At 39.8% G+C, this 72,089-nt stretch overlaps 5 protein-coding genes across 13 annotated transcripts; 3 read left to right on the top strand and 2 right to left on the bottom strand.

Moving 5' to 3' along the window:
* The first annotated feature begins 452 nt into the window (after window positions 1–452).
* Window positions 453–7,493, top strand: LOC124254930 (TATA box-binding protein-like 1). Its single transcript, XM_046688773.1, has 5 exons — window positions 453–1,077; window positions 1,509–1,591; window positions 1,765–1,932; window positions 2,573–2,667; window positions 4,857–7,493. Exons 1-5 carry the CDS (start codon window positions 841–843, stop codon window positions 5,102–5,104), a joined length of 831 nt encoding a protein of 276 aa, XP_046544729.1. The 5' UTR covers window positions 453–840; the 3' UTR covers window positions 5,105–7,493.
* An 8,353-nt stretch (window positions 7,494–15,846) lies between these two features.
* LOC124254915 (regulator of chromosome condensation-like) lies at window positions 15,847–23,932 on the top strand. Of its 5 annotated transcripts, none has more exons than XM_046688753.1 (11): window positions 15,847–15,994; window positions 18,502–18,580; window positions 18,704–18,891; window positions 19,101–19,280; window positions 19,721–19,865; window positions 21,149–21,220; window positions 21,424–21,582; window positions 21,795–21,911; window positions 22,101–22,259; window positions 22,519–22,624; window positions 22,978–23,932. In XM_046688753.1, the coding sequence occupies exons 2-11, from the start codon at window positions 18,505–18,507 to the stop codon at window positions 23,180–23,182; spliced, it is 1,407 nt and encodes a 468-aa protein (XP_046544709.1). In that variant the 5' UTR covers window positions 15,847–15,994; window positions 18,502–18,504; the 3' UTR covers window positions 23,183–23,932. The 5 variants fall into 5 exon arrangements, with proteins under 5 accessions (XP_046544709.1, XP_046544711.1, XP_046544710.1 ...); XM_046688755.1 differs by having other exon boundaries at window positions 15,848–15,968; XM_046688754.1 differs by having other exon boundaries at window positions 15,852–15,990.
* Window positions 23,933–25,823: 1,891 nt separating this feature from the next.
* On the bottom strand, window positions 25,824–28,257 carry LOC124254917 (membrane progestin receptor alpha-like). 3 transcript variants are annotated; one of them, XM_046688760.1, is made up of 2 exons: window positions 27,955–28,257; window positions 25,824–26,940 (listed from the first exon to the last, which is right to left on the bottom strand). In XM_046688760.1, exon 2 carries the CDS (start codon window positions 26,938–26,940, stop codon window positions 25,888–25,890), a length of 1,053 nt encoding a protein of 350 aa, XP_046544716.1. In that variant the 5' UTR covers window positions 27,955–28,257; the 3' UTR covers window positions 25,824–25,887. The 3 variants fall into 3 exon arrangements, with proteins under 3 accessions (XP_046544716.1, XP_046544715.1, XP_046544717.1); XM_046688759.1 differs by having other exon boundaries at window positions 27,893–28,256; XM_046688761.1 differs by lacking the exon at window positions 27,955–28,257 and adding an exon at window positions 27,153–27,883.
* Window positions 28,258–29,799: 1,542 nt separating this feature from the next.
* On the bottom strand, window positions 29,800–38,382 carry LOC124254916 (membrane progestin receptor alpha-like). Its single transcript, XM_046688758.1, has 2 exons — window positions 38,228–38,382; window positions 29,800–32,497 (listed from the first exon to the last, which is right to left on the bottom strand). Exons 1-2 carry the CDS (start codon window positions 38,233–38,235, stop codon window positions 31,429–31,431), a joined length of 1,077 nt encoding a protein of 358 aa, XP_046544714.1. The 5' UTR covers window positions 38,236–38,382; the 3' UTR covers window positions 29,800–31,428.
* A 2,383-nt stretch (window positions 38,383–40,765) lies between these two features.
* Window positions 40,766–46,219, top strand: LOC124254929 (membrane progestin receptor beta-like). Of its 3 annotated transcripts, none has more exons than XM_046688772.1 (2): window positions 40,766–40,886; window positions 45,082–46,219. In XM_046688772.1, exon 2 carries the CDS (start codon window positions 45,090–45,092, stop codon window positions 46,128–46,130), a length of 1,041 nt encoding a protein of 346 aa, XP_046544728.1. In that variant the 5' UTR covers window positions 40,766–40,886; window positions 45,082–45,089; the 3' UTR covers window positions 46,131–46,219. The 3 variants fall into 3 exon arrangements, with proteins under 3 accessions (XP_046544728.1, XP_046544727.1, XP_046544726.1); XM_046688771.1 differs by having other exon boundaries at window positions 40,787–40,940; XM_046688770.1 differs by lacking the exon at window positions 40,766–40,886 and adding an exon at window positions 40,974–41,262.
* The last annotated feature ends 25,870 nt before the right edge of the window (window positions 46,220–72,089 follow it).

Below are 72,089 nucleotides of genomic sequence, written 5' to 3' on the forward strand. Positions count from 1 at the left end.
GAATTTGCAAGGTGAAAGGTTTTCGTAAGCATAATCCGATCAAATATGGGAATCCAGGGGTATTCATGTTTTCAATAAGGCTCACGCTTGTTGGTACAAAACCAAGTACATGTATGTTTGATGGCTGGCGCTAAATGGCATCCGGTGATTACGAGAGCTAATTAAAATGGCGCCGGTTGGACGACTAAAGTCGGAATTTTGTTTTTCTTTAAAAAGTGTCATTCAATTGCATATAATAATTAGCAAAGTCGGAATTAAATTATAGTTTAAGCTGTATACAGGTTATATGTTGACCGTGTCCTGTGTCTATTTGAAATCAAACCCAGCTTTTTGTCGGTGGTTGAAACTGTAGACATGTTGAGCAGATGCATACGTACACTCTACCGCTTTATCTAAAACACTTGGAGTGACAGAAGAGGTTACCCCTTGCAAAGCTCTTAGATGCGGGAGATAAGAGAAAAACCGGGCAAAGGAAGAAACTCCTTGCAGAAAATCCTCTGCTGTAAATGTTGACTTGTACATAGTTTGTAGATGTTAGGTTGTCTCCAGCCAGTGCGGTAGTTGCATTAGCTTCCATTCTTCCCATCAGTGTCCGTTTAACTATCTTCTTTTCCCGAGGAGACACCAATCAACCTTGCTGAAGCGAGGCGTGCAGAAAAATGCGTGCTCAGTTCTTTCACAACATTGATTTGTGATAGACGGTTACTGGATGTGTTCCAAGAATCGCTATCACATTCATTTGGTCTTTAACAAAAGAAGCTGCTTTTAAGAGAAAACTGTAGTTCGTTTGTTAATCGCATTTGGCCCTCGTAAACTGAGTGTTCCGAGAAGAAGCGTCTAATGAGCATGGCAACAGAAACACTTTACCCGCCCGGTGTGTTGGAACCCGGAGAGATACCCCCAGAACTACTTAATGGTTTGATGGGAAACGGCAATGGTACAGAACATGTGGATGAGGAACCAGTGGTTGATATCACAATTAATAATGTTGTGTGCAGCTTCAACACAAGATGCCACTTGAATCTGAAAAGAATAGCTTTAGAAGGGTGCCATGTTGAATACAAACAAGAACAAGGCGTAAGTTGTTTTGACGGGGGTTGATGGACATTTCAGGACATAAGGTTATTGAAAACAAAATGCTCTCAGGATATGTTGGTTTAAAACTGTTTTTAATGGGGAAGTTATTATTTTTCTTTCATGGTAAATCATGTAGAAAATAATATTCGTTATAACAGATAAAAAATGTGGCACATCAAAAGTAATTAAACTTTATGAGCATAATGAAAGTAATGAAGAATATTTATCATTTTAGTCACTAAAGATCTTCTCAATATGTTTCTGTGTTTTCATCTGTTCATCATTTACTTTAATATGTGTGGCCCAGTTGAGACATAAGTGAGTATAAATATGATATATCCATTTCTTGCTATGTTAGAATCATTTACAGTCATAACTCCCTCCCAACTGTACAGGACATGTTTGCTTATGGAAATGTACTGACATTTCAGATGCTGAACATGAAGTTGAGACGTCCATATACCACAGCCAGTATTTGGTCCTCAGGGAAGATCACTTGCACAGGGGCAACCAGGTGCAGTGTTTCTACAAACCTCTTGGGAATACTTTTCATGCATTTAACAAATGTTTTTGAGAAGGGTTAAGAATGGTTCACTTAACATGGTATTCTGATGTCTTGACCGAATGAAAAATATATTCAATGTTAGAATACAATTGTTATTTTCTGTTGCTGCTATTTGATTTCAGTGAAGATGACTCACATCGAGCAGGGAGAAGGATTGCTCGGCGTCTTCAGAGGCTTGGCTTTAACGTACGCTTCACCAACTTTAGAGTAGTCAATGTTCTAGGAACTTGCAGCCTACCATTTGGAATCAAAATAACCAACTTTTCTAAAGCTCACAGAGAAGAAGCAAGGTAAGTTTGAAGGAACTGATTCAGCCTTTGCTCTGCATTATGGCTCTTGACAACCTTGACATGCTTAGTAGTCATACACTTTGTGCATTTTGATCTCTTCTGAGAAATAGCTGTTATAAACATTATTGACACTTGATATGATCTTAGTGTTATAATTTAAGGGAGTCTATGATCTTAGTGTTATAATTTTAGGGAGTCTTGGGTCCTTTGAGTTAGTTTGAATGAGACTACAATCGTGAGAAACTTAAAAAAGTATTTTTCTTTTTAAGATTCATTTTGAAACCTGTATATACAGGCATGTGGGAACACGTAGACATGAAAATCTGGATATGAGAGTAATTTGCCAATTTGTATTTTCTTGGAAAGTAGGTTTGTAGTTTAATCAGTATTTGAGTGTAAATGGTGTGAAGTATAGTCATATACTGTTGAACTTTGATGGGTTGAACTTACTGTTGTGTTGAAATTAAAGTTTGGTCCCTGCATATGCCTTATTTACTCCATTTTGCGGTTGTGTCAAAATCTTTGATAACTTTTAAGTATTTTAGTAGGTCCATTGACACAAGGTGTCAATGACATTTTAGGAATGTGTTAAATAACTCAGTGTTTACAAATGTGAAGCTGTGTTTCATTGTATGTTTAGCTATGAGCCAGAGTTGCATCCAGGAGTGACCTACAGGATTAAGGATCCTAAGGCCACGCTCAAAATCTTCTCCACAGGCAGTATTACAGTAACAGGTGCGTATTTTGTAAAACCATAGTCATGCGTGACAAGTCATGGAAGCATCCTATTCTCACAAACACTGAACTAATGAAGCTGAAACTTCACATTATTTATTATACTAACATTTGTATAGCACCAGTATCCAGCTCAGCAAAGGCACTTTTGATTTTCCCACGATCATTGAATGTCAATCTCAAACGGCACATTGTATTATCAATCTCAACTCCCTGGGGATCATACAAATCTTGCAGCCAGTAGGCTCACCGAGTTAATGTGGCTTTCCCATCCTTGCGAGGTACCTATTCTGGGTGGACTGGGACACACATAGTCACAGCACTTTTTTTCAAGTTTTACTGCATGTTGCTGTACCTGCAACTAGGTGGTTGCGGGTATTCATATCGCCACCATCTGATCATTTACCAATGGATTTGTGGGTTCTTATAAGTTCACAGGGTTATGTACTGTACATAAGGGGTTGTGACAACACTGAAAGAGTCTGCACACAAAGTTGACTCAAAGATTTTTACATCCGGCCACAGGTGGGCTTGATCCCTCCACCTCCAAGCTCGAAGGATCACTAGCCTGGCATCTTAGACAGCTCGCCCACCATACCTGTTTCCACCAAAGATAATACTCCCAAATTCTTTCAAATCATATTTTCAGAATGGATGATACTGCAGTCAGCTGTGCTTGGTTGGATCCCAGATCATGGGATTTTAATTGACCACAATTATGATTTCTTTGAGAGGCATTTTAGAAGTGGTATAGATGAAGGATAACCAAGTTCTATGAATAGTCAACTTCTTTATTGCAATGAGTGCGATGTTTCGGTGTAGGTACTAACACTGTTATCAAGCAAGTGATACAAAAAGTTGTAACATGGAGAATATATACATAGCTGCATAGTGAGTATATACAATTGACATGTTTGATATACATTGGATACTAATTAGTGATTTGAGCAGAGTAGGTTGATGTACAGAGTGATAGTGATTAAAACAATATGCAGAATGAGTTTATACAGCAGATGAGTTAATGTACACTGAAATGGTAATCGTGAGTTGAAGAGAGTAGGTTGATGTACACATTGATTGGTTGTGAAACAACTTGTGATTATAAGACACAAAAGGGACGAGGTATGGGTGGATTACTGATCTTTAATTAGGTGGTGATAGGCTGAGGAGATAAAATTACCTTGATCCCGGTTCATGGTGGGGTTGAAGCGTTGGATTTTTATGGCTTCAAGAAGTTTCCTAATCTTGTAGTCTCATCGGTTGGTTTCCAGGATGTGGATGTTGTCCCAAAGGATGGCATGGTCAGGGTTGGCTTTGGTGTGGTCAGCTATGGTGGATTTGAAGTCTTTTATCTGGACTGAAGTTTTGTGTTCTTTAATTTGTAGTAGGAGAGGGCAGGACGTTTCACCTCTAGAAGACTAAGAGTTTCCACATTGGCATTTGATCTGGTAGACTACTCCTGTGGGGTCTCCTTTAGTTGTTGATGGGGGTTTGCCTGTGGCTTGGAGGAGGTTTTGGATGGACTTGCCTTTCTGGAACAGAACGTCTATGCCTGCTTGCTGCTGAAGTAGTCGTCTTATCTGGTGGATGACTGCTGGGACATACGGGAAACTTATTACAAAGGGTGCTGATTGCCGACAGGTTGATTTATCTCTTGGGTTGAGGGTGGATCTGATGACGTTAACTAACTTCTGGGGGTACTGGTTATAATGGATGAAGACATGGCGAGGTGGTTTAGTTTTGGATTCTGTGGCTTCTGTTGTCGAGCAGATGTTCTTAGCTCTTTGGGTAAGGGTGGAAATGATGCCTTTCCTAACTGCAGAGGGTGATTGGAGGTGAAGTGGAGATACTGGTCGGTATGAGTGGGTTTCCTGTAGACAGTGGTGGTTAACAAGGTCATCAGATCATCGCAGTCATCACAATTATGATGACTGGTTGGTCTTGAACCATACTTATGTTCATGGATCTCAAAAGTGTTGTAGTTATATTTGACCTGAGGCACTATGAGTTTGCATCAAAACTTAAAATGTCATGCGATGAAATAACACTAAACATGGAAGTATTGTTAAAATTGGAATGGAATGAATTCACTGTCAAAATGAATGTCACTGTAGTAATATCTCCTTACTGCTGTAGTCATTGTCAAAACAAATTTTCCTTTTGAGTGTTTCTTTTCATTTGTATTACAGCTCCATCAGTAGCAAACGTCCAATCGGCCATTGAGCACATCTACCCCCTAGTGGTCGAGCACAAGGCGGAGGAAACTGAGATTGACCGTGATACCCTGCTCCGTGAAAAGCGGTTCCTGGAAGGCAGCCATGCCATCGTGAGTACACGCAGCAAGGGTCAGAGGTGCTTCACGACAGTTGAGTCAGATGATGATGAAGCCCTCGACACCAGTGATGACAGTTTTGACAGTGAAGAGAGTCAGGATTAACCCATGCCTTGTTCCTGTATTCCATGCTGTGTTTTGGGAGTGAATGATTTACAGCTGCTTCACAGGAGCAAGGAACACTGCTGCAGTTGACTGATGTTGCGTACTGTGTGGGCAGCTGTTTAGAGTGGGTGCTATTGACACAGTATGCTAATCCCAAGCTCGTCACAAAGACAGACTGTTCCGTGTTATATCAGACAAGGAGGCAAATGATTGTGCAGGCAATGAACAATAACATGTGGATGTTACTTTAGACTTGTTACCACGGTTACTGTACAACGACATATCTTTACCATGTCTGAGCGGCGTATTAAGAACTCTAATTGTTGTCTAGTAAAGTGCTTGTGGTGGGATACTTTGTACTGATGTTTCATCGTGTTTCATACCTGTGGGTGATCTGGACTGACATGAAATCGGTCCAGGTTAACTCATACTATTTTCATCATTTGAACAAGTAATTACCGGTTGCTGATCTTATTTCAGTTGTACTGGATATTTCATTATGTGCACGTTTGTTGTTATAATCATGTGGTCATATTCATACCTACAGCAGATGGTTATGTGGGGTACATGTGTTGTGGCAGTTGGAATGTTTGTGGCGTGTTTCCATGACGACACGAAACAAGGATGTGAGTGTGTACACGGTGTAAGTTGTGTGTCAGGGTGTTGTCTTCACATTTCCGTGTCAGTGTGTAACTAGTGACTAACATTGGTGGGATTACAAGACTCAACTTACCTATAGTTTCCTCTCATTAGGGTTCAAATGTTCGTGCCCCATGGCGTTTGCTCAGTGATATAAGTATTTATGGCTGAACCTTGCTAGGGTGTCTTACATAATTAGATTTCTGGGGCCTGGGTTTGAAGACAGTTTCTGTTCTATTTTCTGGCTCCCAGAATATTTTTGTTTTGTAAATTCTGCAACCCAATTTTGGTAATTCTGTACACTTTTCTTCAAATGTTTAAGCTTAGTGTTTGAGAATTTTGTAGGTATGCACCATTTTGACTTGTTGCAAACATTTTTCAGATAACAGCAAGAATAGCTTATGGTCGTGAATCTGGCAATTACTAGAATGTAATGATTTTGGCAAGCAATAATATGAAAGTCAACTGAACTTTAAAATGAAATCAGTTCATTTAACCATTGATTAGAACATAAAAATGTTGAAATATCCTTTGTAAATTATATTTCCTTTTTGCAGTTAGCAAGTCTGCCTAAATCCTCAACCTTTTGACATAACACTACTTATTGTCAGTTTCTCACTAATTAACATTTCCAGATACTGGATAGTTGATAAATTCCTGGAGAATTATTGTTTGTAAAATATTGTAAGCTGGTGGCAGAGTTGAAGGATGGGCCTATGATGAGTAGAACAAGATGTGCCTCCATACCCAGGGCCTGTGTGAGCATCAGAATGGTGGTGGCATGTCTGTTGAGTCAGTACACAAGCACAGACAGGGGGGAAGCCTCATGTCCATGTATTTTCAGAGGTTTCCCAAACTTGATCCAGTGTATATGTTTGTGAGAAGTATCTGCTGTGTGGGTGTACCATAGTTTGCACGTGTTTGTACTGCTTGCACACACTAATTTGATGTATTCTTGAACATAATTTTCACTGTTTATCCTACCTTTGAAAATTGTTGCATTTATCATCTTTGATTAAAGTTCGTTTAAGTTTTGTATTTTGTAGTTGGTTAAAATTTTCTCATTAATATATGTATAAAAATAAATTGAAGCATGTCTCATGCATATTATGCATGTAATTATCAACATTTCAGGGTTGATGTAACCAGGTACTCACTCCATTGGTTCATGCTTGTGTCAATTTTTTGTTAAATGAATGGCACGGACGAAAGTGAATCTCATGTTTTGCATCCTGATGAGGCAATAATTCTTTCATTGTTACAACAGCATTTATTGAGTTTTTGTAGCAGTCCACTTGTAGATTTCACATCATAGCGCTCTGCTAGACGGTCATTGAAGAAAGGAGTGTGCTGTACCATCTAAATATTGTGTTAATCTTTCTGTTCATGTGTTTTTTGTTTCCGCATTTCAACATTGTTATGTGGTGGCCAGGGATACAGGACAATCATGATGATGAACTGCCAGGGCCCGTGGAGAACACTTGTACAGTGAGGGCACCGTGTTGATGCACCTTGCATCCGTGTTCAGGATGGTTGGGAGTCTGGCGTTTGTCACAAAGCAAGTCCTAAAGGGCACACCTCCCATAATGTAGGTTAAAATGGATTTGGAGGCTTTGTGTTGTGTACCACCATCATTGTACTACTACAGAACAAGTGCTATCTTGTACAGTTTGAATGTTATGAATACAATGCCACGGTTTTTCACAAATTTGTTATCAAAATATTGTGACAAATAAATTGTTTCAAAGGACATAATTGTTTTCACGTGTTTAAAGGCTCCTTGTGAGTTAGTGGTGCAGTGAAAGGACAAATAATGTGATTTATTCTGTTTAAGTATGCTCCAACACTCTCATTTTGTGTGAAACAAAAATTGGACAATCAATCCAGGGCCATCATTGTAATGGGCCAACACATGGGGCACGAACCAACACAACAGCATCACAGCAGCCAAAAACTGGTACTGCTTGGTGTGAGGCATTGAAGTGTTGAGAATTTCTGTGGCCTAAATTGAAGGTGAGGGAAATTTCATTACTCAATCTGCTGAACTAACATGATGTTTGTATGAGATTTTTCGTCTGAGTATATTCCCATGTTTTCAACTAGGAATAGTCAGACATGATTTGATTAAATTGATTGGCACAAACATTTGACAACACTAAGGATCAAAGATGAATTTCATTCTTTTTAGTGAATTTAGTCGCTAGATTGAAGCCTCAGTCTAGTAAAATTAAAATGTCCAGAGAGTTTAATAACACACAATATATTTTATGTGGTAGTGTATATTGTTTAGTATTTAGGGATTGTCGGTGACAGCAATTCATCAAAGAGCTTGAGTAAAGTCAGCTACTGTTCTTGCTCAGTAAGGATCTGTTGGGTAGCCCAGTGGTTAAAGCATTTACTTGTCACACTGAAGGCTGAAGTTTGATTCCCCACTTGGGTAAAATGTGTGAAGCCGATTTCTGGTGTTCCCCGTGGCGTAAAACACAACTCACTCACTCTTGCCCAGTTACAGCCAGAAAGTGTGATAAGACTTACCTTACTTGATTTCCATACATGGCAACTGTTTGGCAAGTTTCAGGATGGGACAGTTTCATGAGTAACAAGATGGTAATGTATACACCTGTATGACCAGACTTGTGTTTCTACTCGTCATATGTGTATTTATTTTGCCTATTTGGCATCACCAAATTTATGACAGCTTCCAACTCTGTTCCAAAAACATTAAACAGCAACAAAACAGGACATTTGGGAGTGCAGTGAAGAATATATGGGGCCTATTGCATACTCACACTTATTTGACCCAATTTTGTTTGTATAACTAAAACTGGGGGTTTCAATATCATTTGTTAACTTTTCATTCATCTCGCATGGTCATTTCCTGATGTCATTTTGGTTCTTTAGAAACTGATTTCTGGGTTAACCATTGCATTTCAGTTTGGAAACAACTGGCAGGTACTATTGAAGTACTGAAGGAGCTTCACTGGTTGCCCATCAAAGCCAGGATCGAGCATGAGATACTGTGTCTGACCTACAAAGCCAAGCATGGTCTTGCTCCCCAGTACTTGTCTAACATGTCATCATACTCCAGTTCACGCAATCTTCTTTCCAACAGCCAGGATCTGCTCACTGTGCCCAGCTTCAGACTGGAAACGTTTGGACAGCGTTCTTTCACCTGTGCAGCCCCTACTCTCTGGAACTCCCTTCCTTATGACCTCAAAACTATTGACAATTAAAACCTTCAGATAACTTAAAACCTACTTCTTCCAGCAGTATCTCCCTTAATGTGCTCTAGTATTACTTCTGTACATATGTACATACTTGACAGTAGTGCCTTGAGCATGTCTGTCGAGGTGGATTGGGTGCACATATAAATATGCATTATTATTATTATTATTATTATTGAAACAAGATGACATTTTGGGGCTAGTGTGGTTGTGAGCTCTAGTATTCAGCACAGACTCAAAGACTGGTTAGGTAAGAAAAGGAAGAGCTGATACGGAATATTTTGACTGCCTTAGCTTCAGATGTGTTTGGCAGTCATAGGTGTCAAAGACATCTAGGGCAACACAAATTTATTCCCTTGAGCTTGCCAGAAATATTGTGGGTTTGAACCCTGGTTCACCCATATTGTTTCTAGGTTCGTCAGCACCTGTTGGTTAACAAAACTGGTTAATGTGAGACATGCATCACCTTGAAGCTTAGTTCCACATAGTTGCAGGTTAAGGTTTTCAGTTAGTTTTGACCATGTGGGCATTGCTTCTGACTTGTACATGTTTGAGTGAAGATAAAGCTTCAGTGTATGCATGTGAAACATGTTTCTTATGTTCATGTAAATAGTTATTGCAAGGGTTCTGGTCAAACAGACATTTTCTACTTAATTTTTTAGACCTACAGAGGGAATCAGGGTAAGGTTGGGTTACAGTTGGTTGGGTACCCAGGTAGTACATATGACTCGTCCCACCTCTCTTTTCTTCTGCTTCTGGCAAAGTTTTTACTATAATCAAGAGTGTCTTACACAATGGTCACAGCAGTCCCTTCTTGGTCACGGGTCAGTGTAATGCTTCCTTTCTTCTTGCAGACTGAATATAGTCCACACAGTGCATAGACACGTTACAGACTCCTGGTCATCACAAACATCCACCAACACTGTCAAATAACATCTTAAATATAGACACACCAGTAGTGTGATAGGGATGAAGTGTCTGAATCTGTGAATCGAAAACAAAAATTCAGAACAAGAACGATTTTGAGATTTAATTCAGACTGTAAAATTTAGTACAAAGCTTTGATATTCCATATCAATACACATTCTGCAAAACAGGCAACATGTTGACAGAACATGTGTCTCATATTTCAGCATGGGTAAAACAGTCAGTACATTTGTTAAAAGGTTTTCCTCCCTCCTTTAAATGAGCAATGGTGATCTGCATGAGACTCAGTGTCCAAACTTGATGGGTACTTGATGAATCATATATGAAAAACATACTGTCCTAATCTTCTGCACGTTTAGCTGGTGGACCACATGGCTGTAACATACGCTCCATTATGTTGAAACGCACACGAGCTCGAGCTTCATTTTCAGCTAACGTAAAGTAATTAAGTGTGTCATGATGACCTAGATAGGAAGCGTAACTGTCTCGGTGCTGGTTGGTCATCCATTCCCACTTGTTGGTGTCGGCGTGCCCGGTTCCGATGTACTTGGACTGCAAGTGTTCCAGCTGGCTGTGGATGTTGTAGCGGTCACCCATGTCTCACAGCTGTAGACCCCTGTCAACACATGGTAGACAAGTTGCACTCTCTTCATTAAACACCACATAGCACACGCCACAGCTATCTGTATTGTAATTTTGTTTGTTGTTTAATGCTGCACTCAGCAATATTCCAGCTATATGGCAGTTGGCTCTAGATAATCGAGTCAGACTTCAACTAAATAAAAATATGAATTAAGTACACGATTTAACAAATGCAATATCACCAGTAGTAAGTTACATAGAATTGAAATACACAATGCCATTTTAAAAAGTGATGAAATGTAACATAAAGTGTAATCCCAAATATAACATATGTTACATTACATAGAATTGATTCACACTGTCACTGGATGTGGTGTGCGATGTTTCCAGATCATGTCAGTAAATGCATTTTCTCCTGGGTATTTGTAACTGGACAACTGATCCTGTTTTGTCTCCCGGTGGCAGGACAATAAACACCATGTTCATTGACATACCACAATGAGTACCTGCCCAACGAAATCAAATGTAAGAAGTGACCAATTTAAGCCAGTTCTCTGAAACAACATTTAGCAGACTTCATTCCATTGTTAAAATAACATCGTCACTGAGGAGCCTGTAACAACTATCAGCAGTGGGAGGAATTGCTTAGAAAACATCATTTTTTCACCTGTCAACTCAAAAATTACACCGAGGGTGTTTTATCCTATGGGTTGAAAATTGCAAGGGCTATTTGTCCTGGGGGCATTTAGCCTAGGGGTTATTTTATCCGAGGGCTTTTTATCCAAGTGGGCTTATTGTCTGTCTGCGCACCTTGTCTCCCAACCCCTCTAGAAACCTGTTAGAGTAGTCTTAGTAAGAGTATTTATCTGGTTCACATGAAACAAATATTAGTAAAATATTAAAAGATTCCCTTCATTTCTGAACTTGTGTATCTTCGTTGCAAGTAAGAAAAACAGGGTAAGACTTCCGCCCGTATCCCCAATTTTAACGACGAGGAACAATTTCTTTGAGTGGCATGGATATGTCTTTCAATATATTCAGATACAATTAAAGAAACATGTTAAAACTCATCCTTATCAGATGAGGGAATACATATTCAGGTGATATGATTTGACTAGAATGACATTTAAGGGGGGGGATACGGGCAATTGCCCACCTCACATTTGTTGTTGTTCACATGAACAGCTTACAAATTAAACGAAAACGTAAACTCATCGTCGTAGGTCATACCTTTGTCTTGATTAATAAGACACTTCAACCGTTCTCGTTCACACAACGGATATTTCTTTCTTGACCCGACACCTGCTGATCCAACAACTCGTTATAATAAACTTATATATGGGACGAGTTTAGCAAAATAAAACATGCACTGTCAGATGCTTCTCGCGACTGATTGTGCTTCCTGCCCTCAAACCGGCGTTTCAATATCCGGTTTACCCTGGTTCGTGATCAAACGATTGGTTGAGTGAAGCGCTAGCGCAGCATACCCCTAGAACCTGGCTGGTTAATAACTGATCTACAAGCTTCACGACAATGCGTGGTATTTTGGCTAACATGGAAGAGTACCTACGTATTGCTGTTGGGAGCTTAAACTGGTTAAACATATCGTTCACGCAGCAGATAGAGTGTTCAGTTCAGTAACAACATAGAGGGTGCTCAACCAAAGCAGTGCCACACTTGCGCGCATAGAGAAAACAGACATTATTCTAATAAGTGTGAAAGTTTATCCCGCATTAATGCCCACAGAACATATTAATTCAGTCGAATAATAAAGACCAACTGAATGCAACAGCTCAGTTGGCATCCACAACTTGATATTAAAACCGCAGACCATGCATTGAGTGATTCGAGTGATCTTTTACGCAACCTTTGACAATATTCCAGCAATATCACGTCGGGGGACACCAGAAATGAGCTTTACACATATTCCATGTGGGGAATCGAACCCGGGTCTTCAGCATGACGACCGAGCGCTTTACCCACAAAGCTACGCCCAACAGACCATATATGTAACTATACCGTACGATCCATAAAGATGAATAGTGGGAACAAATATGAACGAAACTAGAAATAAAACATTAGACTCCCATATCCCTTAACCGATGAACTAGATTGTGCTGCACGCTTGTTCGCAGATAATACATCAATGGGATTTTCATCTATCAATCACAGGCTTATGCAAGAGACACTAAATAAGAACCTACAATATTTATCGTGCTGGGCAAAACGCTGGCTTGTGATATACAATCCCAACAAAACAGAAGCTATACTTTCAGTCTTAAGAATAATAATACAATTCTAAATTTAGAATTTGAAACTCAGTGTGTACGTTTGGAAAAATCTCATAAACATCTTGGAGTAACATTTTCTTCTGATTGTAAATGGAACACACATATTGATAACATTGTAAAATCAACGTCCTTGATGGTTTCATCAATGATAAAATTAAAGTTTATGTTAAACAGAGACACTCTTAATAAGATTTATATTGTATTCATAAGACCACATCTTGAATATGCTTGTGAATTGTGGGGTTGTTCGGTAGATTTAACAGATAAAATTGAAAAAGTTCAGTTTGAGGCCGCCAGGATAGTTACTGGTTTACCAAAATATGCTACTAGAGATACTCTGATATATGAAACAGGTTGGCAAATGTTAAAAAGAAAGAAGAAGATGTCGTAAACTGTCTTTATTCTATAATATCTACAATAAAAATGCTCCATCCTACCTTTGTGATCTATTGCCTCAAACTGTTGAATCTAGGACAAATTATAATCTTAGAAACATTCGTGATCTATCCCTGTACTATTCCCTCACAAATCTCTACAGTCAATCATTTTTCCCATCATCTGCACAACTTTGGAATAATCTCCCTTTATATGTTAGAGAATCAGTTTCCCTTAAAGGTTTTAAATCGCATATAAGCTCGCGTACGTCAAAAGCACCAGGATATTTCTCATTTGATAATAGAAAACTCAATGTAATTCATACCAAGCTAAGATATTCAAATAGTAGATTAAATGGTGATCTATATAGGATCGGTCTCATGGAGAACCCCGAATGTAATTGTAAATTTACCTGTGAAAATTCTCAACATTATTTTATGGAATGTTCTTTGTATTCTGTTATCAGACAGGAAATGTTTCAAAATATTAGCAGAATTTGTAACATTAAAGCACCAACAAACCTAGACGTACTATTTAATGGCAGTGCAGATCTTCCGTATAGTGACAATATCCACATTTTTAAAGAAGTTCAAAAATATATATCAAATTGCAAAAGGTTCAGTGATTGGATATAATGTGTATGATATAAATAACTCATGTATTCATTGTATTGTATATATCATTTTGAATATATCTTTCTATCCCTGTACATATGGTTTGTTTCCCATTTATCATACTAAATTGGCACTAAGTTTGCATGAAAGCAATCCATTCTCTTTAGTATGTGTTCAAAGCTCAGCTAAACTGGCACAGAGTTTGTGAAAGCTTCAATTTTCCAAGTGTCTCCATTCCAGTTTGAGGGGGAAGAATGAATGTTAATTAGTACAGGGAGACTATAATGTTGTAGATTATCCCTGATCATTATAAGTAAGCACTCTGAAAGTGAGATTTGTATACTGTGTTGGTATAGCTTTACCTAACTAACAAATGAGAGGATCTGAAACCCATCCAGGTCATGTTACCACTTCAATAAATTCTGATAATCTCTCAGGATATAAAGAAACTGAACATCTCAAAAGGAAGTGTGTGTTTTTATAGCAATTTCCTTTGGCTTTGCATGGAGAATGTGAGCTTGAACTGTTATCCAATATATAGATGCACGTCGGATATGTGGGAACACCTTCAATATGAAAGGAGATCGTAAGAGGAGGAGTTCCCAGTTCAAGGCAGGCCACACTCCCTGGAACAAGGGCATCACTCTATTGGAGGACACGACAGGTGCCCCGACAAACGTTCAGAGTGTATCTGTAAGGACGAGACTCGGTATTGCGGAAGTTGAGGTAATTGTTGTTAGGGCTGCGCAATATAACCGGTTTACTGGTATTTACCGGCTCACACATGAAAACGATACGTATTGTGATACGCTGATCGAAAACCGGTATTTTTACTTGCATTCGGAAAATGTCGTAACACTTGGAATACTTTTGATATTTTGTTTCATTTGTGCCAAATATTATTTATATTTTTATTTTGTCATGATTAAAAGTTTTCATTAAAGCTTATTCAAGCATAGTGATTTTGTTCTGTTTTTGCTTTATAAATCAAGCATTAACTCGATTATAGTAGTTGTTTTTGTTAAGACTTTTTGCAATATACATGTAATGCAATACATATTGCAATATATGCTTTGGCATCGCAATATATCGCAATATGAAAATTCCCTGCAATACCCACCCCTAATTGTTGTCAGTGTCGACAATCAAGGCAAACAACTGTGTGTAAATATGTACATAATATGAAAATTAAAGAAGCAGAACGCAAACGTCAAATGGATGTAAACACTATTTTATTCAATAAATGAATGGATCGGTAAACAGGCATTGTGCCTATATGAATACCTCTCCGATACAACAGTATACAGTACATAATACAAAACTCAACACTGGAAAACACATTTTAAAGTTATAGTAATAAGTAACAGTGTAATAGTAAAGTTATAGTAATAAGTAACAGTATAATAGTAAATTAACAATACATGATATATAGAAGAAAAATAGCTAGAGAAACGTTTTGTCAGGGTAAAATAGCTGTGTACAGACTTGACAATATTTTGATTAATTTCACCAGAAAATTAATGATTTCAATATAAAACTGATTCTAGATCAAAACCATTTTGATAGAAGAAACACCTTGATCGAACTTCAGCAAAATTTAGACATATAACAAGGTAGTGAATGGCATCCTCATTGTGATAGCCACAATATTATGTGGAAATATTTTGAAGAAAACGGTCGAATTTAGGTCACTACAGCTCAGTCTTTATTGCGTCTTGTACCGGTGTTTTTAATAATATGATGGACATTGCAAGGTGAAGCTCGATCAAAATGTTTCTTAACCAAGGTAACAGAATCACTTTTTCTTAACCACTACGTTAGACATTAAATTATATCGTTTTGAAATGTTGTAAAGTTAACAGGAATTCGAAAATGAAAGAGCAATCAACTGGGCTAATGTCAACCAAAAGAAGCTGGCATTTAACTGGTTTCATATTGGGTTACGCGTCACAAGCTTAGAGACTTTCAAGATAGACAGGAGCCCAGTCACTGGAAATAGCGATCCGAATCCCTATGCTGGTTCCCGGCTACATTTGCGCGCGCCACCTTGCGACATGCGAGACGGGGCCCAGCTTACCCAAATCCCGTACAGCAAGGACTAGGGTAACAGGAAGTCGTAAGTGGCGCCATTCCTAAAAACGTGTCGGCTTATCAAGCGAGTACCGGCAGCTCTGTTTCCGAAAAGATTTGAAATCACTGAACCTTTTCAAAAGTAAATACTCTTGATTAACATTGTGAGTAAGTACTTCCAGGTGTTGACCAGTATCTCGATTATTCCGATCTGCGTGTCTATAGATAGATGTTGATACTCCACTGCCCGTCATAAAGTGAGTGATGACTTCTAAATATCTATCAGCCTAATTGGGTTGTAACTTTCAATGTCTCGATTTACGACAGCCGTGAACGTATTGCTTTTGCACTGATGTGAGAAACAAAAGTGGAGAATATGCCCCGTAGGTCGATTATTTCACACGTCCATTATCCACTTTCTATGAAAAGCAGATCAATACAGTTTTGTGAACTATCATTCCTTATTGATAGGTATCTATTTGTGACAAACATGTACAACAAGCATACATATATTTTTTAACTTCGCCGAACGTAAAATGAATTCCACCCTGCAACGTCTGTTTCACGCAGGCATCTCTAACACACGTCTTACTTTCTTTTTCTTTGTCATTATATATTATTTTAGTCTTAAAACATGTTTAGATCAGTTTTACTGTTCTTTGTTGCTGGAGCAGTAATTGATGTGAGCATTTTGTTTACCAATCCGGGTTTTCTTCAAAAGCAGTTTAATAGAGAAATAGTTATGTTGGCAAGAACTTGTTAAGCAAGGACTAGTTTTAGTCTGGCGATTAGGTGCCTGACTCTGATGGTGTGGGTTCGAGTCCCAGATGGGACTCAACCCCCAAGAAGTACTAGAATCTGTACTTTACTGAGCAAGTGTAATCCCAAATATAACATTAGTTGGTTTTAGTTTGTTAAAATTAGAAAATAATTTGCCAACATGAACAATGTTTTGCAGCAAGTGAGTGCATATGGTGTTGACCCAGGTTTTGAACTAAACGTGTCAGGTGCTATTTCAAATTTAGTACATTTGTACAAAATTAGTACAAGTTTCATTCGGAATAACAAGGATATAAAGCCTTATCTTTTATCTGTTTAGCTTGCTAGTTTCTTGAAATATTGACTAAACTTTGTTATTGTGGGCTAATCTGATAATATTCATTGTACATATGAATGGTTCACTCAAGATTGCGGTAGTATTAATGTTTTCATGAATTTGATTTCATAAAGATGTAGAGACATACAATTCCAAAATCGGCATTGTAAGATCTCAGGGTCATCATTTCTAAAACATTACAGTGATTTTAAATCTGTTCTGGATGTTGAAAAGTATATTCTTGACTTGTTTCCTGGAAAAAAAACTGTTGGGGGTATATTGTAAGTTTCGCTGTGCATCTCATAAATTGAAAGTTCAGTAAGATAGATTTAAATGTCATGATAACCCACATGCGTTACTATGTACTAAATGTCTCCTGGGCTGTATTGAAGACGAATTTCACTTTTTAATTATTTGCCCTTACAATAAGATAAGCAGACAACGGTTGTTACCTGAATATTATTATAAGAATCCGTCTGCTCCAAAAAATGTATCAGCTGCTAGCATCCCCTGACACAAAACTTATCAAATCTTTGTCGTTGTATTTGAAAAGAAACTTGCCAATTTGATATTGTTTGTGAATGAATGATATACCGGTATGTGCACTGTGTGCAGTTATTATGTATTAGTCATATGGGTCATGTGGCCCCAAATACTAATAAACTTGTCAGTTGTCTTGTCACTTGTAAATAATTAGGCTTTCCATTTAGAAATAACAAGAGATCTGCACATTTCCACCAACCAAGGAGTTATTTTAAGGCAGTTATGTGAAGGCAGCCTTTTATTTGTTTAAGAAACTTGATTAAACTTGGTAGCATGAGCATGTTGACATTAAAACCTTGTAGCATCAGGCTGCTGTTTGGTCCTATATAAACATATCAACTTGTCTAGTCTATTAATTGTCATGTTCAGCAGGATGTAATTGTCTTGTCATATCATTAACTGCCATAGCTGTAAAGCACTGCTCCAGCAAGGATAATTAACAAACAGTTTATGGTCAGTTGTACAAACACACCCTGGCAGGCCTGGTTCAGCTGGGAGGAAATGGTCCTGTCTAATTACCCAACTTAATAAGGTATTATCTCTAAGTTTTGACAATAAGATGTCGGAAATGACTCTGAAGTGTGAAGTGTCCAAGCTCGTTAATTGTCTGCTATCCTATATATAGTTGGTCAGATGGTGTGTTCCTTCATTGTATTTCTTGCTTTGTAAGGGAAAGAACCTGAGGAGAGCTACTTGAAGGAAAAGAGTCTTGGCATAGACAAGTATTTTGTCGATTTGGACAGTTGCACAGTGCATAGATATTCACAGGTTATATTTTTGCAAGAACTTATTCAATAATAGATATTAAACAAAGAGCAGATAAATAATTTGCTTGACAGGGATGTTTTTGTCTCAAATCAGTAGGAAATTTCAATTCACATTATTACACATTTCTGGAGTTGATATCATTGAAGTTGACTTGTAATGAGGAAAGTGTCGTTAATGCTTAGCTTTATTGCATTGAATGCTCTCTTGAATTAAATAATCATTGCACTTTTTGTATGCAGCTTCATAATATGTGAGTATTTTGCTGTAGATAATGGCTGGACGTGGCAAGAAAAGGAGTCGTGAGGATGGCAAGGTCGCAATGGACTCCAAACGTACAAAGACATCAGGTAATTAATCGGTCAATTTAATGTTTTAGCATTACAATTCCTTATGATAATCATTCATAACACAGCTTCCTTTGGAAGTCATCCTCTCATATACTTTAAGAAGATGTAACTCTTCCCTTACAGTATCCCACCCGAGTCACGGTGACACAGCAGGGCTTGTACTGACCCTGGGGGAGGGTGATGTGGGGCAGCTGGGCCTGGGGGAGGACATTCTGCAGAGGGTGCGACCAGCCCTTGTCAAGCTCCCTAACGCCATCCTGCAAGTGTGTGCTGGAGGAATGCACACGATATGTTTAACCGACAAAGGAGAAGTAAGTCTGTTACAAAAACTCTGACATGGTGACATGGTATGGGGATGCTTTCTTATCATGAAACAACAATGGGATATTGCTCATGCCCATATTAAATAATATTTCTGTTGTGAAATACTTGGGATTCAAATCATGCTTGTCATTTTAAAGATTTGTATTTTCAATATAGCCATATGGTTTCCAGTAAACATGGTGAATTTCTGTTTCAGCTTTATAGTTTTGGTTGCAATGATGAAGGTGCCCTCGGACGCAACACATCTGTTGAGGGGTCGGAGAACACCCCAGGCAAGGTGGACCTTGAGGCCAATATAGTTCAAGTCAGTGCCGGTGACAGCCACACGGCTGCACTGTCCAGTGATGGCATTGTGTACGCATGGGGGAACTTCAGGGTGAGTTTCTCTACATAAAACATTGTGAAGAAGTGGATGGGTAACAAATTGTATAAGGTGCTGTACACTGTTGAACAGCTGCAGTTACGATTATATTTTTTATTTAGCAACAGGTTTTGTTTTGACCTAGTAAAATCTCACCTGATCCCCCAAAATTTACCAACAACGGAAACCACTTGGTAATACCCATAGTGAAGGGTAATGCCAGTATTCTTAATATTATTTAACAGACTGAAACTTTACTTGGAAACTGATATTTGATAAACCTTCTTCAATTATATACATTCCACCCCATTTAGATATTATGGTCATCAATTGGTTAGCTTGGGAGATTTCTTCAAATAAAATATGGATTAGAGCTTGCCAACTGCATCAGTGACTGATCTGTGAATAGATCGGTTAGAAATCTAAATGTAACTCCTTCTGATCATGTGTTCTAGGATGCCAGTGGATCCATGGGGTTGTCTTCTGCTGGTATTTCCAAAGTTCCAATCATGGTGCTCCCAGATGAAACAGTTGTAAAGATATCTTCAGGCAGCGACCATCTGGTTTGCCTGACAACCCAAGGCGAAGTATACACACTAGGTAAGTATTGCTGTGATCACATTCTTAACCACTCTCCGGCAAATCAAATACGAATAACAGTCTTGAATTTTTATTCCCTGACTTGGGACATATTTTTCATTCTGTCATCAGGGTTCGATCTTTATGCTCGCCCGCAAGCTCTAGGCGAGTAGACGAATGGAAACAAATTTGCACTAGTCTGGCAGACTTTTAGTTTTCTTCAATGATCATTCATCAAACACTGCAATTGAGATCATCCATTTTTAACTCTCACCACCAGGCTAGTGAATCCAACATCTACATACATTGTGTCACTTTGTTCAAATCATGTTAGTGGTCCCTCGCTATACTGCTAGGTTGGAAAGAACATGCAAAACTGAACTTCACACTCAGACACTATGTTTAATGCTAAAATATAAGCATGAAGCATTTTTGTCACAGGTCATAACCCAGCATGATGCGTCCACTAAGTTCCATAATGTACCTTTAGGAGGCTTTTTTTTTGTGTAACATGTTCAGAATAACATGTTTAACCCAAAACTTTGGCCTAAATCTCAAAGTTTTTGTCATTAGAAACCAATCTTTTATCCATTTAAATGGGTTCTACTAGGAAACAACTAGGAAAATATTCTTGGGAAAAGTGCAGTTGTTGATATTGAGAGCTTTCAAATGATACCGACCATCAAACGAAACGCCTTGCATGTTATTCATTTGAAGCCTCGAAAACAGAGCTATTTGCTGCTGTTGCGTCAAGTTACTGAGCGGAAAGCCATTGATATCTGAAAAAAGACGACCATACATGTTAATTGAGAAATCCTTTTATAATAATGTTCTGATTACGTAAACATGAAAATATAAAAGAAAACATTTAGGGGACATATATGTCATGTTACAAATGGAAAAATATTGCTGCATGTGTTTCTTCCTTCGTGGTTTATCTGGTTGCATTTTCATTATAAATTAACTTTGAATAATATAAAAAATAACTTTCATGTTTAGATTAAATCTTTAAATGGTGTATGACATGTAGTAGCAATAATGTTTTACAAGCTGATATTTTCCTTGATAAACACAGGCTTCATCGATGACCCCAGAGTCTCTGAAAACTCACCGTAATGGCAGTTAACTGGTGTTGAAAGAGTTAAGAGTAAATTAAATCATTTGTTACATACAATAGTAAAGCAATGAAAGTTAATTTCATTATCAATGGACTGATTGCTTTGTTTGTGGGCTAGTTGAAGGTTACTAGCCTAGTGGCACCTGTAGGTTTAGTTCTAACCCTGTGTCATCCAACTGTGTTTCAGGCTGTGCTGAGCAGGGTCAGCTGGGTCGTATTGCTGGCTGCTTCACTACGAGAGGGGGACGGAAGGGTTTAGGTAAGCATGGAGCATCTTTGGCTTTTCTGATATTGAAGATTTTACTCACCACAATGTAACACATGAGTAGTGTAAAATATTTTGCAAAAAACCCAAACTCATTACAGGACACATCTGATAACACAGTAGACATTACAGGACACATCTGACTTCTCGGATACTTCCACCTTCCTTGTGTCCAGCATGTGATATTGTCATTGCAGACTTGATCCTCAACCCGGGACTTGTCCGATGCAAGAAGTACAGATCCAGGAAAATGGTGAAGTTCTCCGACATCTGGACTGGCCAGTACATGACCTACGCTCAGGAAAAGGACACAGAGGACATCTATGCCTGGGGGTTGAATAATTACTACCAGCTAGGTATGTCAGCATTTCATTGGTGTACTTGAGGTGATGCTGCAACATTACTATAAATAATCCTGAAAAATATGAGCATGACAGACCTGTGCTAGTGACTGATATCTAAACAACTTAAATTCCAAAACATCTTGAAAGGATCACTCACAGTAACAATGTAGTACTTACTGCATTCAGGGTGTTTAAATACAAGTTTCTGACTGCCACTGTTTCAGGTTTTGATGACATGGAGAATCGCTATTTGCCGGAGAGAGTGGCCTCCTTTAGTATGGGAGCTAGCTGGAAGAGCATCACTGCTGGGCAGCATCACACAGTGGCCCTGGACACAGAGGGTGAGTGGTCCCTGGTTCTCTCTTTGTCAAGTAAATGGGTGGTCATGATAGATGACTCAATCATAGATGAAACATGAATGGGGGCATCGAGGTGTTCACTTGTTTTTCTTCCTTTCAAGCTGAAATTTGTTGTATTGTTTTGATTTGTTTTACTGGAATTGGATATGGTTATTTCATGCATGTTTACAGGACGAGTGTTCACACTGGGTCGAGCAGACTATGGCAGACTGGGACATGGGAAAGAGGGGAAGGAACTGTCAGAGCCCACACTGGTGGCAGCATTACAGGAGAATAGGTGTACACACATTGGCGCAGGGGGATGCGTTTCTTTTGCTGTCACAGAGAAAGGTGAGATACTTACTATATCAAATACTCAAGATGTTACATTTTATAATGTATGCCGCCTCCTCATCTATGTGGAACATTTAATGACCAAATTTAATCAGCCAACCAACTGTATACAGGTGGACTGCAATATAGTCACACACAGAAATATTTTAGTTGCCTGATAGAAGTGGTAGCCCAAGTAGTTCCACTGGCCCTCTACAATGGACAAGCAGATTATGTTCATTTTGAATACTAAGCTCCATGGTGCCCAATGTTGCAGGTACTGTGTATGCATGGGGAATGGGAACCAGCCAGCAGCTGGGCCAGTCAGAGGATGAGGACATCTATGAACCAACTGAGATGGGGGGCAAACAACTTGAGCACAGGTAACTTGTCATCTCATTGCTATTCTTGATGTGTTTCTTGATGTCTTTTGGGTCATCTTCTCTGTTCATACCATGATATACCATGTTATGGGGATCAAGTATTACTTGACAGCTGTCATTGAATCCAATGGAATGAATATTTATGCCTTTAACATCAATGGAGAAAAGCAGTTCCTGTGATTTATGATATTGTCAAACAAAAGCTTACATTGGCAAAAGACATTCCATGTCGCTCCCTTTTACAGACTGAATGATGACCCCTTTCCTATTTAATCCGCCATGCAGCTACACCAAGTAGTTAGAATTGTACTTTTTCAGAAGAGGTTTCTGATGTGTTTTTATTATTGTTGCAGGAGAGTAATTTCAGTAGACGCCGGGGGCAACACACAGTTCTGCTTGCCAAGGACAAGAATGGAAACTGACACCTTGTGGCAGGGGTCTGATAAAACAAGCTGTGCTGTGCATGTCCCTATTGCATCCTACAGGATTTTTGAAGACGTTGTGTATGGAATATTTCCAAGGCAGCAGGGACAGAACATTTCAGTAAAGACTGAGTGACTTTTTTTTAGCAGGAATGGCTTGTTATACTTTTACTAAATGTATTTTAGTGAAGAAGGATTCTTAGTAAGGATGTGTGTTTTAGAACATTATCAAGGTCAAACAGTGGTGAGATTTCATTCTCATGTGGATGTGCTAGGACAATTTCTGGAGGATATTTCCTGAACCATGGAACCATGCTGAAAGAAAAGATGACAGTGTACTGTTTGTGCCCCCTGACACCACTGCTCAGAATGGACTCGTTGGAAGCTGTGTCTTGGTGACAACAGCATGGAGACAGTTTAAGTATTTATCTATGTTAACTGGAACAATGAGACAATTTTGTCTCAAAGTGATCTTTCTTTTGTGGTGTGTGATTGTGAGGGAAGACCGTTGTTTGTTGTGGACGAGGGAGAGAGAGAGCATGGTTTTAGTGTTCTGAGGCTACTGAGATATCTGCAGATTTTAGAACCAATATCACATGTATATTTCATGAATTTATACTGTTTTATATTTCATCATGACATGGCTATGTTTATATTGAAGTGCTCACAGGGCTATTCCAAAGCACTTCCAGGTAACAATAGAAATGTAACATTTAATGTATGTTTAATTGTTCCCAACTTTTATTGTGAAATGATGATGCTTGTGTGTGTGACATTTCATGTGTATTATGTAAACGTTCAATTGAATGAGTGCTTGTATTCGGAAATGTTGAACGGTGCTGAGAGATTTTGTAAAGCTGATTTTCAATAAAGAAGTCAAACCTGACCCTGTGTTACATATCTGGCTGTGACCTGAGATATGTGGATGATAAGCAGAGAATGTTTTTTGTCTCAACTTTACTTAGGGATAATGTGAAAAACTTCTATGATATAATTTTTGTGTAATATCCTTGTCACTTGACTTGTATATACAGAGGACACTCACTACACAATAACCTTTGTATTCAGCAGTGTCCGTCCGTCCCTCCCGATTCTCGTCAATGCGATATCTCATGAACTGTTGTACCCAATGTCTTCAAATTTGGTGACAGCCTACATTGGGGGATTTCACAGACACCAGACACCTTGACCTTATTTTCAAGGCCACCACGGCACTTTGAACACTTTTCAAACACTTCTTAACACAGCATCTCATGGACTGTTGTATCCAGTGTCTTCAAATTTGGTGACAGTTTACATTGTGGTACTACACAGACACCAGTTTATTTGGGTGACCTTGACCTTATCTTCAAGGTCACCACAATACTTTGACCGGTTTTTAAAGGCGATATCTCATAAAACATTGCACCCAATGTTTTCAAGTATGTTGACAGCCTACATTGGGTGATTATTCAGACACCAGTCATTTCAGGCTGACCGAAAAATAAAAAGTAAATATAGATATACATGTATTCTTTAGTGGGGGGGGCCATTGCCATATGAGTGGCAAACACTTGTTTTGGTTCATTTATTCAGGTGTTTTCTTTTGAAATATTTGGGGTTTGGATAAACCATAACAGTACAAACTGTATACTACCTAACTGTAGTATAATTGTATAAAACAGTAGTCTAGCTGACTTGGTCTATAGCTGTGATCAGGTCATCCCAAAGTCTCAACAGACTGGGGGCCATCATCATGTTGATTGTATTAAATTCATTCTGGTGCTGGGATGGGGGTAGTCAAGTGGCTAATGTGTTTGCTCATAACGCCAAAGACCAAGGTAGGATTCACCGCATGGCCTGTAATATTGCTAAGAGTGGCATAAAACTTAACTCACTGATTCTGGTCCTATGACAAGTTTTGGATATCAGGTTCCTGAGTAGCCCTGCACAGCAGTTAAGTTATTGATATATATTTTGGAACAATGTGTTTCCAGTACTTTGACTTTGGGTCAACTACTGTCACTTACTAGATGCTTTTGGTCAACAGGATGTAAAACGATTTTTTCCCATAGAACTTTGTAGTGACAGAAATACAACATCCTTTTTCCTTTGCTTGAAGTTTTAGAAATGATATTGTGTTAACAAATGCATTATATGTTGCAAGATGAAGTCAATGCCCTGACAATGTAAGATCTCGTCAGCTGTACTCCCTGTCTGAAAATTCTGGTTTGATTATTGAATCTGAGGAGCATTGTCCAAGAAGAAACACTCAAGGACTTATGCGTTCATGTCTCAAACTTGCCTGATTGTGAGAAATTTTCTTTTTGAAGTTGAATGAGAATGTTAAGCCAACTACCTAACCTTCACACATCTAAAAAAGAAACAAAGTAACAGATATTCACAGATTGAGGTAAATTTACCAATGTTCATAATGACTGTCATTACCCATAGTACTTACTGGGCTATCTAGTACGGTCTGTGCCAGCTGCTGTCTGCACAGATAGGCCGGTGACGGCTTGATGGACATAGGCTTGTTCACCACACCACACTTGTGTTCGCTTCCCGATATACAGTTCCTACATATCCTTTTACCGCCGAGGGAATAATTGTTCCATTGATTAGTCGTTCAAACAGGGCGGTGGGGTAGCCTGAGTTTCGATTCCCCACATGGGTACAATGTGTGAAGTCCATTTCTGGTGTCCTCCGCCATGATATTGCTGGAATATTGCTAAAAGCGGCGTAAAATCATACTCACTCACTCAATTGTTCAAACAAATATAACATACGTGTTTTTCTCATTTTGTCATGTAAATATTTATTATAAATAGAATAATATAAATAAAGGAGGAACAGTGTTTATTATCTGCATTTTGTTCGTGTTTTAAACCAGTGTAGGGTTTCTGTCTTAGCCTTGGCGGCTATATCCCCCCTGAGACTGACAAGGGTGAGGACCTCGGCGGACATGAGGACGGCGTACGCAGTGAGGATGTTCCCTAGGCTGGGGTTGGTGTGAGCTGCAGCCCCTGCCTTGATGTCGACGCGGACTCCTTCCATCTGCATACTGACGGTCACCAGACACAGCAGGTGGAACAAGGAGTGTCCGTGACCGACAAGGTCAAACCGTCCTGGCGACAGACGCTCTGGGGTGTGGCAGGAAAACAGAATGGCACAAATCGCCAGCAGGAGAAAACACGTGGTCAGGTGGTTGAGGGATGCGAGCGAACAACCTGGCGTCGTCATGCATTCCGAGTAACGTGCAAATATCGGTATTGAAATTACCAGAGCGTAGACCAGCAGAGCGGCGAGCATGAAGACATACCGGGTGCCGTTATTTGTGGATGCGCACTTGAGCTTGGCAATGCAACAGACGTAGAATGTAAACCAGCTGAAGAAAACGTTGAGAGGTAGGAAAACCGGTTCCATGATGGTGTACATGTATCTCTGAGAACAGATGTACATGCACCCTATTCCAGTCCCGAAGGTGTAAAGCGTGACGCCACCATAGTCAATCATGAAGAGAACATAATGCCACCAGACAGATTTTGAATGGAACTGGTGGGCGATGGCACTAAATAATGTCCCAAAGAAACATCCCAAACTAAACCCGACCAATGACCAGCCATATTTATCCTCGATTAAGTCAAAAGTTTGTGAGAAAGACCAGACGTGTTTGAGTATGAGTAGGGTGGCTAGCAGGTGAGACCAGACGTTGAGGCTCTCGTTGTGGACGTGGAACAGTGTCTTCCAGTAGTAGCTCCAGGGCTGGTTCGGTCGACGATATCCGGTGAGGATGAAGGGCTCTCTGAAGGCAGGTGGGACGTGTCGGGCTTCAACTGTACTGCGATGGGGCTGTATTATCGACAGGATTCGAGAGGGCAGCTCCCCGAGTTTGACGCTACTAATGAACATCATCTAATAAACAAAAATGATGAAACTTAATATAAGCATGTCAAAGGTTGATGGTTGAGGTTAACGCTGCTTCTGTCAGTATTTCAGTTAAACACAACATTTCAGCCTAACTAATACGGTACGTTAAGATAAGACACTACTGTATATTTCTCTTGCATATTCCTCATGTTCTCCGTTTATATCGATGTATATATATCGTTACTGTGATCACATACATCAATACATATACCATGTCCAACACGACCTATCGATCACAGTTCATCCCTTGTTTGGCAATGACCTCTTCTGAAAACTGAAGCCTAAATATTGTGCTGTTTCCATGATGACAAACGGTCTTAATAGTCCTCATGAGAAAGCACATTGTGCTACTTGTAATTGGCCTAGCCAATCGATCGATACGGTCGATACTCTCGAGTTTCAGGATATGTCAACTACAGCAAGTGTAGCACACTATTTGCTGGTAACACGAAAAGGTCATGATGACATAAGGACAGCAGGTCACAAATTACGACGTCATGATCCACATTTTAGTGAACTGTTCTGACAACCGTGGGCACGGCATGATCCGCTACCTACACATGATAGGGCATGGCGACAAGTGCTGCACAGACCTGGCAGATGTATGATTGTGTAATCAAAGCAGGCGATTAAAATAAATCCGTCGCGGTGATACTCTGTGCTGTCCATCTACATACACACATACATTATACCCATCAACACACACTGAAGTCACTATAGTATGGAGTTGGAATGACACAGTATTCACACTACCGACTTCCCGTTTGCACACCAACAACCCATACCAGGAAATAGGGAGGGGTGTCGTCTAAACTTCGTAATGTTATCGCGTGTTTGACGCGGAACTAATTTAATTGTAGTTGATGCAAGCAAGGTCACCTCACAATACAAAGCCCCAGTACGTCCATATACCGGGTAAATAAGTGATTTGACTTACCTGATATGACGCTTTCCCAAGTGCAGTGATAACTTTAAAGTATGTAGATGTTAGAAGCTTACATGAGGTTAAGTTACGGCTGTATCCTGAGAACAGCCCCACTCATAACTACTGTCGAGCAAGCGTCCCGGCTCAATACAGACAGCAGTAACTACAACCTTCTTATGGCCCAGAATTATTCATCATTCACAGTATATCACGCTTTGACCTCTGGCGATGAAAACAACCCTGTCCAATTCTAAAGCCCAACAGTGACGCAGCAAAACGCGGAGCAAGTGAAGCGTGACCTGGTCCGGTTGAACAGCGAGATCATGTATCCCAAGGCGTGCTTCTCTTCAGATGTGCATGTGTCATTACGGTCGCTGTCGTCTATATGGATAATAATTCATGTTATAACCAGTCGTTTTCTCAACCAAGGGACGATGGTGTAGCTTAGTTTGTGCATCGTCCGCATGTACTGTTAATTACAGGATTTTATTACCTACGAGGGCGAACATATCGGGGTTCATATTTTTCATATGATGCCCCAGGGCAAAATATCACTTTGTTATGGTGACGTGACGTCATGAACAAGGCTATGACGTCACGTTTCTTCTGTGACGTTGCGTTCTACATGCGGCGACGGCGGGTAGCCACCCTGTGTCTGAAAGTAGATTTGGGTTTATCTACCTCAATTTGACGACTTCGGTAATTAACAGAATATTATATTCGTGCCCATATCATACTATGTTTACGACACTCGCGCCTAAATATCGGTATATCCCTCGCTCTCGCTCGGGAAATACCAACATTTTGGCACTCGTGTCGTAAACATAGTATGACATGGGCACTCATGCAATATCCTCTATGAATCTCCCACCTGAGTATGTCTAGGTACGGTGTCTTGTACCTTTTATGTTTTTATGTAAGTGGTTTCATAATGCCAAGGGACCGTTCTTAATTTACGGCTAGGGTATAGGTTGGGGGTCACCCAATTTTGTACACATCCGGGATAGAATGAACCTTCAATAATCCATTCTTGTCGTAAGTGGCGACTAACGGGATCGGGTGGTCAGGCTCGCTGGCCTGGTTGACACATGTCATCGGTTCCCAATTGCTCAGATCGATGCTCATGCTGTTGATCACTGGATTGTCTGGTCCAGATTCGATTATTTACAGACCGTCGCCATATAGCTGGAATATTGCTGAGTGCGGCGTAAAAGTAAACTCACTCAATCTCTGTGTGTGTGTGTGTGTGTGTGAGAGATTGAGGGAGAGAGAGATTGATTTTAAACATGACATGCAGGTTGTGGGTGTGTGTGTGCGTTCACTTACAAATCTTTACTTTGTACATAAACACTAGGGGCATTTACATTGTACAAGTACATGCTTCTCCATAGATATCATCATCATCATCATCACTCTAGCCATTAATTATAAACGGTCCCTAAACGACCTAATCACCACTTCTACCGGACTTGTTTCAATATACTGCGTGTAGGGGTGAACCAATTCTTAATCGCACTCTGCATCAGTGTAAAATCCAACACAATTTCATCAACGCTACTCCGTGCTCACCGTATGCTACCTTAACGTTTACTTTTATGTCTATATACAAGTCAGTAAGTTACTTGTATATGCTGAACATCCATGATATATTATCATTATATAACAAATATGATAAACTGAATATCTCCCCATGAGAATGTAATCCAAGAGTCCTTGTCTTAGGAAGGCATACAACACGCTGTTGGCGTACATACTTTATAGCCGTACGTGTGAGCAGACACATGAGATACCGTCTGTACCCACACAAAAGGAAATAAGAGAGCAAAATAAGTAATACGGGAATATACTAGGGCTATTACAGTAAACAAGAGATAGATGGAAAGACAGATCATTTGTCATAAAGATGACACGACACGTGCTTAAAGAAATATAATATATATTTATTTTTTCACAAAATGTACAATTGAAAAGTCAGACAGAGGCACGGGTTGAGTGATATGTTTATCAGATACAAAATCACTTCGGAAGCACATTGGACATGGCGGAATGACATAAATACGTGAGAGAAAATTCTCAGAATAACGATAAGGTCCCTTTTCTGTACAAGACCACATTTCAAAGTACTAATACACTATAACATATTGTCACGCCTTCACTAATATTACTAATAACTAACAAACTGCGAATAGATGAATAAAGCAAATTTCGTGTGGGGAGATCAAACAACCTCGATAGTTTGTGAAAAGGCAATGTAAGGTAAATGTCTTGTGAACACCAAAACTGTTGAAATGGAAATATCTAGTCGGAAAGTGGCTTTCGTGATACATCCTCTACAAAATCGGAAGCTCCATGTTTATCTGAAACATCAGGTACAGAAACGACTGCTTCCTGATATCATGCCCATAAACGCTTGTTGTTTATAAGTCTCGAGAATATTGCTAAAAGCGGCGTAAAACTAAACTCAGTCAGTCAGTATAAGTCTCGACCGACCCAAAACAAGTCACCGAGGATTGCGACGACCAGCCTCTACAATCCAGTGTATTATGTCTCTGTTGCCATTTCACCCATCTCTAACTTAACGTGAGCATATTTTATTTGCATGGTTAAGGAAGCAACTGCAGCAAATGAGTCCAGGCTTTGAATCATTGCAAAATGGAGACTGCTCATCCTTTATTATCCTTTGGGCGCACTATCACGGCGGACGAAAAACGTGAATGCATCTTTGTTCAACGGTTTAGTACGTATACCAAATGTCGTGCAAGCAAAATATATGGGGTTAGGTCGGTTACATATACAAGACGGGGTAGACAACATTGGTTATATTATTCGGATGCGTGGTTTATTTAAATACAATTTAGGAATCACTGGTCTTTGTTTAGGGATGATTGTCCGTGTTTATCCCTGCATGGCTAACAACGTGACGTCTTGCTCACTATGGTTTGAATTCTGATTTTTAAAAGAAATATGGCTACCGGTCCATTGAGAAGTGAACCCGCCAGGAGATTCACCGAAGTGCCCATTTATCTTACATATTATACAAATATTTATGTTCAGCAGACAAGCATGACTTATATTTCACAAGGCTGGCGTTGAGTTGGCAGTGATGTCTCAAAGAATACTTCAGGTCAGGGAATTTACAACCAACATTATAATATATAGCAGGGTATTATATCTGTTAATGTTTAAGACAATTACTAATAATGGCCCAATCTGACCCATCACAATTGATGTAATCATGAGTTCCCATTCGTCTCCAGCAAAGTCAGTTTAAAACGACGCACTCATTGGGGAGAAACATCTCATAACATGAAACTATAACATGAATAGATAAGACACAACTGTTAACAGACACATGGAAAAACAAACACCCGTCCATTAATACTATTGCTACCTCCCAGGCTTTGCATCAGCAGGCTACTATCGGGAAACGTGAGATATGATTATCACTTTCATACCACTTTCAATGCAATACTTATTACACTTGTACACATTATTACTTCTGGCATATGTGTACTTTAAATACATTATGCAAAATTGATGGTTCCAATTCAATCAGATTTTGAGGCACTTAGAACTTCTTTCACCTTTGTGTTAATGAGCCCTCTCATACTCACTAACGTTAACAATTCAACGACTATCAAAACTACAAATGCCGTCAGGAATGAGGTTAGATCTGGACGCGTATGCGCAGTAGCGCCAGAGAGAATATCCGTTTTGATGGCTTCCATTTCAACTATCATGGTGATCAACGTACTGATGTGGAATATTTGGTGTCCGTGGCCGAAAATATCGAAATGCCCTGGTTTGAGCGCTTCTGGGAAGTGAGTGGTGAAGGTTAGAGCATCGCATATCAGGAAAATGAAGACGAAGTGGAGATGTGTGAGGGAAGAGAGGCTGCATTCGTCGTCCAGGATACAGGGAACGTACCTGGCAAGGACTGGGATACCCAAGAGGAACGCTTGGGAACCTAATGCAAATACCATCAACATCTTTCTTCCTTTGCTGTAAGGGTCCTTGAAACAGAGTTTGGCAATACAACATGAACAGAACCCCATCCAACTCATTAATACATTAAACGGCAAGAATACATTTTCGACTAGCCCATAAATATACTTATGTGAGCAAACGTAGAAGCAGGCTAGTCCTGTCCCAAAACTACAGAAGGTCACTCCTGCATAGTCCAACAGAAACCAGATGTAGTGCCACCAAGGGGACTTGGTGTGCAGGAGATGACAGGCGGAGCTCAGAAAGGCTTGGATAAGGGCGCCAATGCTGAAGCCGATAATGGTGGCCGCGTCCTTGTTGGTTTCAAAGTCAATGGATACGCTCAGTCGATAAATCTGAGTGAGGACCAACACAAAGGCAAGACTGTGCGTCCACACATTGACTGACTCGTTATGAAGCTGGAAGAAACTGAGTATATAGTAGGTCCACGGTTTGTTAGTTGGTCGGTAACCGCTGAGGATGTATGGTTCCTTGAACATGTGCGCAACTTTCGTCACCGGAAGAGTTGACTGGTGCAGTGGCAGCCGGAGGAGTATCTTCATGTAGTCCAAAACACTGGTCATGGTCGAAGAATCCTTACCTCGGTGCTGACAGATAGCCGGTTCCTTTTTTCTGAAACAGACATATAATTTCGTATCCAGTCATTGACGTCAAGACATCGTGATTCCTGATGAATTGGCACCTGTGAGACAGGCATACATAAAGTTGGATAAACTGCAATCGACTAACATGAAAATAACAAATATTAAAATTTTAGTATTGTAGGCTTTCTTTTCAAACACATGATGCAGTATCAACGCCATGTACACACGACCACACCACTGTATTTGAAGAACACCTGACTGTTATACCACACGCAGCATACGTTGTAATTGGCATTAACCCTTCCCAATCAAGTACAGATTCTAGTACTTTTGTTACGTTGAGTCACACCCAGAATTCGAACCCACACTCTCCTAGCGAGACACCCAATCGCCAGCACACAAAGTCAGCCATCTAACACACTCAGCCGCTTCCACAGTGGCATTCTCGTCGTTACACCACAGCCGATACTCACAAACAATTTCGATCCTTCAGTGTCGACGAAATATGTTTCTAAGAAGTCCTGTCATAGCAAAGCTGCAATGGATCTGCTAGTCGGCCTGTCAGTGCGGTGCATCAGTGTGTCGTGCAATTTCGACCCTAATCCCGATTCCAGATCTTTCCCTTGTAGATTTGTATATGCGTGGCATAATGTGACAGGTGCGTTTAAATTTACAGTGCAATCTGATATCAGCAGACGATATATCCATGTTCACATTATATGAATGTAGAAATATTTGGTCAATACCCATCATCATACTGCACATTCCGTAGCAACAACAAAGGGATAGCGTACCATAAGGTAGGGCAATAAAACGAAATGGTCAGGCGATACAGCAATATCATAGCAAAGCCGTTTTCCCATTTATTACGAAATTACTGATATCTTGAATTGTTTCAAAGATATCTTGTCTTATATTAGAGAGTATTAAAGATATCTCTTATACAGATATATTGCAATACATTATATCACGAAATGAATTTGATGAAGCATAGTAATGACATATTGAAAAGAACTGCTCATATCTTACATTGGACGTAACAGGAAATGTTTCTATATGATATAAATAACTCATTTCATTAACTGTTATCTTGAATTATTTTACTTATGGTTTTGTTCAAATACTTCTGCCTGTAAAGTACCTCGGTTATGTTCCTAATCATTGCGGGCGTTGCTAATTTCCATCAGGATCTTGATTGTATTCGGTCAACACTGGATGACACGCAGCTTTTGTTGACATAATCCTGCTCAAATGTTATCGGCATGTGTGAAACCGGAAAAACATACCAAAATGTAAGAGATGTAAGTCAAACAGACAGGATCATTCCTTCTGTGTGTGTGTGTGTGTGTTGCAGATTCGATTTCGCCTATCGTGTTTTATCGTGTCAGTGTAACGCTATTTAACTTTATTATTTAGTGACTACATATCCAAAGGATTAAAAGCTGTAAAGTTGCTATGGTGAGTTCACTTGCTCTTTAACCTTAAACTTCATATGGTTGTTTAGGTTGTTCTGTTAAACGGACCCTGTTTGGTTCATTTATCTAGCTGCATTTCACTGATGGGAGAACCAAGATGTACCGACGCGTGGACTTTAATAAAGTCGCCCGAGGCAGTGTAATGATATGGGCAATAGATACCAGGAAGTACTTGGGGCTAATGGTAGGGACATGAGCCACTCAGTTCTCATTGCCTTGCCATGTGTGACGTCTTCATATCGAAAAAACCCAAAAAAAAACAAAAAAAAAATAAAAACAAACTGCTGTGCAGTTGGTAATGTTTCATCACTCATCAAGCGTTTAGATGTGGAATAAATATGCGTTAATTCACACAGAAACAACTTTTTTATATATATATTTCGAACATATTGCATAATATTACTCATTATATATTTTCCCTTTTGACCATATATTCGGTCACGCATAAGCGATGAATATACTTGTATCGACATTACGATCAATGCCACCTCTGGATCGAGAGAATATCCTTTTTCGCCAAATCATCAGCAACGCAATGGGCGTAATCAAAATCATGGTTGTCGTATCAGCAGAGCTGTTGGTGTTACCCGCATTCATAGAGATTTTATGTGCGGCTCATTTAATTGACTCACTTGATAGCGCATAACACCCCATACTTTTAAAAGTATCAGTGTGTTATAATTAACCATAGCTAAGGAATTTATCCAAACCTCAAATTAACTTGCTATCTGGATAAATTGTCCCTCGAGGAATAATTGAACGGCAAATCTAAACGTAAACAGAACGAAAAGCTCTAGTTCATGCAGAGAAGCAGAAGCTGGCTCTGTCGTGCTGGTAACTAATGGTCGTATGGCGTTAACAAGGGCTGCTATTTTCAAGATTCTGGCATACAATCCTCAACACATTACATAAACATCAATGTCAATATCTGGTGCACCCTCCTCCAAATGCAATAACATCACTGAACCTTCTCCTCATTGACTATATCAGATGTTGAATTTGACTTTGAGGTTTTGCGTTCCATTCTTGTTTCAATCCATCTAGATTGGATCTCTATGGCGTATTCTGCGACACATAATGTCCCAAACATGATCTAAGACACTGCTATCTGGACGTTAAGGTAGCGTTATTATCGCCCCTTGAAATCACCAACGGCACGATGCACGATGTAGCACAGCATTGTCGTCCATGAAGACCAGCCCTGCGTTCAGAGGATGGTCATGGAAATGTGGTATAACATCAGTAACTGTAAGTCATGTAAAGAAGAGACAAACCACAAGGTGGTGGCATTATTTAGCCCGGTACTAAATGTTTGTAGACCAAAATAGGAGTGTGTTTGGCAACTCCACTTGTCTGCGTGTGCTTTCAGTATCTGGTTTGCCTGGTACTGACTCCACCATAGAGAAACTGCCCTGGAACAACTCGTGTCAAATGAAATACCTCGTGGCTATCGTTCAATATCAAATGAATAAACCCAAATCCTGCATGAATACAAGTTACAGTATGCACACTACTACTACGTTTATGTTATAATCGATATTAAACATAGATTGCATTCACCCACGTACGCTTCCAGCAACACATGTATATATACGTCTATGTATTCATACGGTGGACGCTAAACTATAACTACGGTAAACCGCCACGCCAGCTGCCACTGCAAACACAGCACACTGTAACTAAGTGTATGTGAATCAGACATGAGCAAGCACGTCATAGTCTCGCTTCGTGGAGCGGTTACTCCTGGCTGGACAAGGCTTTGTCACGTGTGACTGCGAAATCTTAATGCATGCTGTATTATTAAGTGAAAGTGATTCTCGGCAAAACTGAAGTACAGCTACCCCTGTCACTCTAGTTTACATTTCCACAACAAATAATTAGTCTCGTGAGTGACATCAGTGACACGGCTGTGTCCAGCTGTAAGATATACGTGTATTCATTAGGACTGATGTTACACGAAGAAACCACTATAAACCTAATTAAGTGTCGTTACACTTATCTCTCGTGCCTCCTCAATTCTTTGGGTAAATTGTACTACGGTCAGGGTAGGTTATCCCCAATCCTTTTCCCTTGGCTCCTTGGATAATTACTTTCGCCGAGGGTATTTATAGTGGCTCTGAAACACTTTCTTTTTACAAAAGTTGTCATTTTCACAGTGGTGTTATTTGTTCTCTACAAGCTTGTTCACCAAGGGATACAACTCTGGTGATACTTTACAAATATGGCACTCGGAGTTGTCTCCATTGAAACAAATTCGGAAAATGTTATACATACACCTTTGATAGGGTAAATATTGAAGACCAATATGGTTTGAAAAATCTCAATACTGTCTGGACAAACAACTATAATAGATGCTCATCCTTCCTGCCCGAAGATTCTACGATACTGAGGCATCAGGTGATATACATAAAGAAGATCGGGAACGGTTACATTCCATGTACGAGGGCCAGACCCTTGTTCTAAGCCATCCTAATTCTCATTCTGACAGAAAGAAAGAAAGAAACGCATCATGCCATACATGTGGCGCTGAATTGAAGTTGCTTTGTGGAACACCTGACAGTCAGATATGGCAGGGTCAACTTCAGTGTTGATAGAGTATAATTATTTAAGTTTTACACCTCAGATTGTTTATGTTTTTAACAAACCAATTTATCTATACAGACTGCTTTTCTGAACAGTTTGAAAATCAATATAATTTGATTGCGACTTACGTAAGGAGGTCGAAACTGTCAAAAGATCTTAGTGTTAAGATTTTTAGAAGTTGGTGTATACTAGTCAAGGAGAGATATTTGGTGAAAGACAACCTTTGTATTCTGTTATGATGCGACCTGTTGGTATTATCCTTATGCCGCTGTCAAACAAGAGTGACACTGACTATTGGGGGTGACTATTGAGGGGGAAACTATTGGGATAGCGATAGTCTATTGCAACATACTATTGCAGTAGCGATAGTCTTTTGCGACCAACTGTTGCAATACTATTGCAATAGTTTTATCCTTCCTTGAATTGTCTCATCTGGAGTCATTTCCCAAATGAATGTATAGTTAATATAAAATTTGAAACTTGAAATCCAGATCAAATATACAGTTAAAACATAAATTCAATGAAGCTGCAAGTCTGCACCTAAACAATAAAAATACAAAAACACCATAAATATTTAATAAACATTTTGTGCCGCGCATTTATCAAAGAAAGTCAGTTACTAAACTATCGATAATCAAACATACTATCGATGCATCGATAGTTTTTCGTTTCTACCATCGATTAATTGCTATCGGAGACTCAACAATCGCAATCCATCGATAGGTCGATGCATCGTTACAGCCCTACTGACTATGTTTATAACTTGCGACATATATTTGTATGCTTTATGCATTTTGAAGAATATGGGGAAGAATTTTCTATTGAAAATGTTAAGCATTGCCAGAACTAAATGTGTATGGTCATGCTGTTGGATTTCATTCGCGCTTAGTGCCTTTAAAAAATATATGCTAGATCTATAAAGTCAAGCTGCTGCGGTGGAGGTACAATCATCCAATTCAGTGTTCATTCAGTTGCTCGCAGGTGTGAAGTCACTGTATGGATGAAGACACACTGGGATTATTGATCTAAAAAGATGGTCGTGGCTGAATACGTTGGAAATAAACAGATATGCTTATTATTTTATGGAAGCAAAGCGCATGAAGGTTTATAGATCCATTAGCATTTTCACAGTACTGTTGAGTAGACGTGCTATTTATCAAACCCTTAAACATCAGTGTCACCAAACCTGCTCTTATCACTACATATTCACTTGAAAGGAACATTACTGTGTACGCGCCTACCTTTCTATATATAGATCTAAAGTACTTGTGCAATAAAGTGTGTACAACACGACCCGTGGGTTATTTGAACACATTACAATGGGGCAAAGTGTATTATATACAAAATACAAATCCTGGTTCCCTGCTGGAATAATGAAAACAGTGTTTACAAATCCAGACTGTAACACATACAGTAGGGGCCTACCATTGTTACCATAACTCCAGACATGCATGGAGTTTATATCCTCAAATTCATTTTGATATTCTAGTTTCGGAACGATGACTGTGACAGCATATATAATATAACGTATCTTTTAGAATATATACGATGGTATGTGAATCACTCAACCTTACAGCGTGGTGTATATTAAGGTGTGCCGTCTTATCACGTAAACATGGACACTGTTTCGTTCCGCTTGAGGAAGCACAGTTGGCCTAAATACTTACGAGATATAAGTCTATGTGTTACAAAATGCTTACCTCTGCATGTGTATGGATACAGTGTTGTCCACGGGTTATCTGTATGTCGGGTGACTCATTATTTTCATTCTACCGACAAACGTATCAATGTTTTGAAGTTGTCAAGAAACATCGTCGTCTGCTATGTATGGATCGCAATGACCCACTGCGCAGTGAATCCGTCGAAGCCTTTGATTGGTTAAAATGTATTGTAAAAGCGGCTACATATTTCAACGCTTATGAAATAGTTCTACCAGTCAAACTGCATGGAGTTCGCTGCTGTGTTATATCTTATATATAATTGCCGTAATACTGTCTCTTGTGACGAGGTGAGATTTTAAAAAAAGTATCTAGCTGGCTGAAAGTGCGTGTGTACAACATTTAATTCAAATCAATCAGATTACTTCAAATCGCTATGCGCGATGGCGATCACAAACATCTATCGCAAATTTGTCAGTTGTCAAGGAAACGAATTATCGATAAATGATATATTATTAAAATAAAATATAGTCAAGGAAAAGAATAAGGGAACACACCAGGGACGGATACAGCTTTTTGAGAAGGGGGTGGGGTGGGGAGGGGTGATGTGGGGTGGTGCACACTATTGAGAAGGGTGTGGGTGTGGGTGTGCGTGTGGGGGTGCACACTTAACTTTCACGAGAGTTTCAATGGTCATTTAATATAGCCTACTTTCAGGACAAAAGGGGGATGCGCACCCCCTGTATACCCCACACCCCCCTCCCCGGATCCGCCTATGCACGTGAAAGTACAAGTGTTCCTTTATTTATTTCCAGAATTTCACACGCAGTGCAATACATACCTTGCAGGGGCATAGCTACCATTATGAAATAAAGCCCGGGCTTACACAAGATTCTTGCTAAAAAGGTTGGGCAAGCCCTCAATACTATCTAATTTAAAGCTTTGCAACCTATCGGGCGTACACGAAACTACTGTACTATCATGTGTTCCCTTATTCGTTTCCAAGAGTATATTAAAACGTGAATGTTCACCACAAACACCCTACCAACACTATTGCCGGATCTGTCACAACTTCAGCAATACAGCAATTAATTTACCCCTTCCGGGTTCCTTTAATCCAGTAAATATATTGCCAATAACAGTCCAGTAAAACCAGCCGTTCAACAGCTGCTGCTCTCATACGCATTCTGGTTATGATCCGTCATCCCACTGTATGTAGACAGGTTGACCCCGGCATCAATCCACTATACACTATAATGTACTGAATATGTTTTAACACAAGCAGGGGGCGGTGGGGTAGCCTAATGGTTAAAGCGTTGGCTCGTCACACCGAAGACCCAGGTTCGAATCTCCACATGGGTACAATGTGTGAAGCCCATTTCTGGTGTCCCCCGCCGTGATGTTGCTGGAATATTGCTAAAGCGGCAAACTCAGTCAGGCAGTAAGTCTAACACAAGCACGTGCATGCACGACGGTTGCCATCACGGTGACGTGTGCGTATGAATCCAAACGCCCATGCAAGGGACCAAACACTAACGTCAGTAACCCGCATTACAAACACAACATACTTTTAATGTTTCTGTTGATGGGACATTTACTCTTCTTTTTTGTTGTTGACATTTACAGCTGATACGATCAATCCCCTCAGGTGAATAACGTTTTCAATGTAATAGTATTAATACAAAGACATACGTATATATCATTTTCTTGAATACATGTATACTATTATTTTTGCAATATATATATTTACAAACACATACATATACAAAGTTAATAACATGAGGGGGAATATATTGCGCATCGACCTATTTAGTACGTGAATATATCGCATACATACATACCAAGTTCCCCCTCTCCGACCCCACTTAACATAAAGTGGATATAAACACGATACATACCTGCGTTGCTCAGTTGGCAGAAGTTAAGAGAGTTGTCGCCATGGCATATAGGAAGATCAGAACTCACGAGAACACGCACTAGTCGTTTTTCAGCTTAACAGTCAAGTCGCCCATGAACATGGCCATATCATATACAGTAATCAAGGCCAATTACTGAAATCGTCATTAGGCAAAGATGCATTGCGGCGTCTCGGTTGATATCATTACCAGGTAGTCAGGTGACATTAAGGTAATTACTGCGTTACCTATCTATACCACAACCAGACCAAACCCCAAGGGCTACTTAGCACGGTGTTGAAGCCGGAAGATAATTAATTAAACCCGGTTTGGGAGTGAGTGAGTGATACAGGGCTAAATTCGTCACACATATTTGTATGGACAGATATATCAGAGACGGGTACGTATGTACTTGCTTCTTTACCGGGTATGACACGTTATTAGATTTATGAAATAGGGGTTTTGATATGATCTCATAATAAGCCTTGCTTTAAATGTGTACAGCCGTACCCTACCTATTTGTATTGCGAATAGGGAAACATGTTTCAGTATATAAGGGAAGCGTTTTCTTGTTTGGCGATATTGTGACCTATGTTTAAGCCATTGTTATTTATTGGAAGAACGAAACATATGTTGATACGACGCTATGTGAGTATAACGGGACACATGCTTACCACATTGTTGGAGTATAACGGAACATACAAACAATGTGGAAAGCTATTCAAGGTTAATACGATAGCAAAGTAATTAACTGCGGCCAGTTGGCATGCCCCAGTGCTAGGAATACCTTGATCGCAGGCCTCCAGGTAAAACTTGTATTTACACAGAAAAGGTGTGTTTCCATGGTAACCATGAAACAGGTAGGTGCCTGCCAGGAACTTGTGGCTTGCGAACTGTGAGAGCGTGGAGGTCGACCGAGAGAGAGAGAGAGCGTGCGGGCGGGCGAGAGGCGGTGTGGCAGGAAAAGAAGCCATGAGTGGCTATGGAGTTCGTTTGTATAACACCGTCTCCCGATCCAGTGTTAATGAATTGTTGGGGTGCTTGGATATGTTTTGGTGACGAGGGCAGAGGTCTATGAGCAGTTTTCATGGAGCGTCGGAGGTGGCGGGATGCTGAAAGGAAAATATGTCGCCCTAACCTCTTCCAAAGTCAAACTTACTCTTTTGGCGGAGCGTTGAATATGTAAGTTTATAATAACCAGATGCGTTATGAATAACCTTGTAAAGTTTGACTGTACAAACATATATGAACAATTTACATGTACTTAGCGAGTGAACAGCCGTGCCTTAATTCACAATACAAATGTCATTGTGTTAATCATCTCCAAATCGGCTCTACAGGAGTCCTGCGTTTCAGCGAAGTTTTAAGGTATCGTTTTTGCCTTGAGCCTGTTATCAGTGGCGATGTGGCCAGTGATCTTAAACACGCTTATACCTACCACGTGTATTATAGTGCTAAATCCGTTAATGCAACAGGCGGTTAGAGCTTGTGCTTATCAGTGTTGCAACACACCTGTCGGCAAAATGCCCGTATGTACAGGTGATTTGTAATGCATTAAGTGTGAACATTGTTGAAACTGGCATATAGCTGTCCAGAAAACACTTCTACATTTAAGGTCACAACACACGTACATAACCGTTTTAATTGATACCAACTGGGTGTTTCACTACGTGTGAAGTGAGTTTTCTGTGAACTCCAAATGACAGAACAGGGAAATAGGGATGGTGATTTATCATTTGGTTGGGGAGGCGTGGGATATCCTCAGTATGTCTTCCAGTAAAGTGACACCGCAGACACAGAGGTATCAACACCTGCGCGTGCAATTCCTCGTGACACAAATACAAACAGACATCCAGACAGACATCCAGACAGGCTGTCACATGATAATCAAGAACTGGTAAACGCGGATAATCATTAGGATAATAAGAGTGAGTGAGTTGAGGTTTACGTCGCACTCAGCAATATTCCAGCTATATGGCGGCGGTCTGTAAATAATCGAGTCTGGACCAGACAATCCAGTAATCAACAGCATGAGCATCGATCTGCGCAATTGGGAACCGATGACACGTGTCAGCCAAGTCAGCGAGCCTGACCACCCGATCCCGTTAGTCGCCTCTTACGACATGCAGAGTCGCCGTTTGTGGCAAGCATGGGTTGCTGAAGACCTATTCTACCCCGGATCTTCCTGGGTCATGATAATAAGAGTATGCGTGGCATCATGCAAAGCCTGGATAAGGACACACAATGTAGCATATGCACTGCAAATTGTCTAAAAAGAATTAAAATCAAATAAATTCCATTCATTACATATGACACAGGGATAAAATCGGCATCTACGTACGAATGAAGACCATTCAATAAAGTTTCTGGCGTCTGTAAAATACCGGTATATATTCTACTACATCAGCCAATCAAAGTCACGCCAGGCGATGTGTTGGGCCATTGCATATTGTATGTGAATAACCCTTCCATAACACGTCATTTATATCACACAAGACGATGTATTGGGCCATTGCATATTGTATGTGAATAATCCTAGTAGAACTCGTCATTTATATCCCACAAGACGATGTGTTGGGCCATTGCATATTGTATGTGAATAACCCTAGTAGAACACGTCATTTATATCCCACAAGACGATGTGTTGGGCCATTGCATATTGTATGTGAATAGCTCTACTATAACACGTCATTTATATCCCACAAGACGATGTGTTGGGCCATTGTATATTGTATGTGAATAGCTCTACTATAACACGTCATTTATATCTCACAAGACGATGTGTTGGGCCATTGCATATTGTATGTGAATAGCTCTACTATAACACGTCATTTATATCTCACAAGACGATGTGTTGTGCCATAGCATGTTGTATGTGAATAACCCTAGTATAACACGTCATTTATATCACACAAGACGATGTGTTGGGCCATTGCATATTGTATGTGAATAGCTCTACTATAACACGTCATTTATATCGCACAAGACGATGTGTTGGGCCATTGCATATCGTATGTGAATAGCTCTACTATAACACGTCATTTATATCACACAAGACGATGCGTTGGGCCATTGCATATTGTATGTGAATAACCCTAGTAGAACTCGTCATTTATATCCCACAAGACGATGTGTTGGGTCATTGCATATTGTATGTGAATAACCCTAGTATAACACGTCATTTATATCACACAAGACGATGTGTTGGGTCATTGCACATTGTATGTGAATAGCTCTACTATAACACGTCATTTATATCCCACAAGACGATGTGTTGGGCCATTGCATATTGTATGTGAATAGCTCTACTATAACACGTCATTTATATCTCACAAGACGATGTGTCGGGCCATTGCATATTGTATGTGAATTACCCTAGTATAACACGTCATCTATATCACACAAGACGATTTGTTGGGCAATTGCATATTGTATGTGAATAACCCTTCCATAACACGTCATTTATATCACACAAGACGATGTGTTGGGCCATTGCATACCGTTTGTGAATAGCTCTACTACAACACGTCATTTATATCACACAAGACGATGTGTTTGGCCATTACATATTGTATGTGAATAGCTCTACTAAAACACGTCATTTATATCCCACAAGACGATGTGTTGGGCCATTGCATATTGTATGTGAATAACCCTAGTAGAAAACGCAATTTATATCTCACAAGACGATGTGTTGGGCCATTGCATATTGTATGTGAATTACCCTAGTATAACACGTCATGTATATCACACAAGACGATGTGTTGGGCAATTGCATATTGTATGTGAATAACCCTTCCATAACACTTCATTTATATCACACAAGACGATGTGTTGGGCCATTGCATATTGTATATGAATAGCTCTACTATAACACGTCATTTATATCACACAAAACGATGTGTTGGGCCATTGCATATTGTATGTGAATAACCCTAGTATAACACGTCATTTATATCACACAAGGCGATGCGTTGGGCCATTGCATACCCTACTTCAACACGCCATCAAAGTCGATGAGACGATGAGATGAATTTAGCTACGGGCACGCGAACACTATCATTTGGGACAATAGGTTGGACCATCGCCCATGACTGTGTCCTAAGTGTCATATCATATGTGAAGTGAGTTTGGCTGCAGTGTTATGTACTTATACGACCAAATTATTTGTGGATTTAGATCACCCTTTTCTGTAAGATTTTGAAACTTATTGACAAATGAAAACCACACGGACCCACAACATTGCAATGGTGTGTGACTTGGGCAGTTGTGTGTATTATATGATGATAATGCGATGGTGTGTGACTTGGGCAGTTGTGTGTATTATATGATGATAATGCGATGGTGTGTGACTTGGGCAGTTGTGTGTATTATATGATGATAATGCGATGGTGTGTGACTTGGGCAGTTGTGTGTATTATATGATGATAGGCAGTCACATATCCTCAAAATGTCAATGAATCGGACAGAAACGATGACAAAATTACATCAATATCCACATTATTGTTACAAGGGAAATGTAACAGTTAGCATGTATTGGTATTGTCGTCATGCTTCTATGGACTTTAAAAGGCTGATAATTCAATTACAGACACGATTCAATATGAGCTGCTCAGTAGAGACTGGTCTATGTGTGACAAGAGACCCGCCTGCACTTACTAAACAACTCATTTATAGTCTTCATTATTCTCAGCGTGTAACTGATATGATATCTAATTTGAGCAATACTGTTAGTAATCAATTACAGCCAAAATGAAGCTCCCGTGAAAGCAGAACTACCAGAATATATGAATATGGGAATACAATTCCAATATACTATATGCATTTTATGGACAGCTGCTTCATATACGATCCGCTGTTACATAAACCGTCTTGGGTATATAAGCGATGCTCGTTAGACTCAGGATTACTGTTTGCATCAACCGATAAGCGAATGCAGTTTCCTTTTCCAGTCCACATTTGCTTTTCTAACTGTGCAATAACTTTTCATTAATTTTACAGACGTGTTGATGATGCTGAGGTCGGAGCTGACGTCGCTGATGATTCGGGCTCATCATCTTCTCCGGAAACAGCCGACATTCAAGGCGGAGGAGGTACCGTTGTTGTATCGCGAACCAGGGGTGCTAACCGGATATCGTCTGCCCGGAATGAAACTGGTATCCTACGTCATCAGCGTCCTACAGTTGAACAACGAGGTCGTCAATATATGGACACATCTCATCGGCTTCGTGGTCGTTGTCTTCAAGATCCACTTTCTGCTGGAGGAATTTGGAGCAAACGATTCTAGGATTTTCCCGGTCATCGGTTTCGGAGTCTGTTGTCTTCTTTATACATTTTTCAGCGTGATCGCTCATACTGTTCACTCTATTTCACCACTGGTCCATTACACGTCCTTCCAAGTTGATTATGCTGGGATAGCACTTTATGCCTTCGGGGGATCACTCTCCGTGTTTTATACGAGTACAGACAGTGACACGAAGACCCAGTTGCAGTCGTGGTTTCTTCCAGTAAACTTCACCCTCTCTTGGTTTTGCTTTTTGTGTTGCTGTATTGCGAAGCTGAAATATCGCAGACCATATCCTATCAGTAGAAAGTTATGGCAGGTTATCCCTTATGGCGTCCACTCGCTCCTCACAATGGGCCTCGTCTTCCGCAGAGCTGTCAACTGTTTCTCGGACAACTGTAACGATCCGGGGTTGAGTATGCATAGAACTGCCGTCATTCTCGCCATTATTGCAGCCTTGACCTTTTCAAGCCATCTTCCGGAGAAAGTGTGGCCAGGTCTGTTTGATTTAATTGGTCAAGGACATCAGGTGTTCCACGTTGTCAGCATCTTGCTAACTCTCAAACAGTTTGATGCCGCTCGCTGGGACATTTTGCATTCCAATATTGACTTTTCTAATGACGTCCGACCTAAGTTATCCACAGTACTGGGCGTGATAGCTGGTTTGTGTGCGTGCTGTGTCTTCACCATTCTTGCCCTGAGGCCGTATGTCAGGAAGGTTGTTCAAGGTGGTGACATTTTAGAAGAAACGAAACGAGTCAATTAGTTTGTATAAACTATTTTGTATGTTTTACAGATTGATATCAATATATTTTGTCATACGTGGTTGGCATAAACGATTTTTGTATCAGCAAAGGTTTGTTAATATTTTCTCAGCACACTAGGTACTGCAAAACACTTGCGGTGCAAGGGTTGGAAGTTTAGTGGAGGCAACTGGGAGCATGAACGATGAACTTGAGAAGGTGAAGCAACATCTTACTAGTTCGTGGTTTTACGCCGCGTTGAAAGATATTTCAGTAGTACTACGCGAGGAACCCGCGTATAGCTTACGATGCATCATGTTGGTCCGTCCCGTAGACAATATTGACCACGTAAAATACATCACTACCTTTGTCTTCTAGCTTTGATAAGCCTTGGCATATCAAGATGTAAGTTGTACCAACACATGTCTGGATATCTTTCAGCAATGATTTAGGGATGCCTTCAAGAATTGTCTCATTGGATTCTAGCGATGATGAAAATAATACAAAATACTATTTTAGAGGTAGAACGAAATCTTGTTTGATATCAACTAACTAGAACTTCTGTGAATTGGAAACTGTTGCCAGTGACTGATTTAATATATAAACAATATATATAGGACACATTTTGTTCCCACAATACATATTGTTGACGAACACATACATTCCAGTAAATATCTTCTGAAAAATACCTTAGTAGATCTGTTGTCAAGACTCTCTGTAAGTATGTTCCACGATGTGAATTTCTAATCTAAGACCTAAGGGATTTCCTGCAATAAACACAACTAAATACTGAAGGTGTGCAGAGGAAATTGCTGTTCATTGGCAAAATCGCATCTGTATTGAAACATCATGTCACAAGCGAATATGGAGATATTCCACCATCTCTATCCTTAAGATCCTTCACACTATGTTACAGATGCAATACTTTCCAAAGCAAACCCAAACTGATTCACGGACACACTTCATACAAGAGAACACGGGCCTTTACCAGTCAGAAGAAGGTGGTGTTCTTTGCTTTGGAAGCTCGCGGCTGTTTCATAATCTCCTATTTGTATTCGTGTCTAAATGCGATCTCGTCTCTTGTTAGAAAATATACGGAGATTATCGTATTTCCTATGTTGAGAGTCTGTGTTTATTAATCTTTTCCCCCGCTATATCTGAATATAAAACAAAGTCAAGTGAATGTTTGTTGAAGAATAAACTCGCGCGTTCACAATGAAGGCCTCCAATAATCGAATATTGAACAGAAACCAACAGTTTCAAACTGAGGTTCACCCTCCAGTGGTTTGATTGTTCTGCAGCAGATGGTCATGTTTGTCATAATCGATTAGGCTCGTATGCAGCCGAACGCAGAAAAGCATATTTCCCGAGACGAGGAACTATGTTGTACACATTCTATTGGAGGATGTTATTTTGAATGCACGTGATCGCAAAGAAACCAACCCTCGTGACTCTTGAGAAAATGAAAAATAAAACCCTCCAGTGTACTAGCAAATTGGGTTGACATGTTTCATATATTCCACATGCAATAATATTTACAAAACAATCTCATACCCTCTCATAATGGAGGGTGGAGCCACGTTCCTCAACACGATCTCGGCACCAAGACGGTCGTTTCTTCCATATTTCAACAACATAACCTTCCCATAGTCTCTTCTTCCATAGTTCAACAACATAACCTTCCCATAGTCTCTTCTTCCATATTTCAACAACATAACCTTCCCATAGTCTCTTCTTCCATATTTCAACAACATAACCTTCCCATAGTCTCTTCTTCCATATTTCAACAACATAACCTTCCCATAGTCTCTTCTTCTATATTTCAACAACATAACCTTCCCATAGTCTCTTCTTCCATATTTCAACAACACAACCTTCCCATAGTCTCTTCTTCCATAGTTCAACAACATAACCTTCCCATAGTCTCTTCTTCCATATTTCAACAACATATCCTTCCGACCCGTGAAGATCCGGGGTAGAATAGGTCTTCAGCAACCCATGTGCTTGCCATAAAAAGGCGACTATCTTGTCGTAAGAGGCGACTAACGGGATCGGGTGGTCAGTTTCGCTGACTTGGTTGACACATGTCATCGGTTCCCAATTGCAGAGATCGATGCTCATGCTGTTGATCACTGGATTGTCTGGTCCAGACTTGATTATTTACAGACCGCCGCCATATAGCTGGAATATTGCTGAGTGCGGCGTAAAACTAAACTCACTCACTCACATAACCTTCCCATAGTCTCTTCTTCCATAGTTCAACAACATAACCTTCCCATAGTCGCTTCTTCCATATTTCAACAACATAACCTTCCCATAGTCTCTTCTTCCATAGTTCAACAACATAACCTTCCCATAGTCTCTTCTTCCATAGTTCAACAACATAACCTTCCCATAGTCGCTTCTTCCATATTTCAACAACATAACCTTCCCATAGTCTCTTCTTCCATATTTCAACAACATAACCTTCTCATAGTCTCTTCTTTCATATTTCAACAACATAACCTTCCCATAGTCTCTTCTTCTATATTTCAACAACATAACCTTCCCATAGTCTCTTCTTCTATATTTCAACAACACAACCTTCCCATAGTCTCTTCTTCTATATTTCAACAACATAACCTTCCCATAGTCTCTTCTTCCATATTTCAACAACATAACCTTCCCATAGTCTCTTCTTCCATATTTCAACAACATAACCTTCCCATAGTCTCTTCTTCCATATTTCAACAACATATCCTTCCCATAGTCTCTTCTTCCATATTTCAACAACATAACCTTCCCATAGTCTCTTCTTCCATATTTCAACAACATAAGCCTTCCCATAGTCTCTTCTTCCATATTTCAACAACATAACCTTCCCATAGATCTCTTCTTCCATATTTCAACAACATAACCTTCCCATAGTCTCTTCTTCCATATTTCAACAACATAACCTTCCATAGTCTCTTCTTCCTATATTATTTCAACAACATAACCTTCCCATAGTCTCTTCTTCCATATTTCAACAACATAACCTTCCCATAGTCTCTTCTTCCATATTTCAACAACATAACCTTCCATAGTCTCTTCTTCCATATTTCAACAACATAAAGCCTTCCATGGTCTCTTCTTCCATATTTCAACAACATATCCTTCACATAGTCTCTTCTTCCATATTTCAACAACATAACCTTCCATAGTCTCTTCTTCCATATTTCAACAACATAACCTTCCCATGGTCTCTTCTTCCATATTTCAACAACATAACCTTCCCATAGTCTCTTCTTCCATATTTCAACAACATAACCTTCCCATAGTCTCTTCTTCCATATTTCAACAAACATAACCTTCCATAGTCTCTTCTTCCATATTTCAACAACATAACCTTCCCCATAGTCTCTTCTTCCATATTTCACCAACATAACCTTCCCATAGTCTCTTCTTCCATATTTTCAACAACATAACCTTCCCATAGTCTCTTCTTCCATATTTCAACAACATAACCTTCCCATAGTCTCTTCTTCTTCCATATTTCACCAACATAACCTTCCCATAGTCTCTTCTTCCATATTTCAACAACATAACCTTCCCATAGTCTCTTCTTTCCATATTTCCAACAACATATCCTTCCCATAGTCTCTTCTTCCATATTTCAACAACATAACCTTCCCATAGTCTATTCTTCCATATTTCAACAACATAACCTTCCCATAGTCTCTTCTTCCATATTTCAACAACATAACCTTCCCATAGTCTCTTCTTCCATATTTCACCAACATAACCTTCCCATAGAATCTCTTCTTCCATATTTCAACAACATAACCTTCCCATAGTCTCTTCTTCCATATTTCAACAACATATCCTTCCCATAGTCTCTTCTTCCCATATTTCAACAACATAACCTTCCCATAGTCTCTTCTTCCATATTTCAACAACATAACCTTCCCATAGTCTCTTCTTCCATATTTCAACAACATAACCTTCCCATAGTCTCTTCTTCCATATTTCACCAACATAACCTTCCCATAGTCTCTTCTTCCATATTTCAACAACATAACCTTCCCATAGTCTCTTCTTCCATATTTCAACAACATATCCTTCCCATAGTCTCTTCTTCCATATTTCAACAACATAACCTTCCCATAGTCTCTTCTTCCATATTTCAACAACATAACCTTCCCATAGTCTCTTCTTCCATATTTCAACAACATAACCTTCCCATAGTCTCTTCTTCCATATTTCACCAACATAACCTTCCCATAGTCTCTTCTTCCATATTTCAACAACATAACCTTCCCATAGTCTCTTCTTCCATATTTCAACAACATATCCTTCCCATAGTCTCTTCTTCCATATTTCAACAACATAACCTTCCCATAGTCTCTTCTTCCATATTTCAACAACATAACCTTCCCATAGTCGCAGTGCTAAGACTGCATTGTGGAATTTGCAAAAGAAAATACTAAAAGATTTTGGCACCTTCTACTGTGTTATAGTGCAAATATTTCACTAATATTTCACACACCAAAATATAATAATGATATTTGAAACTTATATGAATTCACAAAGGTACCTATAATGTAATTCTCCTTACGCAAATGAGAGTATAACAACTGTTAGTTATCAACACTAAAACAAAAACACTTATCAAAAACAAACTTTCATTTTTCAGCGTTACAAAAAGAGTAAACAGATACTATTTCTTGGCTCACCCATCGACTATGTCAATCATCATACATATCTTGGAATTCATTTTACAAACAATAGTTCCTTCCAAACCTCTATAAAAGTCCTTTGTGAATCTGCCACTTAGGCAATGCATTTGATACTGCGTAAACGTCGTATCTTGAGAATATCAATGAAATGCCAACTATACCTCTTCCATGCTGTGGCTAAGCCAATTCTATTACATGTATATCCCTGAAAAATGTGGTGTTTACAAAAATGTAAAGTAAAGGAATCTGTTCATGTTTGCAAATTACACGTTAAGAGAAGTACGTTATACATTTTACCTCTATCACATGTCGTATGGTATGCTTTGGGGCTAAAGTCCTTTCTGGCAAAGTACAAAAGCTGTGAAGAATACAAATGAAGTCTGTATAAACAGAAGTGATAAAAATGGATTAAATGTGTGGAGGTCATTTCAATGACACTGACTCTAGCTTAAACTGGTTGAGGGACCGTTCATTATAAATGGCTAGGGAGTGAGGGGGTGATGATGATTTTTGTGGAGAAGCATGTACAATGTGAAGGACTCCCACCTAAAGTTTATGTACAAAAACCAATGACTCCACCCCTAGTGCATGTGTACAAAACTAATTTTGATCAGATTTTGATCGGGGATTTGGTACCTTTTCGCTAAAACTACTGTTTTTGATCAGGGACATGTTAGCTCGCAATGTTTGCGACACGATCAAGTGATATTTAGGTGATGGTGAGGTGATAGTAGCTGGTCCTTTGAGAACTATGTACTTGGGGTCGCTCTGAAGGATTAACCCTTCTGGGTGGTTAAGGATCGTGTGAAGGATGAATTTTCTGGCTGGCTGAGGCCCCCCTGAAGGATTAATTCTTCTGACAGGCTAAGGTCCCTCTGTGAGATTAACCTCTCCTGGTGGCCTACCTTGTGGTCGTGATTCCAATGAAAGATTAACGCTTAATCGCGACTGTTATTCAGGTAAAGCATTCATGCCATCTCGTGTCCGTGCTGTCCGTGAAGGAATGACCCCACCTGGATACAGAGATTTCTTCGAAAGAATAATCCAGCACGGCACCAAAAGTGTGTGCGAGGGATTAACCCCAATCTGGTGTCAGGATTAATCCAACCTGTTGGCAGAGGTTTCCTTGCTAGACTAACCCTACCTGGTGGCAGGGTGTTCCTTGCTAGAATAACCCTACCTGGTGGCAGAGTGTTCCTTGCTAGACTAACCCTACCTGGTGGCAGGGTGTTCCTTGCTAGACAAACCCTACCTGGTGGCAGAGTGTTCCTTGCTAGACTAACCCTACCTGGTGGCAGAGGTTTCCTTGCTAGACTAACCCTACCTGGTGGCAGAGTATTCCTTGCTAGACTAACCCTACCTGGTGTTTTCCTTACAGGATTAACCCTACCTCGTGGCAGAATTTTCCTTACTGGGTTAATGCTACCTGGTGGCAGAGGTTTCCTTGCTAGATAAACCCTACTTGGTGGCAGAGGTTTCCTTGCTAGACAAACCCTACCTGGGGGCAGGGGCTTCTTGGATTATAACCCCCACCTGGTGGCAGAGTTTTCCTTCAGGACTAACCCCACCTGGTGGCAGAGTTTTCCTTCACGACTAACCCCACCTGATGGCAGAGTTGTCCTTACAGGATTACCCCTACCTCGTGGCAGAGTTTTCCTTACAGAATTGCCCCTACCTCGTGGCAGAGTCTTCCTTACAGGATTACCCCACCTGGTAGCAGAGTTGTCCTTACAGGATTACCCCTACCTCGTGGCAGAGTTGTCCTTACAGGATTACCCCTACCTCGTGGCAGAGTTGTCCTTACAGAATTGCCCCACCTCGTGGCAGAGTTGTCCTTACATGATTACCCCTACCTGGTGGCAGAGTTTTCCTTACAGAATTACCCCTACCTCGTGGCAGAGTTGTCCTTACAGGATTACCCCTACCTCGTGGCAGAGTTGTCCTTACAGGATACCCCTTCCTCGTGGCAGAGTTGTCCTTACATGATTACCCCTACCTGGTGGCAGAGTTTTCCTTACAGGATTACCCCTACCTCGTGGCAGAGTTGTCCTTACAGGATACCCCTTCCTCGTGGCAGAGTTGTCCTTACAGGATTACCCCACCTGGTAGCAGAGTTTTGCTTACAGGATTACCCCACCTGGTGGCAGAGTTGTCCTTACAGGATTACTAACAAGTGGTTCATGTGAAGAATAAACACCATCGAAGGTGATGTTTAAATGAGGATTCAAGATCGAAAATATCAACTACTTTTTCATCGCTCGATAAAGTATTCACCATTGAATATCGAAGGGAATGATGCACAGATTATCAAAATAAAAATGCTCCAGCCAGTAGAAGATGTAAAAGTTGTTAAGCAGCTTTTCAAATTGAAACAATAAGTTCACCCAGAAATTTTCACGCGAAAGAAATCAGTTTGAAACTAAAATACTAGTAATAACGAAGATATGTTATACTGTTAACGGTTTATAAATCCATACAAATTACTGCAAAGTGATTAGAATGGTAGCACACATCCAAATGGAAGTACGAAATTCATCGGCAATATGAAACACCATAGCAATGGTGAGAGGAATATATTATGTGATAATAATATTCACATATCAGCAACACTTGTCCATGTCTATGAATATGTTATCATGAAACATAGATCAGACTTACTGCAGGCTGGCATTCTTTATGGCATAACATTTACACCACTTATATGAAGTCAAGTTACCTTTATCTGTTAGTAGGTATCAAGACACCAGTTCATCTCAGGCACTATTTAAGAAATATCGCGATAGAGATATCTACAGAACGGAACAACATGCTAGATAATTGCACATAGTAAATATACAATTACTTCATTGCTTCAGCCCAGTTCACAAACATCAATATACCGGCTGATTCACGCTTTGTGTGGCTAACTGAAATTACGTATTTTCATGTGAAATTTAAGCAGTGATCAGTCGCAACTTGCTCTTAGTCGAGCAACCGTGTATGTTCAGGAGATAATTCACCTTATTTACCTGCAGGTGTCAGTCATCCCGCATCTAATGAGATACAGTTACAGAAGTTTAAGAATATCATGCACGTGTATTCACGAATCGTTAACAGAAACAAAACAGAAAAGATAGAAAATTTTACACTTAATAATCTCTTTGAAATAGTCAATTTTCCATATGTTCTATAAGCAACGGAGAATGCTTTTGGATTAGACATTATTCAGAACTAGAAAGATGATAACAGTTATCAAAATATAACAGAAAGAGGCAGATGCATTGGAAACAAACATTGCATTTCTGTCACACTATTCACTTTGGCCTTCAGTATTAGACAGAATATTATCTTGCCCATTTTTCTCTATGGGATTTGGAGAACCCCACATCCAAACATAGCTACATGAAAAATACCTTCCATGTAGATTCTACTACCGACTTCAGTGGCTTATCCTTACCCGGAAGATTGGGGAGTGCAAAAAGTTTCATTTCGTCATGCACTGAAATACAATAACAATGTAATCTTCTTGCATACACTACAAGTGTCAGAACAAATAAACCTGCTTCATTAATTATCATAAACCAACACTCATTATTTACACACACACTTAACTTAGGGCAAGTTATTTTCGCTACGGGGCTGTACACTGTGCTGTTTCCATACAGTCACCTGAACGTCTATACACTATTCACTTTTGTTAAAACTGTTTGTAATGCAGCCTTTTGTTGCCAAAAGAGTCAGAGGGTGCACATGCATACAGGTAATAACAGATTGTACTCTTATGGGGCGTCAAACCGGCACTTTATAATACATCAACTGATAGGCTAGCGTACCACGCCCATCGTTACCGGGGAGTTGTGCAATAACTGGAGACAACATTAACCCTTGCATGCAGCTTAATGGACATTAGTTGAAATATCTTGCCATATGAAGGATTCACTACAATATACGATTTAACCTATCAACTTCGATGTCGGCATTCATGTACAGGGGGGCGTGGGGTAGAACAGTGGTTAAAGCGTTGGCTCGTCACGCCGAAGACCTGGGTTCGAATCCCCACATGGGTACAACGTGTGAAGCCCATTTCTGGTGTCCCTCGCCGTGATGTTGCTGGAATATTGCGTAAACAGCGGCGTAAAGCTAAACTCAGTCAGTCAGTCAGTCATGTACAGCCCACGGATTCACATTCAACAATACGTCATAAGCCATCACGTGACCTTGGTATCATGACGACACTCACGGTTTACCTATTCTTGCTTGACCCTGGAACTAACATCTTAAATATCTATTTAACCACGTCCCGTGCATACTGAAACAGGCATTTAAGTCATTAATTTTACGTCTGGCTTGCACTTTATGATACCATAAGTATCAAAATACACAGAATGTTAAACAATTTTGCATTGGTAGAATATATCAGCCAACAGGTAGCTATGGGTGGGACGGGTCCAGTTTTTCTACCCAGGTAGCGCACCCCCTATTACCTACCCAGATACCCGTTATGTTAATTCCTGACATCAAATTTGTAAGAAATGCCAATATGTTCTTCAGCTCGGAGGCTAAAATTTCGAGTTTTGCAATATCTTAACAATGTATAAATCTTGAAAGAAAATACAACCTGTTAATCATGAAAGAAAAACATGTGACATTGTTTAATCTATTAGGCTCATGATCATAACGTGTCCGGGTATTGAGACTGGCACCCGGGTCCAACTCATTACCCACCCGTTCCGGGTATCTGGGTTACCCGTCCCAGCCCTACAGGTAGATAGGTCTTGAGTCATAAAACTTTATGTTGGCACGTGTAAACCAAACACCGGAACTACAACAGGGAAATGGTATACGAGGTCTATTAACCTACCTGGATGAATAACCGGCTCAGTACGGGTAAACCGGGTTTGAGTGTACAAGATCTATTGGTATACAAGGTTTATGAAACTACCTGGATGTATACCCAGCTCAGTACGGGTAAACCGGGTTTGACTGTACAAGATCTATTGGTATACAAGGTTTATGAAACTACCTGGATATATACCCAGCTCAGTACGGGTAAACCATGTTTGACTGTACAAGATCTATTGGTATATAAGGTTTATGAAACTACCTGGATATATACCCAGCTCAGTACGGGTAAACCATGTTTGACTGTACAAGATCTATTGGTATACAAGGTTTATGAAACTACCTGGATGTATACCCGGCTCAGTACGGATAAACCGTGTTTCAATGTACAAGATCTATTGAATATCACAATGACACTTAACATAGACATGGACATAGTTAGTTTGGATTTGAATGAGATGGATGTTGAAGCATATATGTCAAATGCGTTCATTATAGTAATTGCCAGCTTTGTTAGAGAAATGGACTATATTTTGTTTAAAGTACCGATGTACGTATTAACTGTTCTACAGCGGGTTTTATGAAACCATCAATGCAAACACATCAGTGAGTGAGTGAGTGAGTGAGTTAAACTTATAGTCACACCGGCAATATGTCAGGTATAAGCATGACTAAAACAATTCTTTTATTGATAATAGATATATATTAGTTATATATTAGTTATATTATAAAATCTGTCGACAAAGGACAGTAAAATGACTAGATAGTCACAGATTGAGAATTTAAAATAGCACGGAACTTTAAATTTAACCTCTATTATGGACAACACAACATAAAAAACTGGCTGGAGATCGGCACATCGGCAGTATTTCAGACATATCGTGACTATAAACAAGTTTTGAATTCATTATAAATACATGCAAATTATATAAGCCTGTCGACGAAAGACAGTAAAGCCAACTAGAATATCACAGACACAATAAATAAAACTAGTATCTATCTCTAAAACTGGATTTCAAATTAGGCCAATACAATATAATAAACGGGCTATAGATCACCAGCAAACGAAGGTAGATCACCATACTAGGGAACCATGGGGACTCACAGTACTTTGGCTACCTGCATGGACCCTAGCTGAATTTACACCATCCCTTTAGCCGCTGGCGATTGTAGTCAAATTTAGCCTTACTTTAAGGTCACAAAAATACTACGTTTAAACAATATGGTAAGTTTAAATTTACTTGGGATGTTTCGAGACTTACATGCCCTCTCAGGAGGACAATAGTTTTACACTACTTCAACCCCCTTCGAAGGTAAAGCCAATGACAATCTCAGTTTGCTGCAAACATATCAGGTTAAACTTATAGACACATGCACAGCAGAAGTAACCAAATGCAAATTGATAAAAAATCAATTATTCACGTCAAAAATAATTTACACAAAACACATAATTATGGCAGAAATACTTAACCAACCGATGTTTTGCAATCCCAATGTTGCATCATATATTAAACTTTTAGCCTTGTGTACTCACATCTCAGTGGATTGCAGCACGTCTGAACAGTAGCAGGTAACCAGGGAACGCTGAACACAAAAATGCAGTTAAATTAAACAGATCACAGATTACAACTTACAGAACGTCAGCTGTTAGTCTTCCCTTACGTATAAGGAGGCATATGTTATTTAACGCTAACTTTCGCGTTCTAGTGTCAACTGTACACACCTACCCCCGACCACAAAATAAATAAATAAAACGAGTGAATACAATAAAATAAGTTGCAGATCCAAAATTTGATATTACAGAACATAATTTTATTTTTATCATTTTATTGCAAACGCATAGTAAATAGCTAAGCTTTAATGTGGACCTGATGCAACATCTTTTGGTGTCGCTTGAAGCTATGTGACCGTATCTCAAACATTCTGAAATGCAGACCACAAAGACTGAAGTTAAGGAAAGATTGGAAGGCTGAAGTATGCTCTCTCCCAAGTCTCAACATTAGTTTTCAATGAGGGAATCAACTCTATGCCTAATAGAGTAACAGTTCTCCTACTGTTGTCGTGTGTACTATTGGCGTACACAATTGACAGGTACTTGTAAATCGTCAAAGTATGCAAAGCACCAAGGTTTTGACCATTCACTCCACTTGTCTCAAATACTTTCTGTGAATGTTAGCAAGAACTTAATCCTGAAGTTAGGGGCTTGGTGGCATTTGTGCTGGACTCAACAAACATATTCATCTTTGTACGGAGTGCAGGTTGATAGTACTGATGTAAGGTTTTGGCTATTTTATTCCCTCAATTAACGTACAGGCTATATGTGGCATAGTCCCACATGTCACTGATACCTAGTGCTTTGATCCAACAGTTCCTGTAGTAATGCTGACATATATGTCACTGGAACCTGATCAGTGGGAACAACTCATCGTGTCGGTCAGTCAGTCAGACTGTGGGGGTCACCTGGCAGGGACAGACTCTGTTTATTCCAATTTCGATATTTCTGTCCCAGTTTGAGCAATTACCACCGACACCACGTACTGACTAATCCCACTCTGAAAGACATTCAACAATTTCATCTCTTCTTCTGAACAATTTCTAACATATGCTTCGACTACATCTACATATAATGATGTTAAAGTTGTGACCCAAAGATGTTGAAGGTTGCTCATAATAATTTAGTCTATATTGGAAAAACTGACGAATGCTGTTATTATCAGCAATACAGACGTCACCTGTGACTTTACGACCAGCTGGATTGTTCCAGTGCTCTGAGGCTTGATGTAGCGGGGACTGCAATACAGAAGTTACCTGTGACTTTACGACCAGCAGGATTGTTCCAGTGCTCTGAGGCTTGATGTAGCGGGGACTGCAATACAGACGTCACCTGTGACTTTACGACCCAAAATTAAGCAGGATTGTTCCAGTGCTCTGAGGCTTGATGTAGCGGGGACTGCAATACAGAAGTTACCTGTGACTTTACGACCAGCAGGATTGTTCCAGTGCTCTGAGGCTTGATGTAGCGGGGACTGCAATACAGACGTCACCTGTGACTTTACGACCAGCAGGATTGTTCCAGTGCTCTGAGGCTTGATGTAGCGGAGACTGCAATACAGACGTCACCTGTGACCTAACGACCAGCAGGATTGTTCCAGTGCTCTGAGGCTTGATGTAGCGGGGACTGCAATACGTTCATATAACTGAACATGAATACATGACACGGTTTATGGATAACAACTTCTTTTTTATTAATATTTTCCACAAAACGTGTCATGTACATGTATTCATGTTCGTCCAACTTCTAAATGCCTTTCAAAAACTTTGAGAATGTTACTTGGGTGTAATGCGTCAAATAGCACGAGGTTCCTGAAAATAGAGATATTGTTGTACAAAACTGATCATGAAATAGTACGTTTGCGAATTTGTAATAGGGAACATGTGGTCTTTTCCTGATTTACTAGGGGCTCTTTCTGGTTGCCAGACATGAAGAACATGAAGAACAAACCTCACCAATCGATACTGTGGACTCTTACTGTTTGTATATTCATCCATGAACCGTGGTGTTTGGGTGTGTTTGGCTTCTATCAGCAACACAGAGTATAGTATTGTCAATTCAACTCATTTAGTCCTTGACAATAAAAACCCTTCAATGAACAATTCAAGGTAACAAGGTTCAAATATTAAGAAAATGCGAACTATATAAACCTTGGTTTCTTGAAATACTGAAATAATTACTTGGCTTTCCGTCTGTACACTGTGAGTGAAACTGATTTGTATGGACGTGAGCTGTCAACATGGGTATCACTACACAATCACATCTAACTGAGTGCATCACAGTGAGCTGTCAACATGGGCATCACTATACCATCACATCTAACTGAGTGCATCACAGTGAGCTGTCAACATGGGTATCACTACACCATCACATCTAACTGAGTGCATCACAGTGAGCTGTCAACATGGGCATCACTATACCATCACATCTAACTGAGTGCATCACAGTGAGCTGTCAACATGGGCATCACTACACCATCACATCTAACTGAGTACATCACAGTGAGCTGTCAACATGGGTATCACTACACCATCACATCTAACTGAGTGCATCACAGTGAGCTGTCAACATGGGCATCACTATACCATCACATCTAACTGAGTGCATCACAGTGAGCTGTCAACATGGGCATCACTACACCATCACATCTAACTGAGTACATCACAGTGAGCTGTCAACATGGGTATCACTACACCATCACATCTAACTGAGTGCATCACAGTGAGCTGTCAACATGGGCATCACTATACCATCACATCTAACTGAGTGCATCACAGTGAGCTGTCAACATGGGTATCACTACACCATCACATCTAACTGAGTGCATCACAGTGAGCTGTCAACATGGGTATCACTACACCATCACATCTAACTGAGTGCATCACAGTGAGCAATCAACATGGGTATCACTACACCATCACATCTAACTGAGTACATCACAGTGAGCTGTCAACATGGGTATCACTACACCATCACATCTATCTGAGTGCATCACAGTGAGCTGTCAACATGGGCATCACTACACCATCACATCTAACTGAGTACATCACAGTGAGCTGTCAACATGGGTATCACTACACCATCACATCTAACTGAGTACATCACATTGAGCTGTCAACATGGGCATCACTACACCATCACATCTAACTGAGTACATCACAGTGAGCTGTCAACATGGGTATCACTACACAATCACATCTAACTGAGTACATCACAGTGAGCTGTCAACATGGGCATCACTACACCATCACATCTAACTGAGTGCATCACAGTGAGCTGTCAACATGGGTATCACTACACCATCACATCTAACTGAGTGCATCACAGTGAGCTGTCAACATGGGCATCACTACACCATCACATCTAACTGAGTACATCACAGTGAGCTGTCAACATGGGCATCACTACACCATCACATCTAACTGAGTACATCACAGTGAGCTGTCAACATGGGTATCACTACACCATCACATCTAACTGAGTACATCACAGTGAGCTGTCAACATGGGTATCACTACACCATCACATCTAACTGAGTGCATCACAGTAGATGTTCACTTCGAGAGATTTTACAGCCGCCACAGCAACTATAGACGAACGAGTGTGGTAAGTTGTCGGCGTCTGAAGACCACGGTTGGCTTGTACTGTCCTGTTCTGTCCAGCACTGTCTGTCATCAGATTGTGAAAATGTGTTACGCAGGCAATAGGATGAACAATGCGAGCACGGTAAAAGCATATTTTGCCAAGTGCTCGGCAGTTTTGTTTCATAAGGGAAGGATTAGGTTTTACCACATGACCTATGGTCAGGATGAAGTTACACGAGATCAAGTGAGTTTAGGGGCGGTGGGGTAGCCTAGTGGTTAAAGCGTTGGCTCGTCACGCCGAAGACCTGGGTTCGAATCCCCACATGGGTACAATGTGTGAAGCCTACTGCTAGTTTCCCCCGCCGTGATGTTGCTGGAATATTGCTAAAAGCGGCGTAAAACCAAACTCAGTCAGTCAGGCAGTCAAGTGAGTTTATTATGGTTTATTATGTTTAATGCTGTTACATCAGGACATCTGTATATTATGTGGGAGCTTGATGTGAGAGAAACAACAGCGGTGAAAGGACGATAATCAGGGCGAATTTGGGGTTCGAATCCACGACTTATATAACTTGGCAGCAGGTGCCAGCAATAATGAATAAAAGGAACCCATGAACACTTAGTATTATGATATACACCTATTAATGATACAATCGGAATCGTACAATCGGCCTTAGTATACATTTTCGAATCCCAGTGTCGCCCTAATATGCTATTGCCTAGTCTGTGTGCACAAAAACATTCTCGTGGGTAATCCGCTGTGATATTACTTGAATGCTGATTGAAGTGGCTTTAAACGAAACACACTCACTCACTTTTTTGGCCCAATTCACAAAGCGATCTTAGCGCTACAATGCCCGTAACTCAGTCACGTCGACATTACCGCTAAGATCGCTTTGTGTCAGTGTGTTCAGATTTGGTGGTCAGGCTCGCTGACCTGGCTGAAACACTTCATTGTACCCCAATTCTCATGATGTCAATCACTGGACTGTTTGGTCCAGACTCGATTATTTTCAGACAGCCGTCATATAGCTGGAAAATTGCTGAGCGCGGCCTTAAACAACAAACAAACAAATTACTAAGATCTTTGCGCAACTGAAGTTATATTTGAGATTACACTATCAACAGATAGATTCCTGTACTTTTGAGGATTAGCCTCACCCGGGATTCGAACCCACGCTGTAAGGGTGAAGTCCCTAATAGAGATGGTTGGTACTGTGACAGAAGGTCCCATAAGTATTCTGTGCAAATTCATAAACACGCTGATGCGCCATAGGATCTTAAAATATATCTGTACATGAACGGGAAGCCAATGTAATAATCTTAAGACCTGGTTTATTTCAGTAGACTGTGAAGCCTAAGTCACCTTACGGGCAACTTTGTTCTCGTTTGATGTTCGTTTGTGTTGGTTAGGCAAGGAGACTGTTTGGCCATCCACATTTGTTTATGTTTCTCATCTCCAAATAAAAAAAAAGCTAAAATAAATAAAAGTTTGCCATCTTCTTTTCCAGCTGGTGACAAAAAATGACCCTACTACAGTACCCGGAACATTGAAAGAGGCTTTTCTTATTGTGAGAATCCTTTTTTCTCAATTTTAGACAGTTCATATATCATTAGATATAAGGACATTATATGAAATCCTGATAGAATGCAAGTATTGACTCTCAATTACATAAGTTATAAAGGCAAGGATTTTATGGATGTAAACATTTTTATTGTGAAGGGTCACGATCATTCACCTTATGAAGGACTAAGAATATGGTTCTAAACGTCGTGACCCTTCACAATAAAAATGGAAGTTGACATCCATAAAATGCCTTCCTTTATCATTCTGACCCAAGAGGATGTGTATTGTAGAATTACATGACCAATGACTGTATCTTCTTGTTTTGGTAACATCATGTTGATACAATATTTTACATGACAGACCATATGCTATCTAGTTATAGCTTTATATTGTGCTTTTCATTCAACTGTTCTGAAGAATACTTTAGCGTTATGTCTGTTCGTTAGGAATGAAGTATGTTTTTGATAACAAATTGAATTTAACCCCACAATCATTCCATGTAGATATGTGTATGCATTATTCATATTTTTGCAAATTTAACGTATTATACTTATTTACAATGACTGAATAAAGTCATGCATGTGTAATGTAATATTAAAGTACACACGCACCGTCATACAGAAATATCAGATAAAATTCACGACGAAATTCACACATTGCATAATGTTCAATGCTTTCACAATTCGCGCACCGCTCCCGGCCGTACTGAATTACATGAATGCAGCCTGATCGGCTTAATACGATATAGATTTGAGTACATATGCAATGAAAATACACTACAGGCTTAAAAGTGTGACATTCAGACATCTAGTGCCAGACTTACATTACCGATTCCAAAACTACAAAACATGACCTGAAACCGATCATCTGATTCCACCGCCTCGCTTCGAATGGCCATTTCGCGATTCATTAATGCAATATAAACAGTCATGGCTATCCCCGGTGTATCATGAAATCACGGAACAAATATTTCAGGACATAACACTTGATATATCATCGGTCAAGGGAAAATATATACTGTCCATATGCACCAGCGTGAACGTTTAATGGTGATGGTGAAGGATATACTGGTTAACTGTCTCTAAGTGTTTGGTAACACGTACAGCTCCCATCGCGCATAAGACATGCGCTGTCAGTTTAAGGTTGGACTGTCCGGATCAGCGCTGCAAGTGGATTAGTGAAGGGAAGATAAATTTTAAAAGATCGCTCATTTTGATGCTTGAGAGACGTTCAAAATATTATATTTTTTAAATTTAAAGTGGACTTTTAAGACACATTTTTCGTTTGATCGGGTTGAGTGTTTGCTATCGGCGACATTTTGTAAAATAAAAAGTTCTGTTTTTGGTTCCGTCGGATGGAAAATTTGGGTCGGTCGGGAGATGTGAAACACAGGAAAATATACGGACGGCCTTGCAGTAATTCAGGCGAGATAGGATGAAACGATCTGGCTGCAGCGTCGCGGGTAAGAAGGTGACGGGATATGTCTATGTTTCACAAAAGGTAGTCACAAACTCTACACAGTTCAGATACTTGTCTGTCCATGGTGAGGTCTGACTGTAAATACACTCCCAAATTCTTTACAGATTTTGAGCTTAGGATTTTAGTGCCACAAACTGGAATGTCAGAAATAACCACGTTCTGTAGTCTTTCGTCCTACTTTCGTTCAGATTCAACAACTTGTGTGTCAACTGTGTCTTGACGTCCGGAGTACAAGTCTCCATTTTCGTGAGAATAGAAAGTTCACAGCCAAGAGATACACTTAAATGCGAGAATCACTTCTAAATGCCGTTCAAAGACTCCAAGAGAGTCTCTCCATATAAAATCGATAGTGGAAACGCTTTTTAAAATGTTTTCTTATAGGAATGTTCATAAATGAGCCACTTAATATTATTATCATCTCAGCGGGTCATACTGTATTTTATGTATCTTTTATTATATTTTACAGTATTAATCTTATACTCTATTACTTTTATGTACAACATGTTCTATGTGTGTATAGTGTCTCACAGGTCATTGATCAATGGCTGGGCTCCAGATATATTTTCAACATCAGGTGTACGTGTTCCTTACTGTTTCAATGCAGGAGTACTGGGAAACCTTTACAGTACATTTCGAGTACTTAATTGAATTTAATGGAGTACCAGTGTATCTTGTGTTTCGTTTCATTTATGCACAACGGCATTGCTACGCTTGTGTAAACAGGTCAATAAACAATAAAACAATACTTTTTCAGATAAATACGTCTGTAAATTATTCTAAGACCGTACACCATTGCTGCAGTGCGTATCTGCTACGTTTTCTTAATTATTTCCAACCGTATCGTGCATATTTTACATCCGTACATACGCTGATACGGCTCTATATATCGAGTTGCCAAATGCAGTGATGGACTTCAGAGGCCTGTCTGTGTTTCTTGACTCCACTGCACAGGCCTGGAACATATTTGTCACAGGAAAATGTACACAACTGTATTAGGAACATTGAAAATATCAGCGATATAGTTTGTGAAAAATAGTTGAAATTGTCGAGATTTTCCAGAGCGAATGAGTGAGCTGCCTCCCTGAAGTTTTATAGCTCGTCTAGATAATAATACCTCTAAAGTTATTGCTACATGAAATGTTTTTATTGTTAATCTTGTGAATGAACTGTTTGATTTGAACCAGAGGAGGGTGTGTTAAAATGTCGGAGAAACACAGGTCTTGTTCGAATTGCACGAAATTTACGAGAAGCACGACATGAGAAATACATGTATTTACGTTGTACATAATAATGTTAACTTTGAAAGGTCATCCAAAAAGACACTCATCATTTCTTATAAAATGCAGAAGTCAGAAAACTTTACCTATCTCTATCAATTTTTCACAATGCGACTAAAAGAATTTATATGTATATTCATCGTTCTGGAACAAGTTCCACTCAAAAGAAGTCTTATGAAATGAAGAAGTCAGAAAACATTACCTACCTCTATTCATTTTTCACAATGCGACTAAAAGAATTTATATGTATATTCATCGTTCTGGAACAAGTTCGCCTCGGGGAAAAAGATAGATTCAGAGCTATATGAAGGCTCCAGTCTGATACCTCGCAGCATGACGTTGCTATTCGATTCAACATCCATAGAAATACTTATGGCGACGTTTTCAGCAAAATAATCAACTTAATTTAAACAGTATTTTATTTCCCGATAGACAGAATAATAAATGCAAAAGGAAAAACGGATAAGCAAACAGACTGCATCAGCCTATTTTCCTGGTTCTCCTAAATATAACCTTATAACGAATGAGTTATTTGTGGAAATACAGAAATACGCATACAAATGTTTTCATAATTCAATCATTTCAAACTAAATACAGCATATGGTGGTACTACACTTTATGAAAAACTGGTGGTATCATTCAAGGAATTATAAACAGATTTTTATCATCAATTCGTTTTCATACTGAGACAAAGATTCATCGCCGCTTAGAATAGCATGTAAACCTATTATAATATTATTTTGAAAGAAGCATTTGTTAAACTGAATCTATCATGTAAAGGACGCCGAAGGATAGCAATCAACTTATAAGCCGTTCTCATAGTGGCAGTCCACCAGTAACGAGCGACTGATCGATTCACGTACATCCGACACAGGATCCAGCCAGAAACTGTTACTCTCCACGTCATATCAGCGGAAGACGTGCAACACCTCGGTCAGTTCCGACGCCAAAACATCGACGTCAACGTCTCCAATGGAGCAAGCAACACTTGCGATGGGGATTACGCGTTGTTCGCGTTGTACAGTAGTATCTCAATCAGAACAATGTTAATGTTTACCCCAGCCAGCAAAATCCCCTGATTTGTCACCCACTGAACAGGTCTGCAATGAAATGGAGGGACGTCCACGACGTCACCCGAATCCTCCAACAACGCTACAGGAACTCCACCAAATCCTTCCTCTGATGTATATAGAATGATCTTCCCCAGGACTTTCATCAATGAAGCGAAGGCGTTTCTCCTGCCTCAATGAGGCCGAAAGACACTTTTGCTACTGTATGTGAAACCCCTCGAGAGTTGTCTCTCATCCTCGTATGCCTGGTGCGCTGTTCTTCTGGACTGTAGATTGTTACCATACCTTGAAACATTTGTTTTTTCCATGTATAATGTCATTTCATTAAAGGTCTTATCACTGATTCTGTTTGCTGGAGTCACAATACATTTTCCCTTGAGTACATAGGTATACTTGGTCTGATTTCACTGTTTTCGATGAATATTCAGAAATGCGCACAGAGATTGCTCCAAGGTGTATTTCCACTCTGTGTGAGGTGAGAGAGCGAGTGTGTGTGTGTGTGTGTGTGTGTGTGATGAGAGTAAATGACACACAAATGAATATGCATCCTTCATAGTATATAAGTATTAAAGTTTATAGAACCATAACAAATAAAAGATTTTGTCAGCTGGACCAATAACTAGGGTTAGAGTGAATTCAGTTGTAATTAAATGGGTCATGGCGACACTTGACTAACAAATGTTCATGTTACCCGCAGGTGTTCACGCAAACCCTTTGATTTTTATTGATTGTCTGAGGCGATGTAGATATCTAACGGCCAGATATACACCTCTGGCGGCCCTAGGCTGTTTAATACACAAATCAAAGTAAAGTCTAGCCACTTCTTTAACTTAAATATTTCATATCCATTAAACCTAACAATATTTCGACCATTATATTTAGCAACCAACTAACCTGGACTATGAATCTGAATAATGGACTTTCATATAAACACTGTCAAATAACCGATATGGCAAATCTTATTACAGCAAGGTTTACTCAAGACTGACTAAAGCTCATTGTAAAAGCAACAAAACCTTTTCCTTAATCATAAGAAATCCCGAGTCCTTGATGTTGCTACCATACCTTGAAACATTTGTTTTTTCCATGTATAATGTCATTTCATTAAAGGTCTTATCATTCGCGACAGTAAAGGTTTATCACTGATTCAGTTTGCTGATCGCGAGTCACAATACATTTTGCCTTGAGTACATAGGTATACTTGGTCTGATTTCACTGTTTTCGATGAATATTTAGAAATGCGCACAGAGATTGCTCCAAGGTGTATTTCCACTCTGTGTGTGAGAGAGCGAGTGTGTGTGAGAGAGCGAGGGTGTGTGTGTGTGTGTGTGTGTGTGTGATGAGAGTAAATGACACACAAATGAATATGCATCCTTCATATTATATAAGTATTAAAGTTTATAGAACCATAACAAATAAAAGATTTTGTCAGCTGGACCAAAGTTCAAGATAATTCCTTTTTTGGGGTAAGTTCCCTTATTTTCACGGGAAATACATTCTCATTGGAAGGTTTCATTGGCTGAATGATACGGTCACGGTCATCTTCCATTGTTAAACTCAGCAAACAGAGCAATCATTTTGTCAAATATATGTAACCCTAATTGCAGACACCCCAACCTTTTTTATTGAGCTATTCACGTGGATTTGATTTTGCACAAGTCCCCGATGTTTTGCATTTCTCATTTTCCGAAGAATTTCCATATTTGGATCTGCATCATTGGTTCCTGTATTGTTTTCATTTGAACAATTAACTAACCTTTGCAGTCGTGTATGGCGGATGGGCAAGGATACACTCCCTGTTTCTCGAACTTCTGGTATTGTCACTATTTGATAGTGATTCATAAGAACGTGCTCAGGATAAGAATCGTACAATCGGTTCTGCTGTCAGAACAGATTCTTATTCGACAAGAAAAGGGATTTGTAGCGTTAATCATATTACACACTGCTGGGAAATGATCCAGTTGATTATGATCACGGCAACTGATTCAGGAGAATGACGTGACTTTGTTTATACACGTTCGATGAACGCTGTAGGCACTTGCTGGTGCTGTTTAACTTGGAACCCGTCTGATTATGGGGCATGTTTCGTCAAAACCAATGTTTGTTTGATGTAAGGTGTTATAATTAGCTCGTAAAATAGGCCGGGAAAGATCCGCCTAAAACAATGGCGCCGTGGTCCCAATTACTGCTATTGATTGAAACAAAGAAGGGAACAATTAACAATGTTGGCTGTAAGAAAGCACACTGCTCTCAACATTGTGTTGCATATAGAAACAGAAGCGACAAACCCTTTCCACATTCACAAGAAATATCTGCCAAAAGCAGAGCTGATTGTACAATTATGACTTTATCATGAGCAGATATTTGTTTCAGTAGTATTACAGCTACCTTATTAACAAGGGGGAAACAATAACTAGGGTTAGAGTGAATTCAGTTGTAATTAAATGGGTCAAGGCGACACTTGACTAACAAATGTTCATGTTACCCACAGGTGTTCACGCAAACCCTTTGATGTTTATTGATTGTCTGAGGCGATGTAGATATCTAACGGCCACATATACACCTCTGGCGGCCCTAGGCTGTTTAATACACAAATCAAATCAAATCTTATTACAGTAAGGTTTACTCAAGACTGACTAAAGCTCATTGTAAAAGCAACAAAACCTTTTCCTTAATCATAAGAAATCCCGAGTCCTTGATGTTTTCATTTCGTCAGGCATGTTGCTAAGCATTCCATGACTGATCTACAACGACCTCGGTCGACCTCGGGCAAACGTCGCCAGCCCGTGAAGGACTACTTATAAACAAGAACAATTACACACACATTTTCATCCTATAATACACCGTCAATATTTATCCATGAGTACCTATCACTTGTCAAGTATATGTACATACATTTTATATATCACCAAAGTCATTGTATGCTTAGATATCTTACATACCTCATCCAAGTTATTGCATGCGTAAATACCCCAATGCGTCTTAGCAGTCATGTATCTCGACAAAGCCATTGCTATGGTGAATACATCTGTGGTCTGAAGACAAAACAGTGGAACAGATCGTGTAAACGCACCATGCTTCGCGGCAAACCGAGGAGCATGACTTTTCACGTGCGGTCGGACCACGTGCTCTTTAGCATTTGTTATAAGAGATTCACGTTTAGTTCCCCAAATAGCATATTTCGATACTTTAATTTTAGTTAGATTGTTGCGCAGTGGAATTGAAAACTAAACTGTCTTACCAAACTCTGTTTACTTTATATATATCCCCAAAGTCACAGTATGTACCTTTTATTACATACCCATGTAAACTTACGGTAGTACTACAGGGGTGCAATAGGGAGGACGTCATCAAATTCCGTATTGCACCCCAGATTCCGTATTGAATCCCTTCCGGTTCTACATTGCTACGTTATGATTTGTTTTATTAAGTAACTGATTAATGCAAGATAAGAGTGCATATTATATATACTAAGCAGCAAAAGAAACGTCAGTTTGGAATTTTCCTTTGCAGAAACGGATAACTGTAAACTCATTTAATGTAATGGTTGTATATTTTTGACAACATCTCAAACTTTACCTGAGCAAAGACATTCCTTCCCAAACTTAGAATGGAACCCAGGAAAAAGTCTCAAAAAATGTAACCTGATCTCCCAGTTCTCAATGTTTTTCATGCAACTCATGCTGCACGTGCTGTTCACAAGGACCAGCCCTATAAAATGCACCCCCAAACCTGGTTGACATTCACATTACATTGTCAGCAGAATGCCTCGACTCACGACAGCTGAGAGGAACCAGGTGCTAGGAAGACTTGAAGCTGGCCACACTGCACAAGCCGTTGCCAATCACTTCCAGGTCAACGTTCGGACCATCTACAGGCTGCAGCAACGGTCCCGGGCCACCAACACCACAAATGATCGCCCCCGTACTGGCAGACCAAGGGTGACAACAAAACGACAAGATCGCCATGTTGTGCGACAGCATGTACAGAATCCCTTCATGCAGGCATCCGAAACAGCACACCAGACAGTGGGGACACACGAAAGACCAATCAGTACTGATACAGTACGCTGACGTCTTAACATCGGGAACCTCCATTGTCGTAGACCTTCCCGTGGACCTATCTTCACCCCTCGTCATCGGCGTGAACGTCTACAGTTTGCCCTACAACACCAAAACTGGCGATACAGGCAATGGAGAACTGTTCTGTACACAGATGAGAGTCAGTACTGCGTATCAACTGCAGATGGCAGAACAAGAATATGGCGAGGACGTGGCCAGCGTTACTCAGACCAATGTGTTATATGGAAAGAGACTGATGGGGAGGTGCAAGCATCATGGTATGGGGTAGAATAGGCCTGAAACAGAGTGGGTCCTGTGGTGTTCCCAGAACCTTGGTCCAGGGGAGAAGGCGGCATCACAGCGGTGCGCTACATCGACCACGTTCTCAGACCCCACGTCATACCACATTTCGCACGTCGCTACACGGGACTTCCTACTGCAGAACGGTGTCAACATTATGCAATTCAAAGGAGACTGAATAATGTCATACCAAGGCCGAAAACAGCCGATTTATGGCGCCAGGTCTTTCTCAGAGTGTGGTTCCAGGTGCCAATGGCCTTCATCAATCGATTGGTGCACTGCATGCATAGACGCTGTGCTGCAGTTATTGCCGCTCGTGGTGGTCACACTAGATACTGTCAAGAGTCTGAATGGACTGCAAACGTTCACGTAATGTCTTGAAATTGTGCTGAGTTATTCATTGATGTGTCAAGATATTGTACACAAAAATGTTTTTTTGATCCGCTTATTAGGTCATTTCTGTAATGATTTGATTACAGTGCCTATCTAATTTTGAATTCGATCTGACGTTTTTTTTGCTGTTGAGTATATATAGAACGTCATACTAGCTAGTGCATTTGGATGTTTTGTATTGAATTCGAAGGTGTCATGGGTGCAGAAAAACAAACCGAACTCGTTTTTCTGCGCCCATGACACCATCTCGTTCAATACAAAACATCCTAATGCACTTGCATGACGTTCTATATATATAATCGGAATCACTGTATGCATGATTTGTCTGACCAGGTATGAGGGATCAGTTCGAAAGAACAACCAGTCTTGACTTGCCACTTAAGGAAGTCAGTCTTGACTATTTTCAGAAACAAATTCCATTTGGTGTGAATGACAAAATCCGTGTGAAACGTATATGAATGGATCCTTGACAATCAGTGATGATACCAGGTGTACGCGAAAATGGTAATCATGTCCTACCCTACCGGTAGCACTCGTCATTTACAAAATTCGCATAAAAAAGTCATTGTATACCTAAATACTTCGTACGTCGGACCAAAGTCACATTTGACGTATATACCGTATGTGTCTCGACAATCATTGTATACGTATATACCTCCTACCTCTGACCAAAGTAATTAAACCATTCATTTCTGCTGCCGGCATTGAGCTGGTAAACATAGCTCCTTCCCGTCTTCTTTCTTCTCCTCCTTGGCAATTAGTTAGGCCAGAAGTTGACCTTACATTAACATCATTTAAAAAAGGAGAAACTAATGAATTACAATATAAACAAGAATATAATCAATTAAAAAGTAAATATAATACATACAAATCCTTATTTACTGAACGGTCCAAGGATAGTGGCGCAGTGGATTGTGCCACTGTCATTGGATCCCGAACAATCTCTTCTCGATTACCAAATAACAGCTCTATTTTCACAGCAGAAGCTAACGCCATATCAACAGCTCTTAAAAATATTAATAGACACCCCAAATATAAACAATACATCATATTTTCAGATTCTCTTTCTTGCCTTCAGGCTATAAAAAATCTCTCTTGTAAACATCCACTTTTAATTGAAATAATTGAATTGTATAATGATCTTGCAACTGGCCAATACGACATCGTCTTTTGTTGGTTAC

Source organism: Haliotis rubra, unplaced genomic scaffold (assembly GCF_003918875.1).
Source record: "Haliotis rubra isolate DU_JTF1 unplaced genomic scaffold, ASM391887v1 Scf587, whole genome shotgun sequence".
NCBI classification, from domain to species: Eukaryota; Metazoa; Mollusca; class Gastropoda; order Lepetellida; family Haliotidae; genus Haliotis; species Haliotis rubra.

What these genes read in the sequence shown, in the direction of transcription:
- LOC124254930 (XM_046688773.1), top strand. Translation starts at nt 841, where the DNA reads ATGAGCATGGCAACAGAAACACTTTACCCGCCCGGTGTGTTGGAACCC. An exon ending in AATACAAACAAGAACAAGGC is followed by an intron (nt 1,078 to 1,508) that starts GTAAGTTGTTTT and finishes CTGACATTTCAG; the next exon opens with ATGCTGAACATGAAGTTGAG. An exon ending in AGGCAGTATTACAGTAACAG is followed by an intron (nt 2,668 to 4,856) that starts GTGCGTATTTTG and finishes TTTGTATTACAG; the next exon opens with CTCCATCAGTAGCAAACGTC.
- LOC124254915 (XM_046688753.1), top strand. Translation starts at nt 18,505, where the DNA reads ATGGCTGGACGTGGCAAGAAAAGGAGTCGTGAGGATGGCAAGGTCGCA. An exon ending in GTTTAACCGACAAAGGAGAA is followed by an intron (nt 18,892 to 19,100) that starts GTAAGTCTGTTA and finishes TTTCTGTTTCAG; the next exon opens with CTTTATAGTTTTGGTTGCAA. An exon ending in GAATAATTACTACCAGCTAG is followed by an intron (nt 21,583 to 21,794) that starts GTATGTCAGCAT and finishes CCACTGTTTCAG; the next exon opens with GTTTTGATGACATGGAGAAT.
- LOC124254917 (XM_046688760.1), bottom strand. Translation starts at nt 26,940, where the DNA reads ATGATGTTCATTAGTAGCGTCAAACTCGGGGAGCTGCCCTCTCGAATC.
- LOC124254929 (XM_046688772.1), top strand. Translation starts at nt 45,090, where the DNA reads ATGATGCTGAGGTCGGAGCTGACGTCGCTGATGATTCGGGCTCATCAT.